The sequence below is a fragment of the Diprion similis genome, chromosome 10 (genome assembly GCF_021155765.1).
Source record: "Diprion similis isolate iyDipSimi1 chromosome 10, iyDipSimi1.1, whole genome shotgun sequence".
Classification (NCBI taxonomy): Eukaryota; Metazoa; Arthropoda; class Insecta; order Hymenoptera; family Diprionidae; genus Diprion; species Diprion similis.
The window spans coordinates 4,831,508-4,903,596 of NC_060114.1; the positions used below are offsets into that span (position 1 = coordinate 4,831,508).

At 38.1% G+C, this 72,089-nt stretch overlaps 2 protein-coding genes across 2 annotated transcripts in view; both read left to right on the forward strand.

Moving 5' to 3' along the window:
- Nucleotides 1–6,287: 6,287 nt before the first annotated feature.
- LOC124411287 (zinc finger protein 205-like) lies at nucleotides 6,288–47,608 on the forward strand. Its single transcript, XM_046890346.1, has 5 exons — nucleotides 6,288–7,008; nucleotides 10,720–10,818; nucleotides 18,796–19,430; nucleotides 20,936–21,212; nucleotides 45,844–47,608. The coding sequence occupies exons 1-5, from the start codon at nucleotides 6,795–6,797 to the stop codon at nucleotides 46,098–46,100; spliced, it is 1,482 nt and encodes a 493-aa protein (XP_046746302.1). The 5' UTR covers nucleotides 6,288–6,794; the 3' UTR covers nucleotides 46,101–47,608.
- Nucleotides 47,609–68,693: 21,085 nt separating this feature from the next.
- Nucleotides 68,694–72,089, forward strand: part of LOC124410920 (breast cancer anti-estrogen resistance protein 3 homolog) — a 17,662-nt gene continuing 14,266 nt past the window's right edge. The window contains exon 1 of the mRNA XM_046889650.1: nucleotides 68,694–68,921. Within this exon, the coding sequence (XP_046745606.1) occupies nucleotides 68,879–68,921 (43 nt within the window). The 5' untranslated portion in view covers nucleotides 68,694–68,878. The remainder of the gene's footprint in view (nucleotides 68,922–72,089) is intronic.

Below are 72,089 nucleotides of genomic sequence, written 5' to 3' on the forward strand. Positions count from 1 at the left end.
AACATGTTTCTTTTCTTTATGTACAGGTAAATTTTAGAATTTTACAGGGTGGTCACATACCTGGAAAATTTGGAAAACCTGAAAATGTCAGGGGATTTAAAAGAGGTCATCAAAAACCTAGAATTGTCAGAGGATTTTAATTTGGTCGGGAAAAAAACTGGAAATGTTAATTTCTTATCATGGGAATTAGAAGTGATTTTTTGTAGCTAATAAGTTTGCTTTTTTTCGTCGAGAAAACAAATTGGCTCAAACTGATTCTTTTGAACGTTATAGTTTTTCTCGATTCAAATTGAATTTTCACCGAATATAGAGTTAGTAAGCTGAATGATTTAGGCTTTAGTCCCTAACTAGAACTTAGAAAATGTCAGAAAAAGTAGGTTTTAGGTTATGGAAAAACTGGAAATGTCATGGAATTTTTCTGCCAAAAATTTGTGGCCTCCTTGTTTTACCTTCGTGCGTTTAAGTAGATCGCATTTTTCGTGTACAGCTGGAATGGAATTTTTTGAACCGTTTTATCACTATTACTACTTGCTCGTTCGTTGTCGATGATCTCAAAAAGCATTAGACCAATTTTCGAGAAATTTGAAATGAAACTTCTGTACCATCTCTACAGTGTCATCCGAGGTATACACTAAAGTTGTCTAATCAATGTTCCGAGAGGAAAGATATTGAATGACTCCGCCAGGTGGCGAAAGGTCAAAAGTTCTTCCCGTGAGCTAATTGAGTAATACGTTCAAATTAATCATTGTACAATATTGGACACGCGTGATTTTGAATTCTTCATACGCATAGAAGGGAACGCAAGTCGGTTGCACTTTTATCGTTTCAAATTAAAAACGTGGGGTTGTCCCAAAGTGGCGAGGTGGAGTTTCGACGCCGATTCTAGGAGTAAAATGGAAAGCGAGTGACCCGGGCCTGGGCAGAGTTTGGGTGTCCGTTTTAAGTCAGCTTGTGTGCAGCGTGAGTCAGTGACTATGATTGATGTGGTTTGTACTCTCCATCTGACGGGCAGCGTCTCAAGCACGCTACGATCGCGGCCAGTTAAGAATCGTTTTAAGACATGTCCCGGCTCTCAAATCTTCGCCGTGTCAAGTACATTGAAGTGGGCGCGCACAAGTTATACACAAACGTGGAAAAGTGTGTGTTTACAAACACCGGGAAAAATGAGATGAAAATGAGTCAAAGTTTGCATGATGATAATAGTCTGAGAAGTCAGTCCCAAATCATCTGCAATGAAACTTAAAATTCGTAGGTATTTTTTTGGTATTTTGTTTAATTTTTTTCTTCTGTAGCATGTAAACTGAATGTTGCACCAAGGATTTCAAGCTTGAGAGAATCGATAAGTAGAACGACGACAGAACGGTTAAAGCGTCACTTTATCGAATTTTCAAGTACGCGAAGACAGACGTTCGTCGATTTTTAAAATGCGGGAAGTCGAAGTATCGATGAGTCAATGTGTTGAAAATACAGTCTTAATCGATGAACAAGAAAAAAATGTGAAGACCCAAAATATTGTAGAATCGTCAGAACTAATAAAAATGTAAAAAGCAAAAATATTATGGAATCGTCTGCAGAATTAATGGAAATATGGAAAAAAAAAAAAATTTCAAAAACATAGAAAGAATATATTAGGATTTTGGGTGTTCCATTTTTGATCTCTTACATTTCAAAATTACGTATATAATTCTTAGTTTGAAAAACAAAAAAAATAATTATTCTTAATATGCGTGAACACGAAGCAAGTAATATAAAATCTATAGTACTTGTGAAAAATATTCAATTGTGAAAATGAAAGTCCAACTTACGGACCTAAAAACTCTTCAGAGAATCTCGCAAGAATATTTTAAAATATACTTTTCAACAGCTCGAATGAATTTGAATGACATGATGGGAAAATTAAGACAAAACTGTATTTGAAAATACATATTGTTTTTTTTTTCTTTAATTCAAAAACTAATCATTTTGAGCTTGATATTATAAAATCTGTAAAAACAAGTGTCAAAAATACATTTCGACTTGCAACGAACCGAGTTTGTAAAAAAAAAAGGCAAAAAAAAATCTGGGCAGTTGAGAAAAAAAAATCCACAATCAGTCTGTGAAATTTAGATTTATTCCTATCGTTGAAAAAAAAGAAAAGAAAAAAAAAAGAACACTTTAGATTCTGTATCTAGTATATATGCAGTGCGTATGTACATATACATACAATAGCCACGTATATATATATAGATATAAAGTGTTGTGTACGTTTGAAAATCGTCGGAATTACCCGGCATGAAACATGGGTATAAAGAAAAGGTGCCGCGGGTATTTGCAAAACGTATTTCTTTTTTTTATTTATTTTTTTTTCTACTCCACGGTTATCGCAAGATAGTGAGATTGCAGGTATGTATACATATACATGCATATATATATACACACACCCATACCTGCAATCTCACTGTATGGATATATAATATGGCGATATCGAGCCGACGGACAATCGCTGCGCTCCTATCTATGCCGGATTAGGATCTGATCTGTACGATTTTAACCCCCGTGATTAGCTGCAGAGTTTTGGCAAATAAACTAATCGCTTCGAGTGATCGGAATGCCGCGTCAGAATTACCTGTAAATACAATGTAAATTTACACATATGTTATAATGTGTTATATATATATATATATATATATTATATATATATATGTATCGTGATATAGGCTCACAATCAGAAACCTAAACACCCAAATGCACATGCGGAAAATCATGTGATTCGTGACGAGTTCTTCGTCTGCTTTTAAGGGGCGTTCATTAATTACGGAAGGGATTCAAGAGGGGGGAGGGTTAAAAAAAATTTATGCATGTCCTTATCTCGGGGGAAAGGAGGTGGCCGGGGGGGGGGGGGGGGGGGTAAAAGTAATTTTTACGTAATATTTTACAAGTCGGAATGTGCATGATAGTCATTTTTCATTAAGAAAAAATGTCCATACAGCAATGTCTGAGGAAACAAAAATCGTACAGAAGGTTAAAGGGTAGTTTTAAAAATTACAACAAATTTCTATCGAAACGTTCTAACACGCCAGCTATGAGATCTATTTTTTTCATTTTTAATATACAATTTTATTTATATATATATATATTGTTATTATAAAGAATTTTATTTCGTGATAAGTTTTTAAAATCGTTTAAATTTGTTCACTTTTATACACGTTGAAGGTTATAAATGAAAACTGCAGGTAAAATCTTTATACGTAAGAAGTGGGAGGGGGAGTCTGACAAATCTTATATGTTTTTACATGGGGTAGGGGGGTTGAAAATGGTTAAAATCGTCTTTACGGAATTGATGAATGGCCCCTTACAGCCGATCAAATCAGACGTTTACGGAGTTGGCCAGCCTGTCAAAACAAATGAAAAACTTGGCGCCTTCGCACTCGAGTATTCAAACCTAATAAGTTGAACGCATCGTTTATAACTTTATAGATTCTTTGAAATATGTATAATTATTATGATTTTGATTGAATTTTTTTAGGGTTTTATTTTTATCATCCTTCTCGTCTTGATTCAAGATTTGATTTTGAATCCACATATATGCAACTGATGTAAATTGTAATGGCGAATAAACAAATTCACATAATTAAATAATGAAAGTTTTTCCACTAACTTGAAAACAACTGAGTAGAAAAAGAGAAACCTACAAGCTAACTTTTTTGTTAAATAATAAAAAATGGTTAATATAATCCTAAAGAAATTTGATTGATATTCTGCAGAATACAGCAATTCATAGTGAATAAAAAAAATCTCCAAACGACGCAAAATTTCATTCAAATATACTACACGTTACCTGTACACCAGATTTGGCGAATGAACTTGTCAAGGAAAAAAAAAAAAGGAGAAATCGAAAATTGTTGGCGTCTTGAAACGATTCGAATATGGATAATGAAGAATCTTACAGGATTGGTGTGTAATGGAATTGCGTTGGCCGGGTGTTGTGGACTCAGGAGGAGTGGATTATCAGCAGTAACGTGGACAGATTGTAGATCCATCAAAGGTGGAGAACTCCGAAGTCTTGATTACGATTTGGGCGGCTTACACTCTGTTCTTTAGTTACGACACCTAATCTCCGGGTATTAGTAGCTCAATACGTCGTCATTAAGACGTACTCAATAAAAATAAATTGTGTTCACCTCAGAGCTGACACAGTTAAATATTATACCTATATGTATAAAAATTGATCGGCCAAAATCGTTTACCAAAAAATGGTGGAGCTGACTTTGAATGAAAAACTATCACGAAACTGACGAATCCACATCCAAGATCACATATCACTTTTTTGTATCCTAAATGAAGAATTGATGGAACTTTAAGCTTTTATCACTCGACATTTATACTCTTTAAAGTGGGACGGTTAATAATGTACAATAAAATACGGGTTGGGTGTAAACAGAAAAGTTATTGTCCTGACCTAGCACACGTTGTTATACGGGCCAAGGATAGGATCGATAACGAATATATTCCGTATACAATGAGGGAAGACGTTTTATGAATGTAATCTGATAAATTTGAAAAACAGTTTTGCCATTTCATTATATTGTCTATTCATTTTATTTAGGTATCTATAGGTACAACGTGGCAGTGATGAGTAATCAATTATCTTGAGAGTTTAGATAAAATTTCACAAAAAATGTAAGTAACAAAATTGCAGTGTTGCAAGGTCGCTGTTAAATCGTCAAACTTTAAAAATATTTTCTCATGTCTTCTTACATTGCAGAGAATTTAAGGAGTTGATTCTGTTACTGTTCCATATTGAGTTTTCAATTTCATTCACCAGAAACCAAAATTACTGTATAGGTAAGTCGTAATATTTGATCTTATAATCATTGGCTTAGAATTTTATCAATAAACATGCTGAAAAATTGAACTGGATTTGTTCAATTGAAAAGAAAGCATCACCATAGCTTCGCACGATTCGCTATATAGCTTGTTAATTATACCTACCTCGAGACATTCAATGACTGTGAATATCTTTGTATGATTTCTTTAACGAATAGAAAATATTTTAAGTTGTTGCACTCAAGAATTGACGAAGGCTTAAGTCGGTTTACATGTAACTTCAGATTCATTAATGGGTTACAGTATATATTACGTTAAGTTAAAATGGCATCGATTGATCTTGAACAACTTAAGTCGACCTTCTACTGACTATACTCGAGTGGCTGCGTAGCTTTTGAAATATTTATGCGACTTGATAAGCGTTGTCAATTGAAATTCATAAACGACTTTTAATGGTGCAAAATGACTTCTAATGATAATGTCTTTTAACATACTGGCTCAACATATCTATTAAAAAATAATTTCAAAAATATTTAGTTCCACAATCTATAGCATGATTTTTGAATTGATAATTTTTCTATCATTTGACGTGCTTCTAACGTGTAGAACGATTCTAAAATACTGTATATCGAACATTAAAAACAGAATAAATAAAATCATTTCAAAAGACTGAAGTTATATGTTTCCAACGTATATGATGACTTAGATGATCAAGCTTTGCATTGCTTGATTTATACTTATAATACTTTCTTTCCTGCTTCTCAAATGCCTTCAAGACCTTATTTGACGTACCTAACTCGAAATAATTTCAACAATTTTCAGCATGCCGACTGCACACATCTACTCTCGAATAGCGAATGAACGAAACTTTTCTACAAATATCTATCCATTCATCTGATCACTTGGACAAGAAAGACAAGCAATACTTCATCCCGTTGAACAATTAAACCAAGGTTTTGACAAGTGAGCAAAACGATGTAACCAGATGAACAGCTACAAGTAAAATTCTGCCATAGCATAATACATCCATCGTTTCAATCAAGTTCCTAAAACCTAAGCCTCTAAAATGCAGTCACCAAATCAGTCTCAAAAATCGTGTTGCGACACACCGAGGCGCAATCAGATTTTCACCCTCAGCCAAAGTCCAGCACGAGCTCGACTACAGACCTGCACAGTGGCCGAGGAGATGCAGGTTTGCGGCTCTCGAAGAGCTTGCGGTGGTCATCCAGAGCTTAAGGATCAGTGTCGGTTAACTGCGGAGTCGCCGAGCTCAAGCATTGGGTGAGGGGGCGGCACCTCGGTGCCGGATGAAGATGAAAGGGTGAGAGTGGGGATTCGGCAGCGTCGATCGGAGTTCAGGAGGCCAGCATTGGCGCCACTGTCAGGGGGCGTGTCCGGGGGCGTGTCCGAGGGCGGGGCCTCCGATTGGGGTCCGCAGTGCCCTATGAGCTCCCACCAAAACGGCCGGGTTTCGTCCGTCACTGTCGGGGCCACGGCTGGCTATCTGCGGATCTGTTAACAGCAGTTGCTCCTCAAGCCCCGTAACCACGGCATCCTCGGCCAGCGCAGCTCCCGGCGCCGCGACCCTTCCGGGAACCCTTCAGTGATTTCCTCGTGACATCCAGGCGTGACGTGATATATCCGGGGTGTCGGGATTGTTTTCGATCGATTAGAAGGTGACCATGGATGGCCTGCCGGTCAGACGTAAGAGGATAGTCGGAGTGGTTCGATGCCGTTGATGGGACACAGTGTGCACTGTTTTATGTTGGACCCCGTGGTTTTACAGTGATGTATGTAAGGGGAAAGGGTGAGGGATACTCGAGACGTAGGTGAACGGTTTCATCGGAGTCTATTTGTATGTACGACAACGCATCATCGCCGATTATGGATTCGATGGAATGTTGTCTCTAGTCGTGTTTTGAACCGTAGATTTGTGAATTTACTGACAGTATTGGAACGCGGATTGTGCGTTCACTGGGGCCTCGAAGATGATGGAGGTTCAGCAACAGCACTCGCCGGTTGGGGTTGGGCCCTTGGATTTTTCGAGACGCGGCGTCGCCGAGGCGTCGGCCTTCAGGATCGTCAAACCAAAACAGCCGCCATCCGCGATGCCTCATCAGCAATCCGTCCCACCGGAAACCAACAACAATAACAATAACGAAAATGCACAGGATAATCTACAAGTTCCACCAGCAAACGAAGGTAATTTCTGAACACTTTAAAAAATTTGGCGTTCAAACTGCCTACTGCGGTGGACTTCTACGAAAGAAATTTCGGAAGCTTCAGGTACAGTTTTGTTTCAACATCAGATAATGCTAGATTGACATTAGATGTAGTTTTAGATTCATACCAAATTACAGTTTACTAAGAATTTTTTTTACCGTGGATAACTGTATTACATACGTACATAATCAATTTTTTGAAATTTACGACGCCTTGGAATTTTCAGAGAAATCACTCACGTCATTTCAGTCTGTAAGGCGTAGAATCTTATTTCGTGCATTCAACTATTGTTAAATTCCTCACATTTTCACCAAATTGACGGGACTTCATACGTATAATTGGTAGATATCATTTTCTTATAGCTAAATCATAACTATTTTGGTAAAGCCAATGGCCGCCATCTTGGAGTTAGTGTGGGAGTCTCAGCAATCACATTTATAAAATTATTACGTATTATCAGGATTATTTAGTGAAGAGAATCAGTTGATTCCGTGGTTTCACAGATTATTCTGTCAACCACCTGACATGAAGCTTGTGTGGTCTTAGGTGGTTTAGGCTTGTGCAATAATAAACATGAAACCTACGAGTTTGAACTGGAATCTTGAAACGAAGAATCCAGCACATCCATTTCGCCCCAAGTCGTGGCATATAACTAAAAATATTTTACTAGTAAATAGACGCGAGCTGACGTTAGATGCAAACGATTTTCGGTAAGGTTTTGAGAACTTCTTTCAAGTTCATAACTGTCAACTGAATCGATTAGTGGCTCGTGTTAACGGTGATGTGGCTTAAACAATAAGTAGTTATGATATTCTGTATCATTGGGAGAAAAGTTGTTTAAAAAATTCCCCGTTTTATCAACAAATAGTATAAGCTTAGGTAACACTTTGCTACACTGGGATTTGAGTTCAAATTGTCAGATAGTTTCTGCGATGTCGCTTAGTTGCGAAGTTCAAACTCGATGACTCGTTCAACTAAGGTTTGAGAAGCAACATCCGGGGAAATTTTGTGCATCAAAATTGTGCGACAGGCTTAGGCTTTCCTCTCACAAGCGGCTGCAACAGGTGCGACGGATCGCATTAGACGAGTAGGTATCAACACTAATACCTGCCCTAGTGGGGCTGAAATGTGGGGCGATGTAAATGTAATGATATCATCGTCCCCCGACTTGGCCTTGTCAAACGTGGGGCGAGTGATTAGCGGGTTAATTGCCAGGTGACAGGCAGCTCGGTGGGACTGGAACCGTAGCGACAAGCTTGGCTCCCCATCAGAGAAACTTTGCACTTGCCTTCGGCAGAGTGATTTCGAAAAAGCAGAATGTACCTGAAGGACATCATTGATCAAACTTTAGGAAAACCTCGAATTGTCACCAGCAATAAAGCTGATTGTGAGTTTTTACTAAGTCATCGATTGGGCAGTTTATTGTGTAACCTTAAGGTGACTCACTGAAATGCATTCATCGAATTTGAGATGTTTTGATCGAATGAAATGTAGTAAGTCATGATGATGAGTATAAATTTTGCTCAGGCGCCACTGCGATGGTCAGAATCAAGTTCAAAGACTGCTTTCTGCATGAATATACAATAAATTGCCAGCTGAGATCCTTTGTTTCAGTCATGTGTCGACGTTGCTATATATGACAACATATCAAAATCCATCGATGTTGGAAGAGTAGTCGAATCGAAATACATGTTATGGAATTACTCTTTCGTGGAATTAGGTGTAACACTTTTAAGTACTTGTTCAGTGCTGAACGCTTCTCGTGGCGTTGACGACTTTGAATCATAGCTTCATACGAGCAATGTTAATAGTTAAATACTGGCTACTTCTAGAAACATTGTTATAATTGGCTTTTTGCCCTGGAACCTTGTGATTCACAGTCTCTTGGTCTTTTTATGTGCCTCACAATTGTTGAAGTTCCAATAATTGAAATACCTTGATAATGTCTTGAAGTGTTTCCTGAACTACTGCATGTGGATCAGAATCCTAAAAACCATAGATTATAATTGATTATCGTAGGTACTCTACAAAATATTGCAACAATATTTTTGAAGCTTGTGAAATCGTTAGATTTTCAAATCAGATGTCACGAAGACGTCTCATTTATAGATTCACCAGATGTTAGAAAAGCTTGAAGTTTTTTTTTCAATTGCAGCAAATAATTTTTTCCGTTCGATATTCATATTCATCCACGTCATTCTCGATTTGATTTCACATCAAATATAACATCTTTCATAATTTTTTTCTCGCTGTAGGTAAATCAAGACTATAACGGCATTACTGTACTGTTTGTATCGTACTGTCATTTCATCGTTAGTTAACGGTGATAAAAATCTAAAATTAAGTATGTCTTTGAATCTTAGATTTTTTCTCCAATAGTGTCAAAGAGTGGAATTGATCTGAGCATAAAATTGTACAAAAATGTCGGACCGCTAGGTAAAAATTTTCCGTGTCTCTATCTTATGCTGTCATCCTCTGGTTTGAGCTTGCGGCGCAAATCACGATGGATTTCTCATTTATAGATTTACGACGTTTGATAGGAAAGACGCGAGAGCTAGGCAGCATTGCACAACGATAGCACGATGCCGCCGACAAACACACAATACAAGCATCGGTCGATCGTGCGCGGTTAGACCCATTCGTTTAGTCATGTTATCTACAGCGGGGCTCGAGGTAGTGACTGAGGTTAGCCTCTAGCCATAGGGAAATATGATTTATTTGTGATAATCCTGTAGGCGAGATAGCTTTGCGGCGAGGAGAAACGTAATCTCCTAGCGGCCTGTGCCTATCTCAGATTACCCGTCGGTTTCTATTGCCCCGATTACGCATTTTACGCTCCTTGTAATAGCAGGAGGCCGCAGGATCCGGAAAACGAAGTCCTGACAGCGCAAAACTGAAGTCCGTCTATAAATGGTGTCTTATAAGCCATCCATCGACGGTGAAAGTCTTGAAAGACATCTTTCCAACATGAAAATATTGTACCCAGATAGCACAAGACTTGAAACTGTAAAAAGTACATTTCAGAGTTGAGGTATGACCTCAAAAAGATACCTTTATACTCGGATGATGTTTTTTCGGGAGTCTTAGACGTCAAAACCGGGTAATAAGACATGTCTTAAACGTCTTTCTGGCTACCTTCAGTCTTCTGCTGTCCACGTACTTTTCAGAGGTAAAAAGAGGGTTGTAATATTTTTTAGACGTCTCTTGAACGACTTTCAGTTTTGGGCAGTCTGAGGGTCTTTGTTTACTGTTGCAGTAGAAGCCCCCTTTCTCTTTTCCGAAGACAGTGATAGCGAGAGAGAGAGAGAGAGAGAGAGAGAGAGAGAGAGAGAGAGAGAGAGGAGGAAAAACGTTCGAAAAATACACCCTGCCCATTTCTCTTTTCTAATAAAGACGCTTTTCCGTTCCTCGAACCCCTGCCGAAGGAAGGAGATGAGGATGCGCACTTCTTGATCCCGGGTCTACGAATGGCGAATACTAAATCTCGAGTTCGAACGGTTTCCCGGCCCTCAGGAATAGTTCCCTTCCCCTTCCCTTTCCCCTTCCCTCCATCGCCTCTGCATTTTCTACCGGACGTTTTTTAGCCGTCCTTCTCCCCCGCGTCTTATATGTATATATATATATCACCCTGAATAACTCACCCTGCGGAGAATCCACTCTGTCATTCTGGTCTTCGAATTATTGTTACAGGAGGATGCAGCGTTCGGCTCGTATTCCCCAGACTCTGGGCACCCTTTGCTAACGCCAACGAGGTCACCAGCCTCCCGCCACTTCCCCGAAGCCACTCCGGTAAGGATCATCATCTATCTTAACGGACTTGATATTATAGATTCCTGCATTACTCGTGCGAGCCACCCTTCTCTATCGTATAACAACACCACGTGACTTCGAAAAGTTGCCTTAAATTTCGGAATAAGACGCCTAAAAGTCGACGAATGGGACAATTTTTTGTATTGTCAAATCAAAGAGGTCTTGTGGTACGTCTTATAGTTTTTACCGGTAGACGTCGAAAAGATATTTTAAGGACCCTTAATGGATCAAGTGACGCTACATTTTCCACTGTTGTTAGTTAGACGTCTAGAAAATGTCGGTTCTGGACAGACGGCTTTCAGTTTCGGCTCACAGACGCTGAAAAGATGTCACAAAAACGCCTAAAATTCATAACTATAATACTTTCTGGTGTCATTATAGACTTGTTAGAGATGTTCTAGATTCTGAAACGACGTTCTTCAGTTTAGGCTTGTAGAAGCCTAAAATACGGCGAACACAACATTTTCTTGTGCTTGTTACTATGACGTCAAGTAAACGATATCTTAAAGGTGCTTTAAATTCTGGACCGACGCGACTTTTTTCGGTTTTTACTAAAGAACGCCAAAAACGGCTTAAGAACGCCTGAAAGTTTGACGAATTCAACATTTTTCGGTTTATTTAATGACACGTTAAACAAAAGACGTCTTAAAGATGTTCTGTATACAGGAACGACGTAATATCTTCAGTTTTTTATGACAGAGACTCAACAAAAAAATAAAATAAATATTTTTCTAACCTCCAAATATGAGATTATGGCAATTTTTACATTTTTAAGTGGAGATTTCCGAGGTTGTGACGTTCCAGTGAATACACTGAGAAAAAAAACTCAGTAAATATTTCTTAAGCCGCATTATACATATAAACGTAATTCTTTAATTCTACGAAACAGTTTCGTATGATTCAACTTGAAACAAATTTACTTGACTTGAGGAAATTCCTCATTACTTCTACGAAGCAGTAAATAATTTCATCAAATTAAAGAGAGTTTTACTGATTTTATGAAATTATTTAACACAACCGTGAACAGAGGAATGACGTTGTGAACACAGATACCACAGGGGCATAAAATAATTACATAAAAACAACAAAATGTCGAACCATCGAAAGTAAAACTAAGAATTAATTTTTCTTAGTAATAAAATTAAGTTGAGTTTTTTTGAGTTTTTACAGTCCTCGAGTCATTGCAATATTTTCAGTTGCCCAAAAGATTCGAGTGACGTTTGTAAACCCAAAGGATATTCCGTACGATATGAAGAAAACGAATTTAATTCACGGTCATTGAATCCAACAATAACTTTCACAAATCTGTGCAACCGTTCTCCAGTCTGTAGCCAAACAAATATCCAGCGAAAGCAAAATGGCCATGAATTTCGCGGTTTTTTTTAGACCAACCCGTTGCAAGGCGAGTGAGTTCCTGAGCCCGGCTGCAAGTCGGCTAATCCATCGTGATAGTTCTAATTCAGCGCGCGTCTGCACCTATATAAAACTAAAATACCGCCAGCATAAGAGTACAAAGAGGCCGCCAATGCTCGGCCCGAATCCCTGTGTCGACTCTGTAATCTGCTCCAATTGGGTGGCATTGGGGCCCCATGCATATAAGGCACGGGGGCGGCGGGGTTTTAGCCGAGGGAGCCGGGTTACGGCGTGACGCGTGCTACCATTTATCCCAATCATGCGGCCCGAGTCTTCGAGTTAACGATTGATAAATAAGAAAAAAGACCGCGTCATCCGGGCACAGAGGAAACAGCCGTGCGTTATCCCCAGATACGGTCCTCGCCCCTTTAATTACCCCCATTTCAAACCGTCTTCGGAGTCGCCTCGTCACTTCACCGTCGAACATAACCTCACAATAATCGGTAGGTGAGTTGTAGAATTTTATGGAATTTTAGGTTAACTTGTTTTAAATACGAAATGTCGAACATAACCTCACAATAATCGGTAGGCGAGTTGTAGAATTTTATGGAATTTTAGGTTAACTTGTTTTAAATACGAAATGTCGAACATAACCTCACAATAATCGGTAGGTGAGTTGTAGAATTCGATGGAATTTTAGGTTAACTTGTTTTAAATACGAAGGAGGAGTTTCTACTCGGTCAGAGTGATACTCTTATTTTATGAAACGCTTTTGTTTTATGAATTTCGTTAATTCTTCACAGATAGAATCGTTTTTAAAGACTTTCTTTCTAGACAGCACAAAACTTAAGGGTACGAGGGTACCCTCGTCGATTTCGACGTTGATGTGTGTATCTCCAAATATCGAAATCCACGTACATCACACGCAAAAAAGGGCTTCACAGCCCCATTATATACGCAATTTTGGACAAAAATATTCCCAGACAGATTTGTTTGAGGCAGAAATGAAGGAATGGCATGAATTCTACGAATTTACTATCGCGATTTCGAAGAATAGGTGCCATTTCTTTATTTCTGCGTCAAATGCAAATGTGTTGGAGTTTTTTTGTTCAGAATTGTATATAGAATGGACCTGTTGAGTTTTTTTTTGCGTTGGAGATACGTGAACGTCGATATTTCGAGATATATATGTCAATGTCAAAATCGACTAGGGCAACCCCTTAAAATCTGTCGTCTTCTGAGTTGTTTTTCACTTCTGAAAGTTACGAAAAACATTTTTTAAATGTGATGATATCTTTTCGAGAGAAAAATATATTTTCGTTCAAGGTTAAAAATCGAGCCTTAAGATATATTTTAAACAACTTCTTCGCGACTTTCAATTGCACGCTGTTCAAGTTTTCATTTCACCGTGAAATATAACTTCACGATTGGCGAGTTATGGAATTTTGGGAAATTTTGGACTGAGAAGATATATTTATCGGTTCACCGTGATTCTTCCATTCTAGACACCAAAAAAATATCTAGAATTTTTCTCGAATTTCCCGTATGGTGAAAAAAAAAAGAAATTCGAATTACATACAGTAATTAAGAACTGTAAATGAGCGTAAGTCATTGATGAAACTAGTGACGCACATTTTGAAGATAGCTTCAGAATTGGATTTTCAAATTCGGTCGTTGTTTCAAGAGAATTATGTCGAAGAAACTGATAATTGTGCATGTCAAAATAATTATAGCATTCGATTTTTAAAATCAGTCATTTTGAACACAAAGTGCATTATTTCAACAAGCAAATTGAAGTTTGCAAAAACAAGTAGAAAAAAAAGAACGTCAACGAAATAAATACCAAAACGTTTACCGAACGATTTTATAATTCAATTTTGAAAACGCTTCGTTATCAACAAACCGTTATAGTCTCAAAATTTTCGTGCTAACAGTTTCAAAAAACGGCAAGTACATCACCGAGAAATTATTTAATTTCCGAAAGTAGTGTCTATAACGCGTTTCGTGTCCCTCGCATTATTTCATTCATTGCATAATGGGCCTTAGCCTAAACCTAAACTATGGAACGAGAAGAGTGGGAGTTCCGGTGAGGATGCAATTAACCTACCGAGTTCATTCTTGCACACACCTACAATTACCGATAGAGGAAGAAGCGTTTGCCCGCAGCTTTCGCCATTTAAACTCGTCGATATTGTTGCTGAAACCGGAAAGTTTCACCGTCTCGTTTACAAAAGCGTCCTGCATATTATGCGAAAAGTAAAATTGAGGTGTCGACGTGCAGGAAAAATCCTCGCTTCTTCTTCTTCTTCTTCTTCTTTTTATTCTTGTCTGTTCAGACGCAGACGTGAATTTAGACGCACAGGCGGGAAATCCGGTGTTGCGCAAGCACTGCACAGCACCACCAGAACCCGGACGAAGAAGAGAGCAAACGATGACAACATGTGCCTGCTGCCCCCCGATACGCGTTCCGCGCCGTCATGTCATTCCGGCAAGAAACGCTTTCCCGGTTCTCTCAACTGCGCCCTTTTTGCCGCATTTCTCCACCGCCAGACGCAACATTTGCGTAAGCAGTTCTTCTTTCCTCGACTTCCAGCTTTACCTAACATCTGTCACATTTCTTGCTCTCTGCCCTCTTCTCACTGTTTCTCTCTCTCTCTCTCTCTCTCTCTCTCTCTCTCTCTCTGTATTTTTTTCCGTTTTCTCTCACTCGCTTTCCAATCCGCGACTCAATCTCTCATTCAACAAAAAATATGGCGTGAAAAAAGTCACCATGGAAATCAAGTTTCAAGAGTAATAACGGTTTTGTACATATACATATGATCCTCCGAAACTCGTTCAGGAATCGCGGTTGGCTTATTCCAATTTTTCGTATTTTTTTATATCGCGTTGGCTGCTGTTAAAGAACCAACCTTTCTTGTACAATATTAAAGAAACAATATAAATCGTTTGACAATTTAAAGAAATGTACGAAATATGACTTCGAATTCATCATGTTTTGTTCATTCTTCAACTAGCTCCCCTTGTCACGGTTTCACCCGCGTCCAAATTTAATGACCTAACCTAACCTAACCTAACCTAACCTAACTCCCGATATGTAACCATATAAACTACGCTCATTTGTTGCAACGACTCGCGCGCCATCTATTGTAAAGTGGTTGTACCAATTCCGAAACTTTCTTGAGCATGAGGAACGCATACGTGGCAAATAAATAAACATTTCTTTTTTACGGGACATACCAAAAAAAGACATATCTTATCAATTTTTATAATTCAGAAACCTTTCCGGGCGTGCCAAAACAACTTCCAAAAGTTTCATTGCAATCGGATGAATGTTATATGAACCCATACAGGACTAACAGACAGACAAACGTTCATTTTTATAAAATGATGTCAGGCTTTTATTCGGGTCTGTATAAAATTTTTACTATAATAAATTTTGTTCTGGTGTGAAAATTAGAAATTAAAGCTTTCCAACTTGAAGACTTAAAACTTTGTGAAACACAATCAAGTTCGTAGGTATGGAATTCTTGATTTTTAATGGAAAAGAAACTTTTAAGGAGAATGACAAATCTTTTCATTCTGCCAATTCGTCTACTGCGAATTAACATATTTGTCTATAATTTGACATTACGAAGCACCTCAAAAAGACGTTATGTATGTATATCTTCATGCTTGTGTCCACCATTTTCAGGGTTGAATGTTTGACAACAAATTTGAACTCTATGACCTGGCAAAAAAGTACAAAATGTATTAACATCCATTCATGAATATCAAAGTACGTTTATGATAAAGTTGAATTATGTTACCCAACCTAGACTTCGCTTGTGCTTTTCCAATTTGCTTGGAATCATTTCTGTCACACAGTAGGGATGTTGTTTTCTTCATATCCATAACCATTGCAGGATATTCTTTAATGTTTTTTTTTCCCTTTTCCTAACATATTTGATTCAGATGGCACTGCCCATACTCTGTCTGTTCGGCATTTCACGAACAAAATGCCTTTCTAATTTCTTCATTCACTTCAGGAAGCCCGTTTAATTCGATTAGGTAGCGAGATGCGGGGTAAACCAGAGACGTATCATATTTTTATTTGATTGCAAACCCTCGACATGACGGCGAGGGGAAAGCGAGGAGACGAGGAGACTGTTGGCTCCGGGTTTGAACACGATTAGCTCTAGAAGCGGGTGCGCAGAACATGAGGCAGGGTGTCCAGAGACACGTGCCTCGCGGCAGGCCCTTCGGATTATAAATATGGCGGGTCGCGCCACTTCAATAACCCGAGTTTATTAGAATTCGAGGAAGAGAAGCAGAGCGCCACGCAGTCGAGCTGAGCAGCCCGCTTCTTATCATGATTTAAAACCGGATTTATACTCTAAATGGTCGAAGCGACTATTTCCGGCACGCTGATTGGTTCAAAAAATTTGACTGCCGGAGAGGGAGACGAAATTATATCTTACGGTCGTATATCACCAGATATCACTGACACCTTTATGAATCCTCCTGATTAAAGTTGCCTGTTTTCCAACTCGGCGTTGTTCACCGGAAACGCGGATGCGAGCATCGAAACGGAGAGACAAAAGGGAGCCAAGACAATCGGCCTTTCAGTTTCATTGGTTCTTTTAAACTGGTCGATTGTAAATACTGGAAACATGCAGATTTTTGAACGATAAAATTATTCAATCTGCAACAAATACACATTTTTACTATATCCAATCGACGTTGTATAAAATACAAGTTAAAGAGATAGATTTTTCCGGGTTCTAATGGTACACAAGTCGGTTTGAAACATCCGCCATTATAATTTACGCATATTCAACGACGAATGAAAACATAACCTCAAATATCATTGAGAATGATCCGGTAAAGAAGTTACAATAATCATTATTTGATTGTTCTCTTCAAACATTGCTATATTTTTTTCGTTTTCTTTTTTCAATTAGAACAAATATATTTTCATGCTCATGAATGCTATTTATTTTCACTCATAATCCAGTGGTCTCAAATTTTCTTCCAGCAAAGTTGAGGTTCCATCGATATAATATCGTGTAAAATACTTACATGAATCTGTTGCTTTCCGAATGAGAATAGCAGCAGAAAGTAATAAAATTATCTTATCAAGTACAGTTCAAACATACCGCAATATCTCATAACTCAATGGCAGCAATTGACCGAACTTCATCTTTTGGGGACTTGAAGAGAGACGAGGCGAGGCGTGAACCTCTTTGATTCCGACGCTCCCTAGCGGGGAAACCCGCGCCTCGTTAGCGCTGCGCAACCCCTCTACGCTCCTAAATACGAACCACTCTTTCCACCCGAGATACGTGACTCAAATCCCATTTCTTACCGTGATCCCCGCCTGGAAATACAGACAGGCACACGGGAGTCGACCGACGCCTCGAATGAATCTTTTTCTTCGATTGACTCGTTTTCTCCAATGGTACTTGCGAAGCAGAAAGGGAACCATCAAGTATTATGTCGATTGGGGTGGACTTTGCGATTGACATTAAACGAATCTTCTGGATTCTTAAGAATTCTAAATCGGTTAAACTGCTGTTCGTCTAAACTTCAATATTTCGTAATTTAATATTTTTAAAATAGATCTCCGTAGCTTACGAATACAATGATTCATTGAATATTCATTCGTACGACTATGTCATCAAAGAATTAGTAAGAAATGGAAATTTTTTGCAGATAGTATTGTTTTTGTGTTACAATAAAACAGTTAATAAGTCATAAAACTTCTTGTTTTCAGATTAGATAGTATCTTTACATGTTTACGGCATCTTTTCGGCCGAGGTTACATAACCTAAAAATCAATTTCCAACCGTTTCAAAGACAAAAACTGGTCATTATTCTCAGAGTACCAGAATATAGTCGATTTTTTTTATCAATCTATAGGGTATACTGATAAATCAATTCATCACACGTTGCACATCATTTGCTTCTTTCTCGCAGTGATACAACAGACACAAATATTATCCAACCTAGAAACATTGAATTATATTACTTATATCACCGTTTCACCGTGAACATATGTGATTATAAAACTTGAGAAATACGCCCGAGCTTCCGGAATCGTTTTTTTCACAACACGATTTACTTATTTTAACAACCATATCGAGAGGAAACGGTGAAAATTAACAGGCCAAGAGGCTTACTCCACATACGCAAGATAACCGGCTTCTATTGTTCGACGGGATCGTATTGAGGCAATATTTCTCTATGCAAGTCAGGTGAGCCAACTTATTCGAAATGGGGCACGCGTTGAAGTCAATTTTTCTGCATGAAGTAGCGATCAATTTAGATTATGTCGTTAGGATAATTCATAGCATGCATTGGTCTCCAGTCATATAACAATAAAAGTTTTCCAAGCCTTCTGGAATCACAATATTAATAATTCGTGACCCGTTCTACCTAAAAAAAAAAAACTTCACATTGCCTACACAACGTCCACAAGCCCCGTTTGACATCTAAAGCTTAGGGTGGCAAGCCTGCGTTCAAAGACGACGTACCTCGCGCATGCGCAGGCAGTTCAGTTCAGTTTCACCGTATCCTCTAAGCGTATCAACGCTACAGAAACTCCTCTTATACACATTGTTACAGAGCGCCTCTCCTTCGGCGTGGGAAGGCTGGTGGGATCCCCGTCGACCAGGAGTCCGTCTCCGGTTCACTCCCTGTCGCCCGAGTCCCCCGGGGACGTGCGGAGCGGCGAGGGGGCGGAAGACGAGGAGGAGGAGGTCGACGTGGACGTGGAGGAAGTCGGCGACGAGGACGAGCGCGAGGCAACCTCCAGCCCGCCGTCGTCGCCGCAGAGCGTGACGAGGAACCCGGCGACGACGCACCCACCGAAACGGTCAGGTGATAGCTTCAGCGTTTCGGCGCTGCTGAGGCCCGACCCGCCGGCGACTCACCCGCGGAACGATTCCCCCCTGAGGAACGGGGCGCCCCCCTCGTCTGGTGCCCCCCCGCCGATCCTCTACCCACCCTTGCACCTCCAGGGTGCCTCACTCCTGCCCCCGCACCCCCACCCGCACCCCTTGTCCTACCTCCACCCCCACCTCCTACCCCACCACCTCCTGCCCCCGCACCTCCACCCCCTGCTTCGCGGAGTTCATCCTGGACACCCTGGGCTGCATTCGGCACATGCTGCGCACGGGCTTCACCATCCTCATCCCCTAGGTGATGTTTACAGTTGCGTGAAGTGCGACAAAATGTTCAGTACTCCTCATGGGCTCGAGGTAACTTTTTGTTTTTCTCATAATTTTGTTATTTTAAGAGCGAGATTTAAATTATGTTTTTTTTTTTAACGCATGCTGATCAGAAAATACAGCTAAGAAAATTTTACCGATTGCAAATGTATTTGAACAAGTTTTTTATTTGGAAAGAAAAATTTTGCGGGCTTGAAACAAGTTTCAAACGAATCAAATCAAGTTTTGTTCCTTACATGTATGTACAACAAGTGGAATTATTTTAATATACTTCATATTTCATAACGATTTTTTTCCGATTATTCTAAAATCGTTATTCAAACTCTGAGGATCAGCTCTGAATTACATAAGGTTTCTAAGAAACCAGGGGGTGTGGGGGTAACATTCTTTGGGAATCTTACATAGGAAAATGGGGGTTGAAAATATTCCTGCAGAAGTATGATTTTTTTAGTTTTGAAGAAGACTTTTATTTATAGCGTATTTATTTTAAATTTTAACAATATATATACTGCATGACTAAAGTACACATTGTTTCGCAAAGTTTGAGATGAATTTGTTTCTGAGGGATGAAAAAAGTTTAGAATAAACTGTTTGCTGGATTTTTTGGTAGAACCTGAAGGTTCATCTGGCATTTAATATAACAATTAACATTTAATAACAATAAAAAAATATTGTCATTTTGATGAACTATTGGTCACTGAGCTTCAAACGGATTTCAAAATTTTATTAAGCATATTGGGCTCTCAAAATTTTCAGCACAGTTCTCATTTCTCTGTGCAGTCCCGTCTTCACAGTCAAGGGTGTAATTCTTTAATTCTACCTCGCCATAAACGTAAGAGTTTTCGAAGATACTGACAGAGTGAAGTTGAAGATTTTATGACACTTTTGTTTTTCTTTAAAATCAAATTGTTATGGTGGTAAAGTGAGGTTTGACGCAACCGAACGCCTCGCTGTCGATATTTACATCCACCCGTGTACAACCCTCCTTTACTGTCAAGCTTTGACATTGCAAAGGATTATTTAGACGTAGGGTGGTTCGAGAAATTATAAACTTCATCTCGAACTCTACCTACCAATACGATCACCGCAAGTAGAGAACTTTTTTCCTCTCAAGTTTCGATCATTTCCTAAACTCCCCCCCCCCCCCCCCCCCAAAAAAAAGAAACGGAACAACTTTATACTCTGCATTATTTCTAATCCATGGTCACGCTATTATATTTGTTCTGATTTGTCGATCAAACACTCTACAGATTTAACGATGAAATATCCTTCACATCTTATTTGTAGTCAGTTTTGTTCAAGCACAACAAGTTCCTACTTTCGTACAAATAAGCTCTGATTGTATATTCGAAAATGTGACTCTGTTTGAACTTTTTGGATTGTTGATCAGCGTCCAGAGATAGTGTCAAAAAATACCTACACACAAGTGGTTTTAATCCCGAATCATAACTCTGTCATTGTTGGTGTAGAGTGATCGGTTTTTAGAACGAAGTGGCGATAATCTGTTGAAATTTGATTTACTTGATCCGTTTAAGGTGCACGCGAGACGATCGCATAACGGCAAAAGGCCGTTTGCTTGTGAACTGTGCAACAAGACGTTTGGTCACGAAATTAGTCTGACCCAGCACCGAGCCGTTCACTCTGCGGAGAAGGTGTTCGAGTGTAAGCAGTGCGGCAAGGCGTTCAAAAGGTCAAGCACCCTGAGCACGCACCTCCTAATACACTCGGACACGAGACCATACCCCTGCCAATTCTGCGGCAAGCGTTTCCACCAGAAGAGCGACATGAAGAAGCACACCTACATCCACACTGGTGAGTAAACAAACTTCTTTAAGGTTACTTGGAACGAATTTGGCAGTGTGCCATTGACGAATGGTTATAACGGGAAAAGAAATAATTTAATATTTGAGGTTGATTTGTAAACATCCGTTTGGTTTTATGCTTAGGTTCTTCGTATAAGAGTTGATTATTATATTAGTAGTGTGATTTACTGGACAAGGAGGAAATCATGTTTCCACAGTATACAATTAAGGTGCGATCATCAACGTTCCATCGGGTAAATGAGAAACGCAAGTAATAAGGAGTGAGAAATAGTTTTCCGACCATAGTTCTATTTCCGCATTTTAATATGACCACTGATTGTAATAAAAACTGTCTATCTCGACGGGAAATAGCTATTTATGTGGCATGCCCGTAAATCGCCTGTTTTTTTGGCAAGGATAAAGATTTCAGGACGAGCTGAAGACGAGCCGGAAACGAGCCGGAAGCGAGTACTGAAATTATCCGAGCCAAAAAACGGTTTACGGGCATGCCACATACAATATTTTCTACGGTATGGGCATTGAAAAGCAAAAGGAAGAGTGAGGTTATGTCGCGATCTGTTCGACGAAGCTACTTTATTCGGTTGTTTGGGATGCGCACTTCGAACTGCGCATCAAAACTGCGGAGTAAAGACTTTATTCTTCAACTTTGTTCGCTGCCATATAAAGCGTCACTTAACGGAACGAAAACTGCCACAAAAAGTGGAATTTTCAATGCCCATGCCGTAAAAAGACAATTAGACGTGTGTACCTACAACAAGCTTTCTTGCTGCGGGGCTATTCACTTTAAAATTAAACGAATAATTTCGATTCGTTGACGTTGATTTATAATGCTTCTGTAGTCATTTATATCTCAGTATATGATTTCTGTTGGTATCCAGAGTGCCTTATTAATTTTCAATAATTGAGTAGCATTACAAACGATTTCCAGTGATTTTGAGTTAGATAAATTCACCGTACATTGCAACAAGTCACTAGAAATCTCGTGGAACGCTGAGAAATCATAGAAACCGAATGGAAATCACCTGGTAAACTGAAAGTCAGCAAACTCACTTGATAAAATAGAAATCAATAGAAAACACTGTACGCCGACGTACAGTAATAATCAATTGAAATCAAATATTTCCATGATTTCCAACGCTTGACGTGTGACTTCTTCAACGCTATCATCATTTGAGTTCTTGAACTGATATGCAAATCAGTTGAGTTGTCTCAACCGATGCTTTGTGATTACAAAAAGCATCCAAGCTGCTTGAGTTCCTTTGATGTAAAATTCGATTTCCAACTGTCAAGTGTACGAGTTCCTTGAGTGAAAGACCCCTCGTTATTATCTCAGTATCTCTACTCCGTAGCCCCATCGACTGTCGCACCAGTCAATCGTCACTCTGCGTGAATGACAACGATTACCGCGTAGTTGTTAACTGCCCCGTATGGATTCCGGCTAAATAATGTACGCAATCATCTGGACAAAGTCACTCGAGTTCACATTGTCCGGCTTATACGGAAAGCGCAAGCCCTAAAAGTCTGAGCCTGCTCTGGGGTGGCATGGCTTGGAAACCGTGCGTTTCACCACGCCAGTAATAATCGTAATGTCTTTCGGGGCGCAGGCTGGAGGGTAACGAGCCCTAGGGATGCTCGGCCCTAATCTTCAAATAGAATTTCACTGCGACCAAATTGTCTGTGGGAAAACTGACGTTATTTATTACGCCCGGCTCTCGAACAGTACCAGACCCAGAAAATCAAGGAGATCCTCGTTTAGTTTTTCATACGCAGTAATATTCCCCTCGGCAATTAAGACCGCCTGCAGGCATTCTGCACTAGTCCAGATCTGGATTCACGTGATATCTGCATTGCTGTCATGATATCTATGTCCCTGTTGAGTATACCATGAACCCTAAAATCAAGATGTCATACACAGTGAATGATGTATGTAAATGCAAGATTAGTAACTTATAACCAGAAGTCAATTGGTTCATTTGCATATTAAACAATATCGAGTTTAGTATACAGTTGAGTTATCAGTTACTGTTGAGAACACTACTGGAACCTGTTATTACAGTGAATCCAATTAAGGAGGTTAGGATTCAACCTCGTAATTACCCTCGGCAGTATTAGTGAGTCAGATTGTAAAAGAAAAGCTATCAGTGGTCGGAGTAATTAGTGATCAATGACATTAAATGTACATTGGAATCGACCAACTCATCGTGAGATTTATGTCTATTAGGAAATGGTATATGGAAGAGGAATTGGATTCTCTCAATTAGTACAGCTCCGTTTTTCTGACGTCAAAATCAACAGTGACATAAAGATTTTCGAACTTAGAATATTCGGATTTAGTCTTAGATTGGTAATCAAATCGTATTTTACAGTTTTTTTTCTTTCCTAAGGATAATGAATCCGGAAAATATGTAAAAAATTTCATGCAAATATTATAAATAAATGTGAAGTTGATTACAGCTTGCTTTGAGGTTATGACAAAACCTTACTGCACAGCTGAATCCCATAATTCTTGTATGTTTTTATCCATTTTCTGAACTTTTCTTGGTGTTTTTTTTTTTTTTTCAAATTCCAAAAACGTTTTTATCGCTTTATATCAGAAGAAAACAGTGGTTTGGTTAAAACGATATGTATTTCGGATCAATCAAACCGTAAATGGAGGTTTGTGTCATATTTCTTTCTAACTCTCAGTTCTGCCAATTGGTTTATTTCTAAAAATAAATAGGCTTTGACATGTTCAATAGACGATTTCATATCAGGAAAACTGTTGTTCTTTTCCACGGAAAAAGATTCAAATCTAGTCTGAGTGTTGCCTTATACCGTCAAAATTTTTTTTTTGCTCCGGAATATGTTGCAGTAAATCAAAAAGCTTTAAATACGTATTTTTCCTGCATTTTAAGCGTCTGTTTACGGGGTAAGAACCACCCCTGAAGCTTATCCCCCAAAAAAATAAGGGATGCAAAACTTTGAGAGTAAAACCATTCCGTACATCATTATCTGTCGAGAATGAGCAACGTTAAAATGTTTTCATAAAAAAATGTCACGTTACCATGGAGCAGTCCTAAAAAAAAAAAATGATTTTCGGGTGTTTAAATTTCAGGGGTAATTTTCAGTACTTAACTGACCAAAGTGGCACGTAGAAAAAAGTACTTTTCTAGTTTTTTTATATGCGTTACGACGTATCACAAAATGAAGAGCATCGGCGATAATCATACACTGCGGATTTTTTTTTTCTTGTTAGATTCCTTGGAGAATATTTTCGTACGTAAAAAACTAATGTTCAGACCTTGCTCCAGCCAAAAATGTATGTAGATTGTTCTAATTCGGAAAAACCTGATGTCCAAGCATCATGATTACGTCGGTGCTAAAAAATTAGCATGAATGGACTGTTTAAAGGGTTTTGGAAGTAGGTATCTAAGCAGAGAGTAAATTTCGCGCCATTCCAACCGCCGGATGTTTGTCTTTGATACCGCGTCCCCAGACTACGTTGTACCTTCCCGCTAAGGACGAAGAGTCCCGGCTGCAATGGCACAGGATACGACGTAGCCACGGATGAAGTGGGCAAGAAGAGGAATGGCGGGAAGATGAGAGGAGAGGAGAGGGCAAAAGCGGTGGGTGGGGCGTCGGAACACTTGACACTTGGGTGTCTTAGGTTGATGGAGCAGCGGCGAGGGGATAAAGGAACGCGACGACGCCGGCAGGACGAAGGGACGAAGGGTCCGGGCCTGGTATCGCGTCTCCATGGCAACGCTCCCGATGTCTTATCAAATTATCACCTTGTCCTCTACCCGCCCCGCCACTCCTTCCTCCCTCCCTTCCTTCATCCCTCTTTTGGTGAACTCTAGGCGAGGTCGGCGAGGAAGTGGAAGAAGAGCCGGGTCGGAGAGTGAGGGCGAGGACAAAGGAGGATACAAAGCGAAACCGATGGTCACTTCGCCGCGACTAACAACCTATGGGACCTCGGTGCCTCTTCCCGGCCTTTTCCCATGCCTGCAGGACTCTCGCTCGAGAACATTTAATTCATTATTCAAGGGTATGAAAAATTCAACCAGCCGACAAACCTACCTCTAATTCTCTAGTCCCAACGAATTACCTTCAGGAACTACAACAGCGATAGTTATGCAGGTTAGAATACCGAATCTAGAATGCCTAGATGAACCGGAAAAGATAAACTTTTTTGCAACGGGAACGATCGAATTATCGCTTTTTCTACTCATTTCAATTCGTAACAGATCTTTAAGTGAACGATATCAGGGTAAATATTTTTAACTATATATAGAAACATTTCAAGGTCGTGCAACGATATCGAGGAAGAAACGGAAACACAATGAAAAAAAAAAAAAAAACATTTTGGACAAGTAAAACGTTTTCGAATGAATTTTGGGAAACGTCTCTGATCGAATACTAAATGTGACGATAAAATTTTCTCTGAACTTGTCGAACAATTCCACTGTAATTTAGCATACACGAAATAAGTTTAAAAAAAAGTCAAAATTCGAAAGTTCCACGAATCATCTCCATTCGCTGCGCGATTTCTCATCCAAATTTCATACAAGTCAGTGAGACCGTTTTTCTGTGAATTCACGACACGAAATTTTCTGCGGATACACGTATAAACACAAGTTGAAAAATGTTAAAAACGGATTTTTCAGCGATAAAACGTGCTTCTAAACTTATTCTAGTCAAAGCGACGTTTTTTGTGACAACAAATGCAAATTCAGGCATTCCATTTTACCATGATCTGGTCATGAATTTTTACTTCACCCTGCACTCGGTCAGCCGTTTTGTTGCGCGAAAGTTCAACATGATTCAACCCCCGAATTTGCCCCTCCATTTTGGTGCAGCACCACCAGCAGCAATTGCAGTGTCGAGTTATACAGAATTACAGGGTAAAACCGATATTGACATTACGGTAAATTGTAGCAGTCGAATGGCTGCGTTGTGTGGCCAGGTTGACATTAGTTTGAAACCCTTTTTGTTAATTTTTTTTTTTTTTTCAATTCATTTTCATTATTCTCTTTCCCTTTTGCCTGTGCCCTTCATTTTCCTCTTGCTTATTTGCCATCTCGAAGAACGGAGGATTAACGATCTGCACTGTGCAGTTAGGCTGACAGAGGGAAGAATTTCACGGTTGTTTCTCCCTGTCGCGACTCTGGTCTCTGGATTCTATCTAATTCTTTCTTCTCTCTTCTGTGCGTCAGTCAAGCTCCATAAAACTGCGTGAGCAATGCGGGCAATAAATTCCTCATCAAAACTATATCTATCTACTTTACCGAGTACCTTCTAATTTTTTTTTTTTTTTTTTTGTCTACCGCCATGATGGACTGTTTTGTTACTAATTATTAGAATCCGGTGATGAAGATGAATTGAAGATAGAAAAAAAATTTTCCACATATTTAACCCACAACAAATAGGCGACGTATTTTTTGAGAGATGTTTTTATTTCAGTTTTTCAGATATCGGTTATCGACATTGTGAGATTTTTATTGCTTTTCATCTTCCGAAACTTTAATCCTCCATCTTTCTGAATGTACAAAATCAAAGTAGAGAAAAATTATAGTGATGAATGGTGAAATTGTATAAAAACCAAAACATAAAACCGTCAGAGTGGATAAGAATGTAGACAATCCGAAACATAGAATTAGATGAAAAGTCAAAATTCTGGCGATTCCATATTTTTGCTTCTACACTTTGACTTTTCCACATTTTGATATTCTATGAAACAAATTTTAGCGTCTTTGAAATTCTTTGAAACAGATTCTTTCCGATCTGACTAGACATTAATCCGCACGCCCTCCAAAATGTAAAAACTCGAAGTAGAGAAAAGTAAAAATGTAGAAAGTTGAGAGTGTATAAAGCCAAAATACAGAATACAGCAATCCAAAAAATCGGATCGCTAAAATTTATCTATTAGTTTCCTACACTCCGAAATTCCGACTTTTCTCTACTTGAACTTCACCCATTTTCACAAGTACCATGAAACAGATTCCTGCGTCTGTATTAAGACTTGATACCGCGCTCCTTCGTCTCCCACCCAGCATCTACGTTCTGCATTAAATTTCCAACCAAACCACAACAAGATAGTCATTTCCTTTTCTGCTATTCAGTCAATGCCTACCCCCAACAATAAGCAGTAGCCAGTAACAGCGGTATATAGCAAAAGCAGGAAAACCACCGAGAGACAATTTATCGGAAACGTCCAAGGCGAGGTGGATGTAGAAGCAAGTTTTTTGCTCTCGCCGAGGGCAGAGGAAACGAAGCGAAGCCAAGTCGTGGGAAGGGTAGGAGGGTGGGGTGAGGTGGGTTGGGCGAAAGCTCGCACACCACTTCCACCGTTCCATTGCAGAGGGGTGTGAGTCGGTGGCTAATGATAATCATTCCACCGGCCCCGAGAGTCTCCCAGTCATGTGCAATAAGGGCGCGGCGACGGCGGCGTCGCAACCTCCCGGGGGATCTCGGCGTAACGTAAAATCATTATTAGCGAGGCGGGTGCCTCCCTCCCTCCCTCTCTCCCACCCTCCCTCCCTTACCACCACCAGAGATCCCGACGCCGACCTGCGGTGCACGCAGGGATAAGAGCACTGCAAATATTGTTCGTGCACAAGACCAGCTGGAATAGACAGAGATACATGCCCTCGTGTACGGGATACACTGGGTGTCCCGATTGTTACTTCATTCGTTTGGCCGTCTGCAGTGAGTGGATTTAAATCTCTTATCGTGGGTCTTGATGATTGGGTTGAAGGACCAAAAGTCCATACCTTTTCTGATCTTTTGATGTACGAAATATTGGTCGTGATGTTGACTTTCGTCGGCTATGATGGTTGCTCGATTTTTGGCGTTTTTGAGAAAAGGTTAGATTTCGATGCTCCGTTTTGAAATGGTTGAAAAGTTTTTAAAGTTTAGGAAATATTCGATTTTATTTATGATTTCAATTATTCAGAGGACTATGTTCCAAAAGTTTGTTCAAACACTTTTTTTTTTACATCGCATCGTCTTGGCATCGTTAAGTATTCACATTTACAACATTGTGCTGATATTGATTATATGATTGACGAATTGAATTATTTACCGAAAAATAGAAAGTCTTTTTCTGTAATTAAACTAAATAAAACGAATCCACTGGATTTTTAACCATTTTGAAGCGATTTGAAATGAAACATCGATATCTATAATTTCTTACTGATAAACCCAGTATTTTCTGTTCTAATTTCCTCAAAGAAAACTCCGCAGCTTACGTGTATAATGATTCGATGAATATTCAATGAGTGACTGTATATCTCGTTGAAAAAATTAACGGAAAGTATCAATTTTTAGCCAATCACCGATTTTAACATGAAAGTGTGATTTAAGGAGTCTCGGGAATTAATCAACGCTCTCAATTAATTTCGCACTGAGAACAACTTTATTATATATATTAGTTTATAGTTACCAAAATTTTTTTACTACAATTAGTATAGTTACAGCAACGCTTTAATTATTGTTAAAATTACAATAAAATGGTTTAAAAGTAACTATTAAGTGTAATCACGGTATTCAATACTGCATTTTCAAGTTACTCAAAAATCGTAACTGTTTATTTGGTTCAATACTTTTTTTCATTAAAACAAGACCTTAACATCAAATTTCTGTCCCAGCGATGCCAAACTGTAACAGTTATTACAGGAAGTGACCATACTTGAAAAGAATAATAAGTCATACAAGATTTTCTAATTGACACAGACAAAAAATCAATTTTCATTTTGCACCCAAAATCACATTTTTCGACTACGGTAAAAAATCAAAATAGTCAACGACCACATGGTTACCTATACCGAGAGGTTTTCTTGAAAGAACCTGTTCGAATAGCGCGCGATTCTACTTGCTTAATTTTGATTGACTGTCATCCATTCTCGTGCCTGATGCCAACCTCCGTTAACGAGAACCAAATTCCCTAGAATCGACCGGTTGACAAGTGACTGTTAACCATAACCTCGCACCTATTAGGAAGAGGCGGCTCGCTATTCGCTCTGTGCAATGGTGTTCTATGGCGTCTGGCTAGGACTTGGGGTGCCCATGGTGACCGAAATTCGCGCATTTTACGGACTGTCAATCGTCTTATAGTGCTTCGCAGTGGAAAAGCCAGAGCTTTGCCCTTCGAAATGGTACTCAGATTGAATTCGATATCATGAGTTATGGGTCCAAACTCCGTTCGGATGGAAATCAGGCTCGTTTTTGAAAGTTTGACTGTTGTCACCTAACCCCAAATCCGAATAAAAATTAGCGAAAAATGTATTTTAAATCTTTGGTACTCTAATACAAATTTTTAGCATTGCACTGTTGTGGTTCAACTTACCTCAAGAAAACTATTTTATTATAAATATATAAATTCTCGGACAGAAAAAAAAAAAATTGTTGTAATATTTTCGCGTATGCGAACGGGTACACATGATGTGCCTAGAACTCCTACGACACGCCCCCCTTTCTTCGAGGTTAAAGCCTTTAAGTGAGATGTGTACCAACTGTTTAAAGAAATCCCTATATTGCTAGGGAATTATTTTTCTGGCGAAAGCTGCCCTGCTCACTAATCCCATCATGTATAGTTGTGCTGTGAGTTATTTAAAGTCCCACTCATTTTTCCCCACGCAGATTCAACGTCACAACAATTAATCACCACCGATCTAGGGTATTTTGGCGCCGTTGGTACACGTCTTACTTAAGTCCAGTCCAACGAAAGAGAAACTTTTTCGGAGAAAGAAGCTGCACTCCTAGGCACACCATGTATACTCACCACACGATCACTCTGCCTGCCTGAATGGTAACATTTTCACGAAGTTGGCTACGGATATAAACTAGATTAGCGAGGAGGTTCTTTCGAGATAACCTCTTGGTATATGGCGTGACCACGACTAGAAATACTTGCTTTCAGTCCACTTCATTGTCAGATATTTTTCACTGTGAAATAAAACGGGACACCCCGTGCATTTTGGCACACGTAGCCGGGGTGCCAGTGCAGGGGTTGTAAGTCGGTAGTCCGGAGACCGAGTAAGTCAAGTGCGACACCGGATGGTGGTGCAGAGGGGAAGGTGACAGACTGACAAGTGGCCAGCGTTCGAATTCCCTGCACTGCACCGCTCTGCAACCCGCTGGGATGTACGAGAAACAAAAATAAGGGTGAACTCTCCGCCGGATCGGCCACTCCGCTAATAAAAACATTCACCAGAATCTATTGTCCTACGCGAATTCATTCGAAGTTGTTGCCTCGCTACTTGGGAATCGCGAGAGAAAATTAACTGCAGTACTGCAGGTCAAATTGAAAAAACAATGTGAGATAACGGTTGGAAAAACAGTTTTCTCTGTTCTCTTAATCGGTCTTTGACTATGCGCTAAAAGAAATTTATATTATTTGTTACTCTACGGTGTACCTGAGATTTGTAAATATTTTCGTTTCTTTTTCGGTGTGACCGAGAAATGTAATTCTTGGTGCAAAATGAATATCAAAAAATCTAGTTCGTTCAATGTGATTCGGTATTTCAGTACAGCTTCAAAATAATTTATCTTGCCGCTCTACTTTCCGAATGGTCTTGAAATTCGCAAGTTCTTCCATTATTGTCCTGTTTCGTTAATCACGAAACAGTCAAATTCAACAGCTCAAATACATCTGAAAACGGAGGATCAGTTTACTCGTCATCGATAATCTGCGAAACTACGGAACCGATTTGTATGGAATTTGAACAGAAGCTTCGAAACTGTTTCTGAAACCCCTTAGGAGATATAAACAAAATATGAATGTAAATCTACTTTTATCTCGTCAAGGATCTGAAATGCAAGAAGCACTTGTGTTGATTCAGCGATCGTTTGCTCGTCGAGAAAAGCTTCTGCTGGCGCTTACACGATCCTCCCCGCGCTGACCTCGAGGGCTATTTGAGGTTTCCGAGTGACTTGACACCCCAAACTCAGGGCGCCGCAGCATCCCACTAAACTGTTTAAACTTCTCAACGGTGTGACCGCCCTCAGCCCTCGACTCTACCATCTTTCTCTGTCTGGCTCATTCTACACTCCCCAGCTCCTGTTCCTCCCCATTCCTGCAGCTTGTTACCAGCGACACGTCTGTCACAATAGTCTTCGGGTACCTCCAGCATGTTAAGAGTGTATATTCGAGTACAGACGGTTGAAAGACAACTTATATTGCACCTAACCTAACCTAACCTGAACTAAACCAACCTAACCTAACCTAACCTCGACAACCCAGCTAATGTTCAATTCGATTGAGATTCGTTTTATTCAAAAGTAGGTACGTAAATTGCACCTAACCTAACCTAACGTAACGTAACGTAACGTAACCTAACCTAACCTCGACAATCCAGCTAATGTTCAATTCGATTGGGATTCGGTTTATTCAAAACTAGGTACGTAAATTGAGCTTCGTTTGAGTTTCTTTCTCATTAGAATCATTTGACAAAGGTCATTGTTATTGACAATAACGTCGACGGTTTCACTTACAATCAGTGACAATATTTTGCAATACCAATAACATCTCGAAAATTGCTCAACCGATTTGCTTTAAATTTGGAGACAGTATTCTTGAATAGTTTACTCTTTTCACTGCAATTTATACATTTTTTTCCGTTCTCTCACAAAAATTATTACAGATTGAAGTTGAAATATGGTTTTTCGTTCGAAAGTTCCGACGTTTTTATTTAATCAGCAAAACAATATTATTACTAAAGAATAAGTGGGATTATTGCAAAGAGGATAAACTATCCCAGAATGATGTCTCTAAATTTGAAGTAAATCACTGAAACAGTTCCTGTAATATAATAGGTATCGACAAATGATATGACATGGCGTGATTGACATTACCGTCAACAATAATGTTACTTATTAATTGATTAATAAAGACCATATTAATAATAAAAGATATTGATTTTAATTTTAAAAAATACGTAAATCAAGTTTGCCGCAGTGTACCTACATTTGAACATTACTTACCCAAATCAAACTAAATATTTAACTATAATCGAGATATAAATTCCCGCACATAGATTATATTTTCAAACAAGCAAAGAAAAATGTTCAAACAAACGTGGGATAAAAAAACGGACGCCAAAGCTTAAGAGATGAGCGCTGGGAGAGAGAAAACTAAAATCATCATTCGACAATTGCAGCGATACGGATTATATCGACCAATTAATGATCGAATATGTTACCTGAACACAATATACCATATATCTTCTGAATGAAATTTAACCTCTGTGAGAAATGAAATTTCAACCGATGAAAACGATTAGCACACCCTTTGTCAAATCACTCGTAATTGTGACAACTCCGGGCTGGAAGTTTCCTCTTTGAACCCCCCCCCCCCCCCCCCCCTCCCAACCCCATCCCCTTCCCCTTCCCCTTCTCTATGTGCACTTGTTCCCAAGCTTACACCGCACCCTTTACCCGATTTCGCACCCCTGCTGCAGCAATATGTGTTTCTCCCCGTGTCGTTTATCACCATCGATACTCCTGCACGGTGTCAGCTTCACATCCATCGTATAAACCAGCCCAGCAACTACTGCTGTGTGTTATTAGATATGCAAATTGACCGGTGCAACATTACACGGGGTGCATCGTGCTGCTGCAACGCTTCGGTCACATTTACGTACGAGTTGGTGAGCGAGTGAATCCGCCACCGTGGAACCATATATTTATAATGGACCCCCATGTGTGACTATCGCGCACCAGTGAACGTGTCAGTTCATACGAACTAGGCACGAATGATTAAATTTCAGGCAAATATTGCCATCATGCAGAGGCACATCCAATTCTGCTATAGAAGGCTGATCCAACACCCTCTGGGGGTGAAGTTAACTATACCATGAAAGAATTCTCATTCATGCTCATTGCTGGGTGGGTCGTTATAAACCACTTCCTGGATGATTGTAGAGTGTTTTGATCCATGGCTCTGAATTTACTAAAAAGTAGTCATACGTGTGACAGTTTGAAATGAAATTCTGGATTAAAGGAACATGACTGTCTCAAATGTTGATTGAAATCACGAGGAAGCGATTGAGATAACTTGAGACGTCGAAAATCATTGCGTATCGTTTGGAATCGCACGATGAGCTTCCGGTATCATGGAAATCGTTGGTAGTCCAACCGCAAACGGCAAATGGTTTCAATTGATCATTAGCATCGATGTAAAGCTTCTATCTCATCGTGTTACTTCGTTGATTTTCACTTGGACAAATGATTTCCATTGATTTTAATGATCTATTGTGATCTCTGGTTATCCTATCTGATTCGAAAATCAGTGGACATCGTACAGAATGATAATAAATTGTTAACAATTACTGCTGGAATCGCTCGGTATACTGGAATCCAATGAAAGTCTTACGATCCAGTAAAAGTAGCTTCAAATGAATGTCAATGGATTGAAATAATTCGTCTGGTGAAAACCTTAAATTTCATATATTGTTTATAAAATACATTACATTTGTTTATAAAATATTTATTGAGTATGAATTAAATCATCATTATTTATCTAACTTTTAAGTAGAGTCGACTCGAGTATCATTCAATCAATTAAACGACCATTACATCAGAAGATCACAGTTTGTAACATTTTCTAGTCATGCTAGTCATCCTGACAATATATCAATAATTTGTCATTAGGATTGAATGAGCACATGAATCCCAATGATATATATACCTTTTGCCTGCATTTTTGGTGGTTACAACCTTATGCCACTAGACACAAAACAGATTTGCAAATCATGGTGAAGAGTCAAAATGACATGTGCAACTGTTGATAATCGTTTTTCAAATGCTCAGGCAGTCATTTTTCATCACTTCACTATGAATCAGTAAAAGTTGTCGACAGATCGAAGTCAATTTGACCCCTCTGTCAACAGTCGGAACACACGTCATGATCATACCTTGCAACGTCTCCTCGGGATGACTTGAAGATTTCTTTTCACCCTGTTGCTAAACATCATCGGTGTCTAAACAACGAGAACTTCATACTGAAGAAAAATTCTGTCGTTTTGTTTACCATTATTCAGTCCTTAACTATTTTCTTTTTTTTTTTACCAAACCTGCAAGCCATTTTTTACTATGGTTACTGATACTGTATCTTCTTCTAACTAAATATTGATGTTGATCTTTATCCACGTAATCCATGCTCACATTACCTCGTGGCAGGACAAATTTTGTCTTGTTCTGTATTTTGTTCATGATTTCGATGGACCGTTCAAACAATGGCGTCTAAAAAACCTGATAAATAAACTGGCTTGTCTGTGAAAACTTGTTAAGCTTTCCATCGATTATGTAGCGGATTGTTTTGGATCTTGACGCGATTGCGACTTAACCTTTCATCTTTCAGATGACTGCGTGGCTTCCATTAGGATTCTGATGATTTCTAATTAATTAAAAAACCGATGACATGAATTTTTTTTTCCGATCCTGTATGATCGTTGTGCCCTTTCATATTGAAAGTTTCATCGCTTTAGATGAGGTTTGAGTAATCTTATTGTTGGGTTTTCCCGTCTAAAATCACGTCAAAAGTAGTTTTGTACAAAAATCTTCTTGCAGTAGAGTTGCTGACAAAAAATTCGCTTAAAATCTACAACTCTTAACGCTATTACTAAACATCTATAAAACTAAGACAACTATATGTATAATCATCACATTCAATAGTTGATAGTGAGAAATTTTCTTCAACATCCAACAATATTTGAACGGTTATATTATTGAAACGATTATACCTACTAGTTGACGTGTGTATACATACTAAAGAATTTTCTAGCGAGTATGAAAAACGAGATTCTTCCTCGTGTAGAGGCGATGGATTATCCGGGATGTAAGCGATATTCACTCCTTCTTAATTTCTCCTCCCCCGATATCGCTGCAATGGAATACACAGATCCGATTTGTCACGATTCCTAATACGATCGGCGTCGTAATAATTTAATAGCCGTCCGGGTGGCGACCTCGGCTATTGCGTCGGCTCTGCTATTATCTCCGAAGCATCTCCCTCTTGATGGTTCTACTGCGAACAGAACCATCACTCATCCCTCGAGGCGAAACGGAAGCACTAAGGAGCTAACCGACTTACGGTTACCCGTCGGCTCCAGTTTCATCCTTCGCATGTCATACGATCATCGTACGTGTGCAGCCGCCGAACCACTTTGCACGATCTTGGATTATCTACCTATCCACATACATACATACAATATATATATTTATAGATTTTTTTTTTATTTCATTCAAAGAACATTGAAAAATCGTAAGAAAATGCATAAACAAAGACCCTGTCAAAATAAGAACCCTTAATATTATTATTTAAAGGTGGCGATTCTCAATTTTCTATTTCCATTTAAATAACATGCGACAAATTTTTTATGAAATTTGGAATTTTATTACTCGTAAACGAATCACTGTACAATAATAAACAAGATAGATTTTTTAAGGAAATTAAACTCTCTATAAAAAAAGTTCTGAAGGAAAATTTGCGTAAGGCGATCCGTTTCGAAGTTATCAGTTCATTTCAAAACATTTTGAATCGGTTGAAATTTTGTTCAACGATTTCGAGATAGAATTCAGAATATTTACAGTCTTTTCAAAGTAGGTATCTAATTTCATATAAACTGCAGAATATATATTTTTTTTGTTACCGTGCAATCGTAAATGAATAATAAAATTGACGTACAATTTTACGGGTGAATAGTAATTGAATTTTTTTATAATTAATAAGTAAGAACTTCTCTAGATCGTGACACGAAAGAAGTTGGAAATTTGATTGATCCAACCTTGAGAAGCAAATTATTGAGACGCACGGTTAACGTTAGCTAATTATTCTGAGAAAATGAATCAGGATTGTAATAAATAAATCCATCAACTTTACACAGCTGCAGCGCGTTGAGTACGATGTACGTAGAAAAAAAATGCTATAACTTGCATTTGTTTCATTTGACACAATTAGCGGTTCACTTTTGACTGAGTTTTCATTTCGACGAAAGAAGTGTTCACTTATAACTATGAAATGAAGAACAGAACCGATTTCAACCGATTCGAAATGATTTGAAATGAAGTGAAAATATTCATGATTCTGCGAAAAAATCAGATTAAAGGTTTCTTTAGTCACACAAAATTATACAAAATCAGCAGAACGTATTTAAAATCATACTTTACATGAAATGAACTGAAATCGACCATCGCGAAACGAATCAAGCCATTATCTAGTAATGATGAAGTAATATAAAATGAGAAGAAAGCTTTTTTCGAATTCGAATAATTTCAACGGTTCACAGTGATTGATTTAACAGGAGTAATCAAAGTTTATGCAAATCTGTAGTGACAAAATACAGATCATCAATTTCCTTCAAACATTCGTGAACGAAAAAAAAAAAACACAAAGTCGTTAAGACTGCTAGAAACGAATTTGCGTTTAAATTCAAAAGTGCTAATTGCTATATAAATTGGTTGATAATGTCTGATAATCCAAATGAATAAATAAATTTTTGTTCAGACCAGGGATTATTTTCATCCCTCGATCGTAATCTCGAGACAATTTAATGATCGTGAACGGTGTAATTTGTAAATGAGAGAAAATCTGAAAGAATCTATAGCTACATTTTTTTTTTGTTCACTCGAATCACTTGCTATTCAATTTTTTTTTACTGCTCGAATGACGTGGAAATCGGTTTATCGGTATTATACGCATACTACACTGCACCTGTATACTGTGTGAGTATACATGGTGTGCCTAGAACACCTATGACACGCCCCTTTCTTCGAGGTTAAAGCATTCAAGTGAGATGCGTACCAACTGTCTAAAGAAATCCCTATATTGCTAGGGAATTATTTTTCTGACGAACGCTACCCTGCTTAGTATAATGCCATGATGTATAGTTGCGCTGTGAGTTATTTAAAGTCCCGCTCATTTTTTCCCCACGCAGATTCAACGTTACAGCAATTTAATCACCACCAATCTAGGGTATTTTGGCGCCGTTGGTACACATCTTACTTAAGTCCAATCGTGGTGTGAGAACACATGGTGTGCCTAGAACACCTACGACACGCCCCTCTCTTCGAGGGTAAAGCATTCAAGTGAGACGTGTACCAACTGTTTAAAAAAATCCCTATATTTCTAGGGAATTATTTTTCTGACTAACGCTGCCCTGCTCGGTAATACCATCACGTATAGTTGTGGTGTGAGTTATTTAAAGTCCCGTTCATCTTTTCCCCACGCAGATTCAACGTCACAACAATTAATCACCATCGATCTAGGGTATTTTGGCGCCGTTGGTACACGTCTTACTTAAGTCCAGTCCAGCGCGAGAGAGAAACTTTTTTTTTTGAGAAAGAAACTGCACTCTTAGGCACACCATGTATACTCGCACCACGACTGCACCCGGTAAACGTACTTTGCTAACGAGGGAATAATGGGCAGCCGAAGACAAGCGTCAAGGTGTAACCCACGGGACTCCCAGGAGTCTGGTTCGACAACGGAAACGGCGATTCGGTGCCAAACGCACACATTCGCGAGAGGCGAGCTCACCGCAAACTCCCATGACAGCGTTTTGCGCGTCATCTGCAGAACAACGAACAACGAGCAGTCGGCACGTTATACGGAACATCCGTTTTAGTTTTAGCGCAATAATTTGTACTCTGCATTTTAACGATCGTATATTCGATTTGAAATAATCTACATATATTACATACGCAATCCCCGCAGTTAAACGATTATTTTATTTTTTCTCCATTTTTTTTACCTAGTTTCTCTACCCAGGATCAGTCAATACTTATTAAAATTTATAAAAAACATTTCATCTAAATTTACCGCTCATCTTATGGACGTTTACACTGTTATTTTCAAAAAATGACGAATTTTACGTTACATTTTCGGAATTATATAATCGAAAGTTATTTTTTTAACGCCAAATTTTAGCAAAAAAACATATTAATTATTATTCGATCGATTGAAATCAATGATGTATTGTGATTCTTTGGTGAAAAATTAGTTGCAACAGAGGCACGTGATTGGATTCCTTGAAATAGTTTCGCAACAGTAAAAGAATTTCGAGTTTTTTTTCATTGGAAGCCTATTAACGTCATACAAGTTTTTAGCTGTGATATTCGTAATTTATTAACGAAATACGTTTTTTCATTATTTTCGCAACAATGTGTTATTAGAGAGAACTTGAAGAAACTTGTTCAACAAATTTGCTCAAAAAAGGCGCATTCTTTATTCTTATAAAAAGAAGATGTTTGCTGAAATTTACAGTTTCAAAAAACAAAACAAACAAAAAAACTCATGAAATGTCTGCAAACACGTGGATTCGACGCTGTAGACGCGTGAATTATATTTCATTTTTCAAAGATATAACGAAAATGTTCGAATAAAACGAGTCATCCGTTCAAATAGTACAAAACCGCGATTTTTTTACTTATTTATTTATTTTTCATAGTGACGGAAAATGAAGTCTTAAATTCGAAGAATATTGACCTCGGTAACGTTAAAAAACTCAAGTTCGTTCATATAAACCGTTCGAAATATTATCCGTACAAAAATTTGAATCTCTCGAAATTTCGAATCTTCGGACTGATGAAAAAATGAGATTTGATAATTGGAAACCTTTTAAAAAGCAAAGTTGTCTAGTTTCGTCAGATTACGACGGAAAAGAATGATCTTTTTGATTAATATGCAATGGGGGAAGATGGGGCACGACGGTCCCCTTTTTTTTTTTTTTTGCCAAATTATCGTAAATTTGATGTATAATTTACTTATTTTTAGGCCAATGTGAGATATCTGGGGCATAATGGACCGTCCAAAAAAATTGTGTCTAAAAATTTTTTGTCATTTTTTTTTTTTTTCATTGCTGTAAATTTAGAGTATTCATTCGCTTCGGTTATTTCAGGTCAATTTATTATATCCTGGGGAAAACGGACCTTCGATCAGAAAAATTAAAAAAATTTTTTTTTTAAAAACTGATGCCAAAATTTTTTTTTTCTACATTTTTTAGATAATTTTTAAAATAACAACGTATTTGGTGGGATAAAAACGTGCTGTTATTACTTATTCCCGTACCGAGATATGAACTCCCGAAATACCGACTCGATTTTTTATTTCCGATGAGGTCATCGGCAGCTTCGAACTGCGAGGCTGCGGGTCACGTGATTGATGTAATCCCGGTGCGGAACTCCGGGGATATGGGTTGAAATCCGCGCTGTCCTTACAGCCGGTGAATTATGAGGAACGAGCAAAGCGATGCTACGTTTCTTCCTCCGAATGTTTCTCCCTCTTGCTATCTCCGGCTCTACGAGTGGCATCGAGGGCAGCGAGAGAGAGAGAGAGAGAGAGAGGAGAGGAGAGGAGAGGAGAGGAGAGGAGAGGAGAGGAGAGGAGAGGAGAGGAAAACGCGAAGGTCGATGAAGACGAGCGGAAATCAATGCGCCACCACCCGAGTCCAGCTCTTCTTACTTTACCCTCCAGAGGTTTCCTCATGTACCATCGGACTCTCGTTCAACTTGACAGAAATTCTGAAATCCGCGTCCGATTTCGGAATCCGGATCGAGATGAAAGTGTAAGAGATTTGGAAAAGGCAGAGTTGCAAGGAGGAATTTCAAAAACGCGAAAATATGGCTTGTGGAATTTTATATATGTGGTGGAAATTAGACGAAATGTAGAAAAGTTTAAACGTAGAAATTTAACGTACAGAGAACCAAAATAGAGAATTCTCTATTACAAAATTATCTCCAAAATGGATAAACGAAATAGAGAATTGTCTATTATAAAATTATCTACAAAATAGAGAACCAAAATAGAGAATTCTCTATTACAAAATTATCTACAAAATAGAGAATCAAAGTAGAGAACCAAAATAAAGAACCAAACTAGAGAATTCTCTATTACAAAATTATCTACAAAATAGAGAACCAAAATAGAGAATTCTCTATTTTGATGGGGTTAAAAATCTTGAAAATTAGGAAATGAAAATTTATTAGAATTTTCAAAAACGCGAAACTATGTTTTGTGGAATATTATATATGTGGTGGAAATTAGTTGAAATGCAACGTGCAGAGAACCAAAATAGGTATCTTACCTTTCTACATTTTTATAACTTTTCTGTTTTTGTATTCTGTATTCTGTAAGTTTTTTGCAAGAATTCTGTATTTTCGTGGGGTTAAAATCTTAAAATATTAGGAAATGAAAGTTACTACATTGAATTTTCAAAGACGCGATAATTTGAAATGTGTGTATTTTTATAAATAAAAAAGCGGGCTTGAAAATCTTGAAAACTTAGAAATGTCAAAATACCGAAAAGTCAATGCGTAAAAAGTTGAAGTATAGAAACGCCATAATGTAGAAAGGTCAAAATATGACACAATAAACTATAAGATTTTTTCCAAGGAAAAATTAACTTTCTTTATTCACAGATTCAACTTGATTGGCTTCAGTTGCAATTTTTGAACTTTCGTTTTGACACTGATTTCTAACCTGACGTAGGTATCCAGTTCCAAGTTATCATCGAGCAAAAATAACGTGTTTCACTCGGACGCAGACACGCTGCCGATATCCAGAAAACATGGAAAACGATTTTCAAAATACGAAATAACAGGGATTACTTTCTCACCCGAATAAACATAAAACTTGACTCAATTATTTCGTAGTTCACTCGGAATGAAACGATAAATAATATTTCCAAGCGATCTCGCGAATATTATACCAATTCCACTCTTGATGTCACGAAGATAAGTCAACTAACTTGAGTGTACATAAATGAAAAAAGAAAATTCGAAGTTCTCCTGACCAACCCGGCTGTACACCCGATTCCACGAGTAGTTAATCCCCGTGTTAAGTACATTTGTGAGGATATCCGCGGTCCAACCTACAACAACATCGCAAGAGATGGTGGAAAAGTCTTGAGGGTACTGAGGGTATAAAAGTTTTCCGAGTCTGTGTTGTGTGTCTTGAGCTCCTTAAAACGTCGTAGAAGGTTACAATCTCGTTACCAGTATAACGAAAGTTGCGCCCGCGTTACTTTTACCTCGGTATCACGGTGGGGGGGGGGGATGGGTAAAGTTTCGAGAGACTTGTTGGGGAAGTGATCAAAGTACACTTTTGGGTTTCGCCGGTTCGCGGCGAGCGGCAGACGTCGCGAGGATCATGAGGCGAGGATCGCGTCCGGAGGACCCTCAAGATTTCTCTGAGTTTAATATAGTTTTAGGGGCTTTACGGGGCTTTCGGGCCGAGGGGCGGTGGCCTCAGAGCCGGGTGTAATGGCGTCTTAAGCCCAAGGGGCGCCTCGCTATCATCCCGGCCCGGCCCAGCATCACCTTCAGCCCCTGGCCCTCGAGATTCTCATCCCATATCGCCAGGAGCTGAAGGGAGGTGGGTGGAGGGGGGGGGGGGGGGGGGGGGGGAAAGCGAGGAACGAAAAACGGGGAAACCCCGCAACGAAAGCATCTCAGAGCCTCGGAGTTGCCTCTAAAAAATTTAACTCCGAATCTCAACTTGTACTGCAGTGTGCAAATCTATAAATCTTTGACCAGGCAATGCGCATGACATGCACCATATATGCGATGCACACTTGAACAGCCGACACCCTAGTGCATTATACACGATACCACGAGAATTCTAATTCAAGTTGAGAATGTATGTTTGCACAAATTTGATTTTGTTATTTTCAAAATCACTTCGGTCGAAATAAAACGAAAATGTGTTCAGAATGAAGAAAATTTTTTTAGTATCACTTAGTGGAACGATGGATAACAGATTTTGTCGGTTACAAATAAAACACTTATTTAAGCTACTTAGTTGATTCGGAAAAATATTATTTTATAGATTCGAATATTTTGGAATGCTTATGGAGGTATAATGAGTCGTATTAATATATAACGGAAAACCGAAATTCATTTGCGTTAAATGAAGGAAGATGAAGAAAATATTATAATTATTTCGACTCTTGTAAGAATTTGTTCTACTCTGTGGTAATACAAATATTTGTTAGAATCTTAGAAATTTTATAGACTTCAAACTAACTTTTTTTTGGCTGTAGAGTTTGACAATATATCTATATATAGGTATGAAATCCAGATCAGGTTAGCCCCAGTAAAGAAAAATCATGTTCTGGATAAATTTTTCTTTGATAAATCGACTAATTATTTATTTATTCTTCCTGACTTGACGCGGTAAAATCAAAAATCAGATCTTATATTTACATTGCGCAGTACTTGAAAGAAATTCAGTATGAGGGATGAAAATTTTTGAGGTAGTTGAACGCGAGAGGTTGAAACAGAACAAACCATAATTGAACCAAATTTTTAAAATTTAAGGAATTATTCAATTGAAATTATTAGAGAATCAAGGGTTAAGAAACAGCATTTAAACCGCCCTTGAGAAGTGTATGCAAGAAAACCTCGGAGAAAACGCGGCTCGTCGTTCTTGATTTTTACGAGGCAGTAAATTCTTGAGGAGGGCTTGCAGCTTCGGCGTTAAGATTCCTGAAGCTACGTAAAGACGGGGAGTAAAATTGTTCTCCCTGCAAGGTTCACGGAGAGTATAATTTCGATTTTACCTTCTCAAATTTCGTTCACGATTGAAATGACGCTAGAATAAAAAATTAACGATACCAAGGATCACGATTTATCGTTCGATTCAAATTACTGAGAAACACGCGTTAAAAAAGGCAAATTTTTTCAATTTACCAATTATGTCAAGAGAAATGTTTTTTGGTTCCAATAAATATTCTTTCAGTCAATGTATGTATACTAGACCAACTCAAATTTCTGTTGGATCGAAAATTCAAGACCAAAATTAATAAAATTACAAACATTCAGCGTTTTGGTATTGATTTTTTATTTTAAATTGGTTCAAAAGAGGGGAAAAAATCTAGCAAAAGTGTTCGGTTTCACTCAACGATAGTTTATTTTTTCGAGAAAACAATTTTTTACAGATCGACTACATTAATATGTAAAAGATTAGTTCCAATATACTTAATTCAATATTATTATTGCTCATACCTAGTTGGTGAAAATCAATATTAGTAAAAGCTTGGAAATCAAAAATTTAACACCGTCAAATATGTATTAAAAATGTGTGTAAGAGAATTCTAGAAAATGGTCTCCCAAACAAAATTAATAATGTCAGAAACTATTTTAAAGCGATTTGAAATGGAAAATCGACATCACAGCTGTGGCTGATAATTTTCGCATGTTTTTGTCCTTCCATTTTTAATATACATTATAGAATAGAAATGTGAAAAATGGAAGGATTGCAATATTGAATTTTTTTAATGCAAAAAGCCCAAATATACCGAAATAAAAATTCACAGCGGTGAAGTTTAGAAAACCAAACATAAAGTCTTCAAAATTCAGTCATATTCTTATTCATTCCGACGATTCTACGTTTTGACTTTGCACACTCTGACCTTTCTGCTCTTAGAATTTTCTATATTTTGATATTCTGCACTTGAAAAAAATTTATAAATCGTGATATTCACGTGTTCGAAAAATGTCTATTACGACCCTTCTGTTTCTTGATACCTCCATATCCTAACCCTCATCCTATTAGAAGTGTCTAGACAGTCGAAATATGGAAAAGATTAAAATGTAGAAAGGTATAAAGTATATAAAGTATATTGAAAATCGAAGTACAGAATTGTTAGACTCTGGGGATCCTATACATTTTGGATTACTACGTTCGTACCCACTTTAATGGTTCCGTACGTTAGCTATTTCTATCCTTCAACTTTTCCGCATTGGAAAAAAATTTGTAAATCAGTTTCTAGCGTTTTTTGAAAATTCAATATCACTCCCTTTTTTCCAATGTCCGATTTTTTAACAGGTACACTTTTACCACACCCGTACACCATTGCCTTGCAGCATTATAAAATAAATTATTGGAATCATCACTTCTCAACGCGTCATCTGATGAGAAAAAGACCAAACAAATAGTAGCTAGTACAGCAGTTACATTATTAATTACGTTTAATCATTTCATATGTCACGAGTAATCCGAAGAGTCCAAGAATCACGATATACCTCTAATAAAATTAAAAACATAGGTTATGTGGTGACAAAATGGCGCCGACAACCAGGCTCTGACGTCACGAGGGCATTCACCAATGCGATCGTCGTTGAATTCAATAACCCCTCGTAGCGAAAGCAGCTCGCAACGATTCAAAATCCTCACCCGAGAGTCCCTTACTCCTGAACACATGCAGCCTCGATGAGCGGGGAACGGCGTTTCTGCTTTTCCCCTAGCCTCACAGTCGGAGTATAGCGGCATCAGGATTCGAGGCACGCCCGGGTCAAGATTTCCTTCCGAGCGGGAATCTCAGCTCCGCCGAGCCCCGCTAGCGGCTAGCCGCTCCCCTCCCTCCCCCTCCTTTCGCGAGCTCTGATTGGCGGGCAGGGGCGGCTCTTCCCCCCCGTCGCCATGACGACAGCGCCACCCTGCAGGCCGTCGGAGAGATTCAGCTATGCGAACTATGCCCCTCAGCACGACGCGGAGGCTGTTAATGGACTCCCTCTACGTCCCTTTTCGGGCTGAATTTTCCCTCCGAGGGAGCGCACGTCACCGGCCAGAGATAGTAGGTACCTACGATCCCCGAGGGTCGTGGCGAGGGGGAGGAAAATAGGGAAGTGCTTGGTCGGCAGGGGGGGGGGGGGGGGGTCCATAAACAACTCGTTAGCAGAGCCTTCAATCTCTCCGATCGCATCGCCGAGAGTCACTCAGAGGTTTCTTTTCCGACGCCAGATCACCGCTCAACGCTTCTCTAGAACTAGGGCGTGAGTGGTTTTTTTTTTTTTTTTTTTTTTTTTTTCCTTTATTCTCATACTTGTATCTGGGAAAAACCCTTCATCTTTGTTATTCTTCATTGATATGATCGGATTTATCAAAGATTGATTATTGTTATGTCTATAAAGTATATATTTTTAATCTTGCAGTAATTTTTTATGTACAACATTGTATATAATTGCGGAATCTGACTTTCATGAAGCTACTGATTATTTTTTACTATAATATGTGAGAATTATTTTTTACTGTCAGTGAAAAACGGACATGAGGAATTATTTCATTTTTTATATATTTCGTAACAGTTGCCAACAGATTCGAATAAGATGGTTTTATACAAAATAATAGCGATGAAATTACCGAATATGGCGAAAAAAATGTTTTGTTAAATAAATTTAATGTGGTTTCATTCAAGAACTCAAACTATTTCATGAAAAGCTTTTTTATTCAATGAAATGATATTTTTTCGTATACTTGATCGTTTATTTACAAATTTTTGGTTTTTGCATGAGTGAACTAATTGCTTCAAAATCATTCAACTGATCTTTGATGACAGCAGGTGGACAGCATTAATATACTTTTCGCCCCTTTAATTGTCGTTACGTTCTTACTAAAATTACATATTTACCCTATAAAAAGTAGATACCATTTCCATATACCAAGAACAATCATTAAATTTTTGCTGATTTGATATTTGTTACTAGAAAATCAATACTTATCAGTTGTTCATCGCTATTTCACCGGGAAAAAAGAATATAAAAAGAAGTAGAAAAATGTCATTCAAAAGTCGAGTCAAAAGTTTTTCCGATATTTTTCTGTTTAAAAGTCACTAAAAATCGTTTTTCCAATTTTTTGATTCCAGGTGAAAAACCACACAAATGCCAAGTTTGCGGCAAGGCGTTCTCCCAGAGCAGCAACTTGATAACTCATTCCAGGAAGCACACCGGCTTCAAACCCTTCGCCTGCGAACTTTGCGGCAGAGCCTTTCAGCGGAAGGTTGACCTCAGGCGACACCGAGAGACCCAACACGCCGATCTGGGTGCTCCGACCCACAGGCCTTCGGTAGGCTCCATATCCCAAAACAGCCTTGCATCCGCAAATCCGTCGATGATGCAGTAATCGAGGGCCCAGCGTGGACGAGTTTTCAATTTTAGTCTGTATAAACGCTAGCAATTCATTCCGCGAGGGCGCATCATGATTTCTCTTCAATTCCAAGAAGCAGTAAGTCGGCGAGAAAGAGATACGTGTAATATAATAAGACAAAAGAATTCCATTCCCGGTTTGTTTTATTCAAGAAACAAATACCGAGAGTATACGCTGAAATTAAACAGATTTAGCATTTCCGACTGCGCATGCGCAAGCTTTGTCGCATTTTCACACAGGCTGGCCACCTCATGCTTCAACTGTCAAACGTGGCTTAACTGAGGTTATGTAGATGATACTGAAGTTTTTAGGTTAAGCAGTTGTCAAATAGTTTATATGGTCATTCGGGAAGGTTTGGCGAAGTTTCATCGTCAAGTGAATGATGACTGATTAACGGATATGAGTCATCGTAACGACATAATTTCAATTCGCAACTTGACGCGGCAAAGTTTGTCATCTCATGCACTGTTTCGAGTAGGTTGGCTCACTAGCCTTGTTTTCAACTGTTTTATGCATGCGCAGCTGATCACTCAGTCTGCAATTAATTTCTTCGCTTTCTCTTGGTGTGTTTCTTTCATGCCATATCGATTTGAATTTTGATCCTTGGTTTAAATTCGGTTTTACTCCAGCAAATACGCGCGGGCAGGAAGAGTAGACAATTATAATTGGGATTATTCAACTGATTACGGTCTTGATAATCTTCTAATCCGATCTTTTATGGATTCTGCGTATAAATTTGATTATTCTCCTAATACGATGATCCAGCCTTAACAGCGTGTCGACAATTCACTCGTCATACACCTACAACAAGATTGCTGTTGTCGCATGTATGAATTACATCAAGAACTCTTGTTCCTAAGCAAACATATTGCATGTTGCAGTATAATGAATCACCTAAGAATTCTGTCTTATCGATTGAAGTACCGATCGGTAATACAGAGCGTGCGATCATCGACGATCAGTCTTGATGATATAATTATACGATCTATGTTCAAACTAAAATGATGAAGTCTGGAAATATAACTGTTTCCTACAAACGGTGCAATGCTTCCAATATCAGAATAGAAAAAACTCCATGTAAACAGATTTGAAGAAGTACAGATTTTTCCGGAACTTCAAGTACCGAAAGAGTAAAAAACAACTAGTACGATATTCGATCATACTGGTCATTTCAGTTTGGTAACTTACATTAAATACTCACAGTGGAATCTGAAAGACTAGAATCAAGACAAGTGAAGTGAGAAAACTGACAATGCAGAAGTGTTATCGTTAATTTTTTAAACATTGCCTCAGCTTGTATCATGTATAAAATTGAGTTGTGAAAAGTCTTTTCAGAGACAATTGAAAAACTTGAAAGTTCCTCTATTCACGAATTTTAGTACCTCAAATTGAACAGTCGAGTTCATAACGGCCATCTTTGAAATCGGACCGTTCCGAGACAGTCAACTTTCTTCTTTTTGACTCCTTGTTTCGCGCATGATCAAGAAAAGAAAGTGCATCGATTCGGGAGATAATATTTCAGAATTAACGTCACCCAGCGGCAGCCGAGCAATTGAGAAAATGGAAGGAGGAAGGAACAAAACATAAAATAAAATAGAGAGCCCGCATGATACAGAGTTTAATTATTTATAAATGTAAACGTGCGCTCGCGTCTACCGCGTGTGAATTTTGCATATCTCAAACAGATGTTGTTTGTATAAGAAGGGCATTGCCGCCCAGTTGCACCTGTGACCAACATTGTAAATATTCTATATAACTGTATAATCTATCCTTATATAGAGACAAAATATTATTATGTATTAGGTAGACTCTCCTGAACCTGCACCCAACACTTTTCACCCCGGTGCGGGTGTACGAAAAAAAACAAAAAAACAAAAAACATCTTGCCAAAAATCTCTCGCCAAAATAATATTCTACCAACTTTCTCTATCGCTATCAACTTTTTATTGTTGTACTATTAATTATTATGTAATTATTGTAATTAGACTCTATTATTATTATTATTACTATTATTATTATTATTATATTATTAAAAACAATGCTGTTACTATTTGTAAAAACAAAAAACGTAAAAAGAAAAGAAAAGATTTAACGCATCTTCAAATTCATTCCTCCTGAAACCAGAAACCACTTTTTTTTAGTCCCTTTTAGCGCATCTTATGTATTGAAATGAATAAAATTGTTCATTGAGGTCGGTGGATCAAAACAACATTATAGAAACATAGCTTCCCGCTATACTTTAGCAGCAGTGGCCTTAGAGATACAGATCCAATTACGTTAAATCATTGTACCAGCTTAATGAATTAATTAATGCATCCTGTTTTTGGTTGTTGGAAATGTTTCTAATTGTAACGAGCCGTCTTCTTCGCCCGCTCGTATTTATCGCTATTAGCAAAGTGGTGAGCGAGGAAGAGAGAAATAACGAAGCGGAACGTTGAAGGAGGGGGGGAAATTCATATCGAATTCATTCTAAAGCTCGTGAGTTATTGATAATGTTGGGGTCATAATCATGTCGGGGATTACGAAGTTCAAGACTCGACGCCATTGTTACACCTTTACTCAATTTAGGTTTGAAATATCTAGAATATATTGCAATTTGGATGGATTGGGGATGGTTAATAAAAAATTCAATAAATGTGAGTCTTTTTGTCAAGTAAGTCGTCGTTTATTCGACTAGAAGGTACAAAGAAAATTACAGAAATTTTAATTGCGATTTCAGATTTACAAAGTAGAAAAGATAAATTTATCATATGTATGCTCGTTCTATCTTGAATTGAATTTTCACTTTCTTGAGTGAAAATTTGTATTTTATGTACAGAAACAGTGGATTCAGGATGCTTCAATTTTTTAGATGGATTTTCAGATCAGGTACAAATTAATTTTTTTGTATCCAGAAATGCGGTCGAATCTTCGTATTTCTTATTTTTTAATCGATGCTGAATTCTGCATATTTTTTTCTTTTCTCGAAATTCTGTTCTGAGCCATCTACAGATTGAGTGTTACTGAATGCAAATATTTCTATCCAACAATGATTTCAGGTATAATTATTTTATCCACAGAAATTTTCAATTTATGTGGTTTTTTTGAATCAACGACAATTCCTTTTAGATTCCAAATATTTTCCAAGCTACAATTTCGAATATCTCATCGAAAAATTTAACTTTCATTAACAAGCGTCTCTCGAATTTGGGTAAATATTATTTGGATATAACATATTTTTCAAATCAAACAGTGTCCGGTGGTGGGTTTTCTAAGATTTAGTTGAAGTTCATGAAAATCCCTCGTCGTCGTGGTGATTATTGATTATGTCCGGAATTAATTTGCAGTATGAATTTGCTTTTTTTTGTTGGGATTCCTGGATTCTCAATTTTGATATATCTTGCTTGGATTTTTTTTAATAGTAAAAATTTTCATTCAATCGCATCGATCTTGGGAAAAAAATTCGAAATGGTAAAACTGCTCTTGAACGAACAATCATTTTAGTACAAGATTTTGTTTCTGATTTTCGGTTGTCAGAATAGATTTTCCGAATTGAAAATCGTGATACGAAAAGTGTTAGGAATGGTAGAGCAGCGACATTTAAAAAAAATGTACATGCTGAGTACAAACTCTAAATTCCAAAGACAACGAAAGACGAATATCGCAGACGATACATCACGGCCTGATTTTCGTATTCCACATGAAACGGCGGAGAAGACAAGTAGAACAAATTAAAGGGGCTGACAATTATCAGCGAGTAGTTATGCCGGATCATTGACTCCCCTCGGAATTACAGGCACTCATCCTAATTCCAGCAAGTAGTTTGAGATTTGGCCGATGGGTGGGAGGGAGAAACAGGCACAGTTTGACAGAACTCGGAGCACCGCTGGAGCATCGAACGCACGCATGTCGGGTAATATCTGGCGGCTGTGGAGGTGGGGGGGGGGGGGGGGGGGGGGGGGGGGATAATTTTCGGATGGATTTCGTGCGCTGTGGCGAACTGCGAAGGACATAACGACACTGACTGCGCGCGAGCAGAGCTGCACGGCGATGGGCGAAGGCAGATTGGACAGTTATTGCATTCTGGGTAAGATTAATCGACGCAGGGCGACTGGAGGGAAGCCCGAAGACTCGGATTCCGCGCCGTCCTGCAGCGCAGCGCCACCGTGCGGCGCTCCGTGCGCGCGCTTTGACGCGTGTGCGTCATGCGTGCGCGAGTGCGCGGTGGTGAGAGACGGTTATTAATTAACCGATTGCTCCGAAACCGATCCACCCTCCGCTAATAGTCGCCGGGTAATTGAGAGCGTCGTTATTAAACGGCATATAAGCTGTGCTATTCGTGACTCCTAAGCGTTGCACGTATATTCTCACGGCCCTAACAAAGGTGGGCTTTTACGCATATATATATATTCGAGGCAGTCCATCTCATTTCGACCTGCGTCCGACTCTTGACCTCTCGGATTTGGCCCGCGATTTTGGATATGATTGTTCTCAAATTAAAAGGCACGGTTTTTTTACATTTTTCCGACACTGCTTCAATTTTCTGACATTTTTTTTAAAGATTTTATTTATCCACACAATTTCAAAATATGAAAAAAAATTCTAAAAAATTGGCCGTCGGATATCAAAATTTTTCGGGACTAGACCCGAAGTGGGGAGATTTTTTCTTCTTACTCTTCTACTTTTTGTTCATATACTTTTCTTCTATGTATTTCACTATTTCTTCCATTAAAAAATCTGTAAAGTTGATCCAATTCCAATTAAAATTAGACCATTCGATTAATAAATGATTTCTCGACAAATAATCTGAAATAAACTTGACATATATTTCATGATTTCTACCTTCAAAAATTCTGTGAAGTTCGTTCAATTCGAACGAAAATTAGGTTATTCAATTGATAAATGATTTCTCGACAAATCGTCTGAAGTACGTTTTTTTGTGAGCTTTTATAATACGAATTAGACTGAGATCTTTACAAACCTTTATTTCATCACGTTTTAATTTTTCAAAACTTTTTCAACCTGACCGTACGTTTCATGTATTATTTTCTGCGTTTTTTCAACTTTTCCTTAATTATATGACCAAAAGAAAAAAAAAAACTACGAAAGAAGAACGTTTGCCTAGAAAGTACCGGTGTTCCGTTATTTTACAAAAACCTAGAGAGAAAATTTTTCTCTGCAGGTGTGTAAATTATTCCTCTGGTATTCGAATTCTTGTACGCATTTAGATAATAACTTTGGTCGTGACAGCAAATGATATGCAATGTAAGACAGATATTTGCGTGAGAAATTCGGAATCTCATTTTGATCCGCAAATCACTTGTACGTTTTGGTGCCAAGGATGATGATCAGAGTTTTTGGGAGATTGGTAGTCGAGCTGCAGTGAGCTCGGGGTTGACTCCTGCAGACGAAGGTGAACCTGGTAGGCAAGAAAAAGTTATTACCGAGTCTACGGAGGAGTGGTTGTAAATAATATTCCAACGCGATGTCGTAGGTATGCCACGTAGGCCATCCGCCAGCCGGTGGCAGCCCAGACTCGAGTAGCAGGACATATTTCAGACGGGGGTGACCGTGCAGCCCTCCAAGGGTCGTGAATATCTTAATAGGCATAACGCTGCTTGTATCTAAGCGCCGTGCAGTCAGCCTGGACCACTACCAATCTCCCCCTTCCACTCACCCTTGCATATTTTTTGTTCTCTTCAGTCTGAATCGAATTTTGTGCGAGCGCTTATTTCTTGGCGTTGATGAGTACGTTGTACGGATGAAAATCAATACTTTCTTGTTCGTTTTGTTACAAGAACGTTTTCCTGTTTGCGAATCTATGAATTTTTTTTTCTTGCCAGTTTTTTTTTATCAAATTATTCACTTGTTTCTCAATCTTCTTAGTTGCATCTCTGTTGAGAAGGTCTCTTAGGTCACTAAGTATGGAATGGCGTAATAGGACAGTGACGTTACCTTTATCAGTATTAGTAACTATTGAGTCCTTATGGTCTTTGAGAAATACCTTAGGCAGTTTAAATTTATCCATTTTTATAATATCTTACTTATTCTCGGTAGTTGACATTTTATTACTAATTAAACGAGTGGCATTAGATCTAATTTTGTCCTTTTGTCCTGGCTATGAATTCATTCACCGGTTGGTATTGATCTTTCTTGTTTCGTTTTATTAAATCAAATTGTTACATTCATAAGCCACGGTGTTTCCTCTATAAATATATTTGAAAAAAAAACTCGAATCGTGAACAAGATCTTCAAAGAGATATCGATTTTTTTCATTTCAAACCACTTTGAAACGGTTGAAAGTTCAGTTTCAGACTCGTTTGAATTCACTATGAGATATATCAATTTACACAGAAGATAGTTTCGACTTTCCCACTATCATAATTTTTTGTTTTCATATTCGTATGGTTAAATATTTCAGTTTTTACTATTGCACTAATAATCATTTTCATCAACGAATTACAATACCGAATTGAATATTGAGCCGTAAAAAATCTATTCCAACGAACTTGTTCAAAATAGGATCTCACAGGAAATAGGATATGCTGCAGGTGTGAAGTTGAACAAGTCTATTGCACTTTTGGGCAATTCAAGGCAGTTTGAGTTTAAAAAATTGAGTGAGAAACTCTTGATCATATTTTGAGTCTTGTGTTTGGCGTTTCGATGGGAAACCCCGGAGATTGCAAATGTCATAACTCATGAAAGCTGGACGTGTGACCATTTTCTAATAAAATTACCAAGCATGTATTGATTTTTAACTGTACCTGATTATTAAAGAGGTTGGTTGCCGACGAAATATCGATACTTTCCATTTATTTTATTATGGGATAGTCGCAGAGTGAATATTTGTCAAATATTATTATATTTCCAGGCATCGAGCATCTCTCGAAAAATACAAAAATCTACGGTATTAGAATTATAAACCGAAGCTTAGATATCGCTGTTCATGTTAAACCAAATCAAAGTTATGAAAAGACTATTAAATTCGTCTGATTTCACTCTTATAGTTAACTTATTTTATTCAGAGAACATATATATTTATGGCGTCGTTAAGTATTCAATTCTCACCATACTGTAACGATGTTGATGATTACTAACAAATGACAGTATTAAATTAACTCCTGAAAAAAATAATCCGTCTCAGTAAATTCGTAGAGAACAGTCTTCCGAATAAAATAAGTCATCATGGAATGAAATGAATGAATCTATTGCATTTTCCGCCATTTTGAAGCGATCTGAAATCAAGCACCCGTTTTTAAGCCTGAGCTAAAAAGTAAAAAAAAAACATGTCGACAAAATTACATATATGTTATTTAAGAAAAAAAAGGAAACAGAGTCTGTGTGATTCGTCATGGAACGCCCCATACACAAATTTTTCCGGGTGCACGTTCGACGTAAAATCATTCCAAAATTCGGTGGGGTCCTGAAGTTATATAAGGGCGACTAGCGGACGCGCAGGAGATTCGTTTGGTTCGACTAGCGACTGTCTCTTCGGCTCGGCTCGATCAGTCTTTACTCTTCAGACATTATTACCCGAGTCCAGTTCCACGGCAAAGATGCCGTCTGACTGATAGCCTGGGCGCGTGCCGCGGCTGTGTTCTCATCCTTCGAAGTTCCAACCTCCTCGGAATGCCATTCATTTCCCTCTTCTTCGACTCTTCTCTTATACCAAGGTCCGTTCCTCTACTTATATAGGTATAATATAACCCAGTACATCCAGCTGTCTTCTCGCCCTTCTTCCTTAGCGTCATTTCTTTTTTTTTTTCTTTTCTTTTTTTTCTTACTTCACTTCAAATTCGCCGCACGACGCTATTTATACAACTCAACCATCCGAGATCGTGCCGACAACTTTTGCATTTTATTAAAACCTCACTGACAAATCGACACCCTCTTTTGTACACCGCTTTCCGCGGTAGGACTTGTCACCTCGTTATACACATACCGAGAGGAACGGTGGAACTTATCGTTAGCAGGCCGAGTGACCGACTGCGCCTGCGCAGAATGATCGACCTCTATTGGTCGGTGAGATCCTATCGCGGTAATTGATTCGTACGCGAGTCAGGAGAGCCAATCTATTCACAACAGGACAAGAAATGTTAAACTCTCCCGCATCGAGTTGCGAATTGAAATCGTGTTATAAACACTCGTAGCAGTAATCAGTCATCAGTTAGTTGATAGTGAAAGTTTCCCAGCCATTTCCGCATCACTACATCAACTATTTGAGCTGAAGCTTGAGGTGGTTAACCTGCGTGAAAATCCTACAAAGCTCCCGCATGCGCAGTCAGGCTCTCGATCTGCCAGGTTTCAATGCTTTCTGTAAGTATGATTTCTACAACATTATCAATTACGCTGTATCATTTGATGAGCAGATAACTTGTAAAATCGTTGAGGTTACTGCATTGATAATTAAGCCAATCGTTGAAGAATTATTGGGTTACTTGGAAAATCTGCATACCCACACTAGTCAATGATTAAATTACGATAACAGATCGTGGGGAAAAGAACTTGAACGATCCAAGATGAACATAAGATTTGAACATCTTGTGATTTTCAGGAACGGTTGCGAATTTCTAGTTAGTAGGAAAATAGTGTCAGTAATCGATTCTAAAACAAAAAAAATTCTACCTGTACATGGCCAAGTTGATTTAAAAATCAAAAACCGTTCTCAATAATTGAATCCAGAGTCTTCAGATATTCTGAGAATCTACAACTGTTTTGAAATTATTTAGAAAAATTGAAATTCTAAATGCATATCAACTGAGTCTTTGGATTCTTATACTTCAATAGTTTTATATAATTGATGTCATATTAGACCATTTCCAATTGTAGTCTTTTAATTGTGGAGATTGATCAGAACAATTGTCTGAAAATTATGAATTAATAATTTTCCAATCTTGAATATAAAACTAGCTAAGAGATGAAAATTAAAAAAGGGCAGAGAAGATCAAATTTCGACAATCAGACTTTCTGTACATCGTCTCGTAGCGAAATTTTGCAAGTGCAGTGGGAGCACCAAACGCTTAATATTATGCACGTAGATATTTAAAATTATTGTACGAATTTCGACGTGCCTTGGCCGACGTTTAGAGGTGAATAGCTGCCACTCTAATCCCACCTTACCTTAATTAATAACCGTAACGATAAAAACAAGTGCTTACAGAAGCCCCGGTTACTTTCGCATGGCTTGTTCTACCTGCTCAGAAACTACGGTAACAAACCTCACCTCCGTTCTTGAACCTCGCCAAATGCGCAAATTTTGCATACCTAGTGTAAGCGGGTGTGCCTAACGCGCCTTTGTGTGTGTGTGTGCGAAAACATAAAACGGGAGTGAAACTTGGCCGCCCAACTGGCTGCGCTAACGGGATAATTATGAAAATGAAAAGGCGTCGGGCATTCGCTTGCCTACGAATTGCTGCACTAGCTATTCATTTATCATCATTATGTTTAGTCCAACTATTACATGTGACTGTTATTATTTTTCGTCAGGATTATTATTTTTGACTATCATCATTCTTGTTAAGATGATTATTATTGTTGTTATTATTGTTAGGATAGATTGTTGATTTCGTTTTTTAATGATGTATCGAGACACAATCATACGCCTTCTTTATAGTGAAAAAGTTATGTGCCTATCCAATTTTGATAAATAACAACTCATTTGATTTTGAAATGGATTATTTATGAAGACCCTTAACTTCGTTTTATTGGTAAGCTCGTCACTTGATCGAAGAAATATAACTTAATATGTTTTAAAATCAATACAGCATATAAATAACTGATCCTAGATTTCAAAATGTAATCACGTTACCAAAAATCAATATCCAGTGATGTAGAGATTATTCAGGGACAAACTATACGAACAATTGGGATTAAAAAAGGTGCTCAGTAATGGAACCTAACTGAGATCACTAATTACTGAACTATCCCGATTAAAATAAACGCTTTGCTAATAAAACTCGACGGAAAATAATTAAAAAATCGATTCGGAACCGCAGTTTTTTAGTATTTCCATTTTCACGCTGTTTACGAGACTGTACACCCGATACATCGTTAATTAGTTTATTTCATATCTTCTGATCGTTGGGAAAAAAGAAAAGTTTCACAGAGTTTATTACAAACGTCATAGGTGTCAAAATTCTTGCTTATACAACGTGAAGTAATCCCTTTATCAAGAATTCCATTAACTCGATGCTCGTGATAATGGAAAATTGACTTTTTGAATCCTTGACCGTTGGCGAAAGCCCCACACGCAATAGCTATGCGAATGCCATGTTGTTCGGACGAGGAAATCCCCGATCAACTCCACCCCAAATGAGATTTATGTGCCCCCGAATTACGTGAAAAATTTATTACACGGACACAACGGAATTGAAGAATTTTTATTCACTTTGTCAGTCTATATATACGTGACGTTTCATTTGTAGATCTGTTATACGTACCTGCAACGCTGTCGTTTCTTCTTTGTACGTGGCAACAACATCATACATAAAAATTATGAAATAATGAACACTAAACATTGTAGAAATCATTCTCCTATAAATTATGGGAAAACTGATTATTGAAAATATCAGCAATTACAAAGTTATAGATCGGAGACATAAATATATCGATGAAGTACAAAGTTGAAATTTCATCAGTTTATAGTTCTCAAATAAATATTCTAATTATTGGTCTTTTTTAACTATAATATTTAATGATCGACGATATTCAAACTGTACCAAAACTGACCAAAATTCCATTTTTCGTGACGAAGTTATCCAATTTTCAAGAAACTAGATTTTACGAAGTTTTCCAATCACTAATTACAAAAAGATCAAATTTGTAAAATTCAAAACGATGCAATTAATATTTCAAAATTGCAAAGAATTTTAAAAGTTGTTAGGTTCTCATAAAACCTGGTACTCGAATATTTTTTCCGTGACTGAAAAAAAGTTAAAAAATGGATCATCGCACGATATTTGAAAGATGAGATATTTCTTTGACTTTCACTCAAATCTTCGACGACTTAGGCGTATAGCAAGTTCGTAAATTTCTGCGATCGTTGTCCTCGTGTGAACACTGAACAGGCGTAAGGTGACGACTAGCGAATTCCCTTGAGAGGCGATTCATTACTCGTCATGAATAACTGATCCGGTGATCGGCTCCGAGTGATTATTTGTCGGACGATGCCGGGGGGTGGCGCTGTTGGTTCCACTATCGAAGACCCAGTTAGACGAAGACGACCTGCCGGGTCTCGGGTTTAGGGTTTAGCCCCACGTCTGTCGGTCCGGTTCGCGAAATCGAGCCCTGGAGACAAGATCCGGGGAGGAGAAGAAGATGCCCAGCGGCGAAGTCTCGACTATTCGCAATGTATCTCCTTTAGCTGCATCATTGATGGCGACCCCCCGACTTACACAGTCTCCCGAGTATATTTCCTTATCGGAACTAAATTCTATTCCGATTCCATTAATTCCTGAGCTACTCCAGGGACTCTGTATTTATAAACCACCGAGTATTCTCCCAGTCTCTCAATGCCCCCCCCCATCTAATGCCTCGGAGAACAATCATGTCCCCCGAATTAAGATTTCTCGCTTTTCATCTCACTCAAACACTCAGCTAAAAGACAGATTCACCATATATTTGAGGCCACTTTTACCATTAACGTGACATAACGGACGATTTATAAATACAGGGTTCCTGGAGTAGCTCAGGAATTAATGGATTCGGAATAGAATTTAGTTCCGATAAGGAAATATACTTGAGAGACTGTACTTTCATACGTTGCTGTATAATGTAAACACGATTGTGGTTCTAATCTTCGATTACATGGATAAATGGATATGCAGGGTACAATTGATACTGACTTTATTTTCTTCCGGAAATAAGTCAGATATAAGTTTCATCACGGGTGCTAGTTGGGAATCACAACTGCAAAGCACTGTAGTTCCATCGTGATAACTTTTCAGTTTTTCTTGCCTATTAAAAGAGGTCTGTGATACAAAAGTATCATATCATATGAACACCAGATTCTTGCATGGCGGTAACTGGTCAGGGAAAACTGGGAAATCATGAAAGAGCCGGGGGATTAAGAAAATGGTTAGAGTACTCGTTTAAACGTCAAGGGAACTGTTAGTCAGGTAATATTGTGGCGATAATTCGGCAAGCAAAGACCTAAGAATCGTTTTTCTTTCACGTATTCACTTCCAGGACCATTAAATAATAATAATCACTCGAACGGGTCTTGTTAGTTAAAATTTTAATCAGTATAAAATTAAAAGTTGACAGAAAAAGTCCGGGGACCCTTTAACTACGTATTCTTTTTGGTGGCCACCGTGTCTTGGATACTAATTATCATGCAATACAATCTTATTCTCAAACAAAAATTAATTTGATCGTATAAGCTTTCTCATGACTTCATGCGTCATGTGTCTTTACCAATAGTCCACGTCTTTGTCAATTGTCCAGCAATGTTATCAGCTTATAATCTTCATTGCGATGTTGTCCCACGTAGTCTCATATTCTTGACCAATACCGTGTGTCTGCCAGATGTCGTCCAGAAGTGTTACCATCTTACATACAATTTCCATCACTGTCCATCCCGATGTAAAATGACGTTCAAGAAGCACGTGCATCGCAGGACCTTGTTAGTAATACAGTTGCAGACTTCTGTCCGACGGGCCGTCACCTTCAGCACGTACCTCCATTTCCGTAGTGTGATATACAGGCTTGTAATTCGATTTAAAATGTCGCGTGCGAAGCGGGAAAATGGTAATACGACTCACCACCCGGTTCCCGGTTCGTGTAGCAGGACTAGTCGACATTCGCTTGGGTATAAGTAAGTGTTCGGATACGGTGATACAGGAGTGACGCGATGGTTTAAGTATTCCATGCGTCGACGTCGAACGTCGAGTGAGTTTCCACCGGGCCGATATCGCGGGACCCGTAGGACCAATACGCGGGACAAGTCGATGGGTAATCATATAAAGCGAAGAGCTGCGCGGCATCAACTTTTGATCCGCCATGTCTCGCGAGGGGCACGAGACCCGCTCACCGATACCGCCCTCGGTGTAGGTATTCAAACGACGAGTCTAACTTGATCTAGTAAGCGTCGCTCCCTTGGGCTCCCAGGGGCGTCCTTCCATCCTCCGCTCGACGACGCTTCGTCTGCTTGTACAGGGTGACCCACGTCACGTGACGATGGGGTGAACTGGGCTGTGTCAGAAATTTTATGAGAGGTTCGATTGTACGAATTTTTTCAAGATGGCCCACTTTGCCACAGAAAAACAAAAAATTAATCTAATGTGTCGACGTTTGGATTGGAACGAATAGAAAATAGTTCAAATCAGTCGTTTTTTGATTTAAGAGAAATCTGTAAGAATCCTACTCGGCATCGTAAACCAAATCATTAAGTTTTATCGTGAGTAAATCGCACATCATACTTTCTTATTTCGCCTCGGAGTGATGACATCGGTTCAAATTTTTACAAATGATGGCTTCATGAGAATGAAAAATGATAGGAAACTTTTCCAGAGTACCACAAGTGTGTATACTTGCTGCTAATTTTCACTCGCTTTGAGGTTATGTCACGCTACTGGTATTACACGTATTCCATGTTTCCATATTTTTTACCAATGACTCAGACCTTCCGCAATAATCACGCAAGCACAATAGCACAGGCTACTGTTTGTCGAAGTTTTAGAAAGTTCGAAGTTATATTTTTCAGGTCCCCCACTTTGCCCCCAAAAACAGATGATTATAAATTGAAATATTTCCCTAAGAAAAAAAGGGCTGCGGACCATTAAAATAAAATTAAGAAAAAGATAAAAACCCGTTCGAAAAATCTTCAGAAGTGTTTTTAAGCCAAAAATGGTGAACACGATCGAAATGACATCCTTATTAATATGCAATAGAAATGAATTGCAGCTAATTGTGAGCATTGTTGTTATTAATTTCAACGTACTAGAATATTTCTGGAAATGCAAATATTTTTTTTCGTACGGTTTTCCTACGAATTTTCTGCTATTCCGTAGAACTGAGAAACCGAAGTTAATTGATTCGGACTCCGCAAGCTATTCATCATCGTGCCACTGCAGCGTAGAACTTTCCGTAACGTAAAATAGTTGTGGGTTTCCCTTCTCGAGTCTATTTCCCATGCAAGTCGGAAACATAAGCTGTTGAAAGTCACGTGAATTTTGACGCGATAACTTTTGGCCACTCCTCAACCTGGAAACTAGGAATAAAAAGAAAGTAGAAAAACTGATCTTTGTTCATTCCGTATTGAAATGGCCAATAATCTAGGATATTCATTCCATTCCAATTCCAACAAATATCTTTATTGAACTGACTATTTACGAAACAAACCAAAAAATTAGTTGAATTTATTAAAAAAGTAGTTATTTTAATAAAATAAGCAACTAAACGGATCTGTATCTTTATTGAACTGACTATTTACGAAACAAACCAAAAAATTAGTTGAATTTATTAAAAAAGTAGTTATTTTAATAAAATAAGCAACTAAACGGATCTGTGTACTAGAATTTGAACTTTCACTTTCCACCCGACTGTTTCCAGGGAAATTTCGCAATACAGTGATAAAAATACATTGATTTTTGATTGACCAACCTTCTTGTAAAGGGAGGCGATGAAAATTGCACACCGTGTACACGAGAGTCGCGCGGATCGCGGGTTTGCGGGAAGGGAAAAGGGGAAGGGAGGAGGGTGAAGAGGCGTGGGGGAGGGGAGGGGGGGGGGGGGAGAGATTCCTTCTCTCCCTGTACTCACGAGTCGCGCACCTTCCTCCTCGGCGCCCTCCAATTCCAATTGAATTTGCATCGCGTCTCCGTTCCGCGGCAGGGAAAGCTTTGGTATAGAAATGGTTACCGAGCGGCTCCAGGCTCCGGTTCGACCTGGTGGGGTTGGGCGGGTTTCATGGCTCCCGCGAGGACGACAATAACGTATCAAATGCCGCCTCCAATATTACACCAAGAAGACTTCTTGAGGCCGCACACGGTTTACCCTGACCGTCCTCCTCTTAGAGTGACGACAAAATGCTTCTTACAAATACATATTCAGATATCGTAGGAGCTTGAAATACTAGGATGCATGGTACGGTATTCGAAAGTATGTAGACTAGGGTAGGTAGTCGTAAAAAATTGCTTTTTTGGAATTTCAATGTTGGATGGTCGTAGATCGGCTCGAAATTTTGAAAAAAAAATTCTGTAATTTTTTCAGATTTTTGTCTCATGTTCGTACTGTGCCAGCAGATCTTTGATTTTCTTTTTAATTAGAAAAATAAGAAATTTCCTCAGAATTACGAGAAAAATTATTTGAATAATCCATGTGCACGAAGTAATGTGAATTTTGATAGTTGTGATCATAGCATGCAAAATGTTTTTGAATTATTTCAGATTCTTATTGAATCGCGAAGTTTGAAAATTCTGATCAACTTCAATTTTCAGCTGGAAAGTGTCCGACATAAATCCTTAAGTAAAAAATAAAATACGACCATAAGCTCACTAAGGGCACGTAAGCGTTTAGCGAGTCGATCGCGTTAGCAAAAAATTATAATAATGAGTAAGCCTCGGTATTCCATATTGAAAAAATCAAATTTCTTTAATTTTTTGGTATTAAAATCAACCTTTAACAACTTTGTGCACTGGTGGAATATTTTTAATTACTTCTTTTTTAATCTTGAGGAAATTTTCTATCCAAAACCGCTGTGAATAGGCGAAATCCCGGAAATCCTAAAATTCTCTATTTTTCCAATTCATACGAAAATCAGGGGCCTGCCGGCACAGCAGGGACTTGAAATAAAGATCTTAAAAAATTTGAGAAATTTTTTTTCTAGATTTAGAGCCGATTCAAAATTATCCATCATGATGTTACATTTAACGACCACTCTAGTACACAGTTGAAGAAAAAATGTCCCAGCAAATCCGGTAAAATTTTTGGGTTGATTTAACCATTTTTTAATGTGTTACTAAGTCTAAAAAAAACCTGAAAATTACAAATTAAATGTTGATACGAAAATTTAATTGTTAAAATCACAAAATTTTTTTATCATATTCACTGACAGAAATTTAACAGATAACGCAATAATATAAAGTAGACCTGCTGAGACATTATGTTTAGTTGAATTTTTTCAACGGTGTGAAGACAGGAATATTTTTGTTATTGTCACTGCAGACAAGAAAAGTACTTTACTCTGCGATGTGCTGTACAACGTTAAAAACATCAGTCACGTATTTTTTCGTTTTTACCAATTCTCCCATTTAAAGGACAGCAACCACCCTTAATGCTCACCCCCCAAAAAATCGGTTTTCTTAGGATTTCTCAGTAATGACGTAGATCTTTTAACCAACCAATTATGTTCACTATATGAATATGTTGTACGCAGTGTTTCTACTTTCAGGGGTTGTATCCCTTATTTTTTGGGACCGGAGTAGTAAAACGAATTCGCGTCTTCAAATTTATTTCAAACAGCAAACACCAATTCGCTTCGGTGCCGAGGAGCTTAGCAAAGCGTCATCTTTGGATCGTACGGATCCAGTTTTCCTTCAATTCGAAGTCCTTCTCGTTTCCGACTTTTTCAAATGTCGGTAAGAATTTCGTGGTCGGTACTAGATACTAAGTTCGTGCTATGAAAAAATATCTGGTCTGGAACGTTTAATTCTGATGTCGTGAATGAATCTTCCGCCAATCGTTCAAGTTGGATCTTGTGTAACAAAAATTTGTCTTACTGAATTGTAAGTTTACCATCTATAAATTATACAAATTGTGCTTGTCGAGTTTTTTTTACAATGACAAAAAAAAATCTATCTCAAAGATTCGCTAGGAAATTCATTTCTGAACAAAAACGAGCTCTTATTTATAGCAATACATATTTCATGAGTAAATCGTTCAAGTGCGTGATTTATCTGACTGTATTGACAACAAGGTTGAATTGCAGTGTTCAATAGCATTTTTTATTCTCTATTTTGTCATGTTTTTGTTTCCAAACACTTTCATCCGAAAAGCATGTTCACTTTTGAATCTCGATCGGTAAAGCAGCAAGAACATGCGAAAACCAATGGGTAACAGGATCTCGTTTGAATTTCCCCATACGGTAACAACCACTGACAACATGTTACCGTCGAAGTCAACGCCGTCGGCAAGGCTGTGGTAACTTCTCGCGATAGAATCACCAGCATTCAAACCTAACGTATCTTAAGAAGGTGCGGTTTCCTACTTTATCGACCAAAAGTCAATTCCGTCAGAATTTTTGGGGCTCAACAGTTACATTGCATTAAGCATTTCAATTGCTTGGACAATTCAAGTAAACGTCAAATTTTGATTCTCCATTACATTTTATTAGGATCAGTAGGGTATCAAATAATGGGAATTGGATGTAAATTCCAGTGTCCGTTTAATTTGCGGTGGCTTATGAGACAAGATGAACAAGTGTTAAACCCCATTTAATTTTCGGGTACTTTTTTATTTACAGTATCTATAAAGGTTGTTATGCTAAATAAATATCGTTGAAAATCGTGATTTATAGGTACTCTATGAATTCTTCTGCACGTAATATCATCTGCACCAAAACATTGTTTCACGAAATTTGGACGAAACAGTTCTGAAAAAAATTAATATAGTAAGAATTTTAAGAACTGCTTGGGTGGGTTTGCAGTAAACTAAATTTTGCAGTAAACTGGATTCAGTGTTTCGCTTGTCCCGTAATTTTCGTGTTGCAATACCGACTTAGAAAAGAATTTGCGCAACTATCTATATCATCGATCAGCAGAGAGATTTCAAGCAGAGAGATCAGGTTCAAAGTCAGATCGAAAAAAATCGTTCATTGTAGTTAAATCGCGGATGTAGAACGGAGAATAAGAATTGTTCTATATTTTCAACCAGCAGAATTTATAGCTTGTATTCCACGCAATGAAGAGTGAATTTCGGTATTGTCAGCCGCTTGATTGAATCGCTTACTGGTATAGCGATACGTGTAATAATAAGCCGATGACAGCGTAAGATTTCATCTTGTTTATCATTGAACAAATTGGCTATTGACGTATGAACTTCGAGTTTATAACTGTTTAACCGCATGTCGTCATCGACCGAAGCAGAAAAATCTGTTATACTCGCGATCGAGCGTGCCGTTCCAGCCTTGAATCCACGTCTTTCAGCCTCGGTGAAATCGGTGCGATTATACGTTATGGAAATAGTATAATCGCTGTTGTATAGCTTGCAACTTACACGTAAATTACTGTGATTTTTGAACTATCAAGGGCAAAGATTAATTCGTTACTGTTGAAACAAATGGTCGCTAAAAACTGTCTGAGGTTAGTGATAAAAGAGATTGTAAAAGTTTTACCTTCGTCAAACGAAATATATATAAAATATATTTATAATTCATTTTCCCTTCTCAAATTATCGAAGATTAGATCGCTATTATTCGTGATTTATTAAATGCGGTGTTTTCCTGCGTCACAAAGAAAAGGAATATTAAATACGACAATCATAAGCAGAAATGAAGAATGTATTGTATACAATAAATAGTAACCTTGGTAGATTACTGTGAAATAAACTATCACCGTATAGCTCTGAATACAAAATGCTAATATTAACTGTAGTTTATTTCACCTTAATTACAAAATGAAAATTTCGCCCTTTTTATACAAAATACAAGTGTAATTTCTACTTAACTTCATACTAATTGTAAGTCCAAAATATAGCTACGATTTATATTTCGTTCGACCCTGAGTACAAAATAAAAATATAATTTTCAGTTCATTCCACCTTAATTAAAAAATACAAATGTAACATGTAAAAAATTTCCTTGTAACTATAAATTATACACGTATTACAATACAATTCAATTACACTCTGATTACAAACTGCACATACATTGTTTACCTAATACTGTTCTAAAATATTCCTCTCAGGAGAAATCGAATGTCATTTTAATTAATGGTCGCGTTTTCTTGCCCCCTGGATAACTGTGCGAAGTAATTTGATTACCCTGTGGCAGCGGGTATTCGGTTATATATTTCTGAGTAATGATTAACCTGTGATTACCAAGCAACCCCTGTGGAACTCCGCGCTCCTTTAACACACCTAACCTACAATAGGTGAATGTATATCGCATGAATTGTGTAGGTATACGTGTGTTCGACTATATTAGCACATCGTAATGCATAATACATTTCACCACGTAATCGGAGCGTGTATTATATTGTAAATATTTTAGTACACGGCACATTTCGCTGATTAAGCTGCACACTTTGAGTTCTTGTAGGTGAGTTCTGGCTCCGGTTCCCGATGACATCAGAGCACGCCGTCGTCTCTCTGCACCGGCTTGTCGGCTATTCTATGCCTACGTTCATCGCACGTATCGTCCTTGCATATGGGCAATTCCAGTGAATACAGGCGAGTGAACTATCAGATGCCAAGATGTCGATTTTGGTGAGATTTTAATATTTCATACACCAATCCCAAAGATTTTAAACCTCTAGATCTTTTCATTTACGAGAAACTCGATGATCAATTTTTTCACAGAATGTTTGCCAAAGAATCAATTTTACCACTGTCTATCGTCGATGAAAAATTATGAGCTAATGTGTTTTCTTTGGAACAATGTCTGATCTTTTCGAGAGTGAAATACGTTTTGTCCTAATGAAACGGTATTTTTTCAACGTTCTGTAAACAAAAATATTATTTCGATGACTCCATCGATAACCTAGGAATTTTTTCCGCTAAGCCAACAAAGTCCAATGACCGACTAAGAACATGTCGTCTGAGTTGCATTTCTAAACCAAAATAACTTTGTTTGCGTAACCTTGAGAAAAGAACCGTTCCTTAGTCTCTTTCTTTTCTGGCTTTCATATTCGGAATCATCGTGGTTATGTACAAAAATACAAAAAGTCGTTTGGTTTAATTTTCTTCCGTCGAAGAAAAGATGCTAAGAATTTACGACAAGCAATGTTATGAAAAAAACTTATTCAACTCGTTTCTAGTAAACTAAAACTGTCAGGTGTAATATTTTTTCGATTCTCATTTCTGAGTAAAATTTTGACAGTTGATTGTACACCTTCAGGTACAATGGTGGAATCGACCATACATTTATAAGTAGATGCCACGTGGTATAAAACTGTAGGCTAATGCATATTTATCTACCTCCATAATGCGTAGTATATATGTAGATAGACCTCCTCGATTTGCCAATAACCGAATGTATAGTAATATATGACAGTTTTCTCTTTTTTATGACCTTTTTGCATAGTCTCGATTCGGCTATTCTATAGAATAACTTCAATACGGATCAATCGAATGCTTTACATTTACATTTTTTGTTCGAGAAAAAGACATTTTTTTCACATCGGGCGTCTTTAAAGAGATTAAATGTATAAAATTCATCTTAAGAGGTGAAATAATAATATTTGGTTCATAAAATGAAGTAGTCGTACCATTTTCCATGAACCGATTCGAGACACGACCAAGATTCAAACTGCCTCCGCAAAACGATTCTGACCTGCATACAAAGTCGAAATCTCTCGAAGCTATCACTCGAAGTTGAAGCTAAACGTATCACGTTTGGAAAGCCTATAAACATTGCATTAAGTAAAACCTAGTTTCTAAAAACGGAAGTGTTGACCTTAGGATTAATTGAAAGTCAGAGTACTTTACACCAGATAAGACAAACTCATAGTTAATCTGACTCCTCGATGCTGTTTTTGTTGGTAACGGAGACTTCCTGAAGAGACGATTTATTGGATTTGTCATGTTGCAGTCTAGGTTACAGTCATTCAATTCGGAGAGTATTTCAAGATTACAGTATTGCATAAGCATGATTGTTTAAAATTGAGAAATTCATAGGGAACGCATAAGACACGCATCATAACATATTTTTTCACCACACCTGCACGGAAAATACTACTTTCAGCCCCTCGTATAAACGGGAAGTTGTATTTTCCGACGCAGTGGGTGTTGCAAAATAGCATACGTCACACGGGAGTGAAAAAGGCTATCCGAAACTGCATTCTTGCCAAGCTCACCTTCAGCTCGGGTGTCAATCTTACAAGTAGTTTGGAATAGCCTACTTTCTCTCCCTAAGTGCGTAAGATACTGTTTCTCACAGAAGCACCGAAAACTCGTGCCTAAATTGGCCATTTGCAGTGCTGTCGCGTACTGTGAATCATGTAAAACACAGTGCACCGCTACGCATGCGCACTTTGTGGGATGAAGTGCTGTGCGCCACTGCGCATGCGCATCACGAAGCACCGCGCACCGTTACACATGCGGACGTGAAACAAACCGAGTAAGGTTTCCTGATAAAAAAAATATGGTATGTAATTAGTGACAAAACCAGATATTTTTATCCTCAGTAAAACCTAGTCAAATGAAATCATAAGTTCGGATCAAAAACACCAGAATTTTAATCATTTTGAACGTTCTGGTTGCCAGATATTGAGGGCTTATTCATCCCCAAAGTTGTTATTCAGTTTTTGGGTTTATATATTACGTTGCATTAGACATTTTTTTCGCAATGCTCCAGTTCCTCGTTACCTGCATAATCATCATTACACGTAAGACTCAATAAATTGGTACGTTTCGAAGAAATCGATAACTTGCGGTACGAGCTGCCCACGTCTAAAAAAGTGTCGTCGCTAAATGAGGTGAAGCCCACAACGCCAGCATAATATATATGCAAACCAAGTAAACACACACACGCAGCGCAACACAGACACGGTAGACGAAAGGCCATAGACGGAAGGCACTGTCGTCTGCTACTATGCGGTTAAATTTTGGTACAATAGACATCCGTCGCCTACCACCTACAATATCGTCGTCTTTCTGTATGCGCTTTTGAAAAGATTATACAGTTGAAAATCAATATTCTTTTGGTAATTTTCTCGCAAGATAGTCACACGTCGAGTACTTTTCAATTTTTTGATATCAACTTTCGTTATTTCAATCCGATACAAAACTGTGAAATATTTAGTAACTCTTCTACATGCAATGTCGATCAAAACTAATCAGAAAACTTTTTCATTTCATACAAAAATAATCCGAGAAAATGTATTTCTGCAACAAGTGGTGATTCAGTTATCGGACTACCTTTATTGACATTATTGTTGCGTAAGACATAACTTTTCTTGTATATTTGTCATCGGCATTGCATATACAATTGCGCTGACTGCGATATTTTCACCTCGGCGATACCTTAGGCTTCGATAATTGATAATCAAAATGAGTGACCTTCTACTCGGTCGATAAAGAGAGAACATAGCAGCTTCTTAAATAACCAACTATCATCACAGCCTCAGTTTGTCCTCGTCTTTTCTTCAGCAGCAGCAGCAGCAGCAGCAAGCTGTGTGTACATATGTTCACATATAATATTAACACACACCCATGTCCCCATGCAGGCATGTTTGCGGGGGCCTGAAGCTATCGCCTTCTCCTCTCTCTCTCTCTCTCTCTCTCTCTCTCTCTCTCCATTCACACCACACCCCATAAGTCGGTCCCAATCTGGGGTTATGTTCAGAATCTCCTTCTCTCTTTCTCACGCGTTCCCCTACATTCCTATTAACGACGCTTCTCAATCCTTCGTAACATTCACGTTACATTGGCTGGCAGTGTCGCGTTATGCTTCGGAGCAGACAGAGCGCAGCGCCGCGCTGAGCCACGCGGTCAGCTTGTGTAATTGCGCGATACCTTCTTATTCAACAAGTGTGTCCGGGTAGAGTGAATCCGCATCATCCTACGCCGATTCACCTTTCACCGCAACAAATCAATTCCGCGCTGACGTCACGGAAAACATGGGGAAAACCGCAAGCAAGCTAAAATCGCGTCGCAGCCAAAGTTAGTCGATCATCATTTGTTTATTCATTCGTATAACAGGATTTTTGTTTTCATATAATATTGTACAAAACCTTTTCTTCTTCGCATTCGATTTTCATTTCGTTTTTTATCACTGACTGTATGATTGAAAAAAACGGACATTTTTAATATTGAATGCATAATTTCATTGATCTTAGAAATTTTTGAATTTCATTTATTATATAACACTTGCGCTTATACCATCTGCGGAAATTACAACGCGGATAAAAATCTATGTGCAAACGTATTATTATTCATGCATACCTAGTCTCGTTTGTTGGGTCTGATACACATAATACAAACTCTCATTTAAAGTACAATAACGAATGAAAAGGTAAGTTGTGCACCGAGCTATAATACCAGTTTTATCTCCACTCGCTGCAGTGTCGACGACGCTGCTTATCAGTGTTTCGTTATATTCACGCCTACACATACCTATAATGTATACTTAACATGTATTGTACTGTTTATAGGGTTTAACTTATACGTGTGATCTGGCATTATGGTGTTACGCTTTTTCATGATATAGCCAGATGTTATGCTAGTCGTGCACTTAAGTGCGGATGAACACGTACAGCAACGTTGTTTGTATATCTATATTGAGCATTGTTTTGACGCGGAATCGCCGCACTTCATTATTATTTTGTCATTCATGCAGGTCTGCGCAATGTAATCATTTTTTCACTGACAGTGCACATATTATCTAATATTGTACAAATATGTATAATATATTTCTGTCCAACATGGCAAAATAAATTTGCAAGCAATTTCAGCTCAGCAATGAAAAAAATCGCTGGCGACAGAACACAATCATATTTTATCGTAGCTAAATTGAATTGTAACAAAAATCTATAAAATTTGATACTGAAACCGCTGTATTATGATGGAGGTACGTCAATTATTTTGGCCCCAAAACGTTTCCACGATAATACTTTCTACGACCAATAGTTGTACAATTTGAATGCAGATAAATGTATTAGTTTTCGAACGAGGAAGAGAAAGGCACATATTTGAAGTCGATTTTAGGAAGCTGCAATTGGCACGAAAACAGTTTCAAAACGAAAGAAAAAAGTGTCGACTAAACGCCAAATTCAAATTATTTAACTTTAAAGCGAATCGAGGCCTGAAATTTCTAGGTGAAAATCCAAATAAAAATAGTTACTTCTGCGCTACCTCCATCAACATCTGACGAAAAAAAACTGATAAGCGTCCGCTAAAATATTTTCGTCATAGTAGGCGGAAAACGGCATTTTGCACCCGCGCCCGGATAATAAAATCCTGTTTTAGACCTACGTAGGACGAAAAATATTGTTCACATCACAGGCATGACGCTTTACAGCCTTGATACGAAAATAGCTATCAATAATCAAAAAAAATATGTTTATGTACTTATAACGTGTTTGAATTGTGAGCAAAAAAAAAAAAAAGAACCTAAATGCTGTGCACCAAGGGACGATATACTATTTCTGTGCTTTCTGTCAAACACGGGAATATTGTGTAATTGTTGACGAAAGTAGCGTAGAAAACAAATTTCAGTACAGATTTTCAAAATATGCAATATAACTTCATGTTCTGCACGCGATGAAAAATTGAAAAGACTTTGAATTGAAAAAAGAAGATTATAATTTATCTTGGGATTTAAACTTAAATCCTGAAATACGATTGAATGATAATCAAACAATCAATAATAGAAATAAATAATATCAACAGAGTATGTACGTATATTTCTATCAGTAAACGTAATACCTTTTTCAATATTGTCAATTCTAGACATGCATCAAATGTGAACCTTATATAATCGAATCTATTTGATTTGGATGCAGAATTCAAATCAGCAGTTTTGAAGTTTCCAACAGAGTTTACTGCCCACAATTATCTGTGAAATTTATTGAATTCGATTTGATGGATCCTGGTGCAAATGGCTGGAAATGAATCTTAAAATATCGTAGAAACAGACGTTTTAATAGGTTCCAGTATTGTATTTTTTTTTTCAAAACTTTTTCATTTAAACTTTAAATGTTTTTCAAAATTTCGAATCATAATTTGATATTAATAAAATTTCTATTATTCCGTTGGAAAGTCTCAATGCAGTATCAAAAGATGTCGAAACCGCTATTTCCCCGTTTTAGATTTGACCTACACAAAAAATTTGAACTTCCAAATGTTCTACAATATTAAAATTTGCCTCGTGAATTTACAATCAAATGGCTTATAGTTTCGTTTCTCATACACGTGGTGATTGTAAAATAATACTTCTCAGAAACGTGTACATTTGTTACCGTGGAAAAAACCATTTCATTCGCACTCTTTTTAAATCATATTTCAGTAATAAGCCTCAGACAATGTCCAAGAAACTGTTTGCAATAGTCACTTCAATTAATGCCACTTCGCACGTTCGACATGCTAATTTTAATGCTGTATGTGGGATAATTATAATAAAAACTGAAAAACCAAAAATGACGTAATATAGAAAAGTTAAGAGCTACTTAGATGCTAATTTTTTTAGAACTATAATAATAGAGCTTTTAGTGTGAATTTTATAACTCAGAAATTTGCAACACAAGTATAAAGTACAAAAATATATCAAATTTTGAAATTCGATTTACATTCGGTATAAAATGATATCCTCTCCGATTATGATACAAAAAAACCGATTTCAAAAAGTGTGAATATTTTACTTCTTTATTGCAAATATTTTATCTAATTGAATATGATATATTCGTTAGTTGATCCATTATGTATAGTCGGAATTTATGACTGATTTTGACCAAGTGACATTTTGCGAATCCTACAAGGATTCTAATATAAAGCGATAATGAGAGTATGTTACACATTTTTTCACGAAGCACGAAAGTGAGGTTAGAGTCGCGTAATGTCAGATTTGTTTGCAACAGCGCATGCGCGCAATACTCCTAGGACTTAAAAATGGTCTTTTTTACACTCCGCGCATGCGCATTCCCAGACTCACGCTACCGCGTGGTGTGAGTATACATGGTGTGCCTAGAACTCCTACGAGATGCCCCTTTATTCGCAGTCAAAGTCTTCAAGTGAGGATGTGTACGAACTGTCTAAAGAAATTCCTATATTGTTAGGGAATTATTTTTCTGGCGAACGCTGCCCTGCTCGGTAACGCCATTATGTAGAGTAATG

Bases quoted from the DNA above. Each gene is read 5' to 3' on its own strand.
- LOC124411287 (XM_046890346.1), top strand. From the start codon at position 6,795: ATGATGGAGGTTCAGCAACAGCACTCGCCGGTTGGGGTTGGGCCCTTG. The intron at 7,009-10,719 runs GTAATTTCTGAA...TTATTGTTACAG, and splicing joins AGTTCCACCAGCAAACGAAG to GAGGATGCAGCGTTCGGCTC. The intron at 10,819-18,795 runs GTAAGGATCATC...ACATTGTTACAG, and splicing joins ACTTCCCCGAAGCCACTCCG to AGCGCCTCTCCTTCGGCGTG.